Raw genomic sequence first — 72,089 nt, 5'->3', positions numbered from 1 at the left:
TTCTGTGCCAAGCTACCAGAGGGATGAGCAGAGATTTCAACCTTTTCAATCAGTTACACAATTTCGTACTGTCTGACATATATGAGAGATAGCTATCATTTATAGCACAACTTACAGCTTTTTAGTCTGCAGGTGCCGAAAATCAGTGTCAGCCATTGTGTGGTGAACTAACTGTTAGGCAGGCATTCTGTAATATAGTGAAGGATAGGCAAGCAAAATATCTGTGTGCATGGTCTATGGAAATATTAACTGATAAGAACAGTAAAGACACATAATTTCACATTTTAATACTGAGCGGGATTTTCTGCCACATATATTCCCAATAGTTCTCATGTTGACTATTATGTCTACTTTAACAAGAGGTATACAGAGTGATATGTTTTCTTCTGTTTGAGTCCTCGCTGTCAAGATTGGTGCTCTTATCTGTTTTTTCAGATAGATGTAATCCCTAATATTCCATTTGAATGTTCTACTAAGCTTTGACAAATATGTGTCTCTTTTCAAGTAAGTATTTTTCTGCTGCGGATAAATTATTCATTTGTATGATTTTATAAGTTTCCCCTCAGAACTGTCTTTAAAATATTAGCTTTTTTTAGCTGAAAGAGTTTGCAATATGCTTTAAAATATACAATGTAATACCTTTCAGTCTGAAATGAAAGTTTGTGGGGCCCTGGCCTGTCCTTCACAATTATCACATGGAAGTACTGTATTTCATGCTCATATAATTGCTTACCTAAAAGCGCCGCTAGACATAGAGCAACCAAACTATGCCCATAAACATCCATTGCTGAACACAGGGAAAAGAGAATATTGTGGCTGACAACAGTAATTCCACGTGTTCTGAATCTCTGCATATAACATGTTATCAGAGACAAAATAGGTAATAGAGGTAAGTAAAATTATATATTTTTAAAGATATGCATACTTTTCGTGAAAAATAAACAACTGTATGCTTATTGTGTAAAAAAGTACTTGGACAGCTGATTTAATTAAAGTTTCATAATAGGGTATACCTCGTATGAAAAGAGTCAATGAGAGGTTTAAGAAGAAAATGTCTCGTGTGAACCATTCTTCTATGCGTGAAAGCAACGTGAAATTGTGTGACAGAAAAATGGAAACACATTCTCAGAAATTCAACCACACAAACTTTCTGGAATTTATGCATGTGATAACAATTTTCTTGGGCCTAGTAATATATTTCAACTAAGGTTGGATCAATGTTTTTTTCTGAAGAGAATGGCATGCTTCAAAACAAATATGAGGAAGATGTAGGTTCAAACAGAAAAGGCAGTGGTCAGCCTGCATAGCAGTTGAGACTGAGCATGTACTTCAACCCAGCTGAGGTCGTCATTAGGAAGGTGCAAATTGAATAGTGTAGGAAACTGGCTCTTTATATAGTGGACCAACATGAGGTACATTGTGCATAGAGTCCAACCAATGCCCCAGAGGCACAAATTACATCTCAAGTGCTCTCTTTTGTTGTAGTGTGGTCGAGCAGATAGGCATGTCAGAGGGTAATGCTAATCATGTAAGGCACCCACTCATACAGTAATTGAGACACACACTCAATAAAGAAATCCATCACCAATTTATAAAAATAATAAATACTTTTAGATGAACTTTGATGCCAAGATCACCGAAATCAGTTGAGTACTTATCGATAAATGGATTTTTACAGTTTTCAAAAGTTGACGCAATGCAATTTTTGGGTGCAGTAATGTTATCCCATGGGGGAAAACATTTACTGCATTTGGACATTTCACAGCAGCTTATAGGACTGTTCTCCAGGACTTAAGTTGAGTATGGGGCAGAGTCCAACACCTGACCAACAGGTCACCCCAGGAGGCTCTGGTGCATCCGAGTGCAGAGGTGTGTCACGGCTTTTGGTGTTCTATTCACTTCAATGGTCTGTTCACAAAGTTGCTGCTGGGATGGCCTGGAAGGTCAGTCCAGGGGAACACACAGGGGATCTCAACCATGAAATTGGTCCACTTCTCTTCAGGCTGTGGGGTTTAGGTGCAGTGGTGTCTTCTGGCATCAAGTCCGGTGCTGGAGTTCCTCGCAATTGCAGGGGGGCCTGCAGAAACAGTCTGCAGGTATGGACTTGGGGTCCAGTCTGACCAAGCCAACAAATGTCCTTAAGCCCCACAAGGTTGGAAGACATGGGGACACCCTTGGTTCTCTGCCCCTTGGTCTGGGGCAGATGGGTGAGGAGGTTTTCCTGAGGCGTAAGGTTTTTGTGGATGGGGGGTCTTCAGAAATAGACTGCAGATGCAGTTGTGAAGTCCACAGTGGGCACACACAAGGTTGACTTTTTCTCTGGAGGGCCTGGGGACAAATGCTGAGACAATTGGCACACTTCAACATGTACTAGGCCGCTTGGGTGCTGTGAGGATGTCTGGTGTGTGGTGTCTGGTTTCTGGTGCTCACGGTCCTCACTGGTCTTTCTTGGTTGCATGTGGATGCAGGGAAGCAGCTCCTCTATTCCAAGGGAGTTCTTTGCTATTTGTGAAGCACTGTCAGCTCTCCCAGCTTTTTGGAGGCTGCAGCAGCAGGACAGGTCAGTTGCTCTTCGAGAGTCGGGTGCAGCAGGCAGGCTGGCAGGGTTGGCACCAAGTCAGTTGTGCTCCTCGGTTCTCGGGTTGAGCAGGCTTCTTGTCCACTCCTTCTTTGGTGTCCAGAGAAGATCTGAGTATCTGGTATCAGGGACATCCCTAAATACTCAATTTAGGGGGCATTATGGGGAGTGATGGGTAATACCCTTACCCCTGGGGTCACTACACTCCCTGGATAACCACTTCTTGTGGGGAGTGGGTATCACCCTGTCCAGAGTTCCTAAATTCCACCACACACAAGATGGCAAAATTTCCTAAGTAGGATCTGCTTCAGGATGGTTACCCTAGGGGTGTTCCCAGTCTAGAAATGTAAGATGACTTCTGCAAAGCTAATTTTCCCAACTGTCTAGGTCCTAGATGGGCCTTGGGCAGGAGCAGGGGTCAGCAGCTCCCTGTGATAGAGTCCAGATCTGCATACCAAAGGTGGTGGGCTTCTTTGAGGCTCCCTGTCTTGGAATGCAGGTCATCCTGTGGCTAGGTGTGTTCCACACCCTAGCTCAAGCAGGCTTTTGATTCTGGCCTCCAGAGAGCAAACGCTCTCACTCTGGGGGATCAGATTCTAATCTGTTGGTGGCAGAGTGGCCAGAACTGGTCACTGAGCTCACAGTGGTTAATAGGTTTTCAGGGGGTACCTCTAAGGTGCCCTATGGATGCATGCATTCATACATCAATCACTGAAATCAGTGAGGGTTTATAAATATGAAATGTTTGATACCAAACATCCCTATCTTCAGAGAAGTCATCGTGTAGCTGGGAAACTCATATTGACCAGTTTACAGCACTTGTATTTAAAATGGCTTCCCTGCACACTCACTATGTATAAGAATCAACAAAGACATAGTAGGGACAAATTTGTTCATTCATATATGTCCTCATTTGTTATATAATGCATCCTACCATAGGGCTGTAAGGCCTACTGTAGAGGTAACTTACAAATATCCTAGGAAGTGTTTAAAGGACATGGCACACAGAGTGTGTGTCATGTCATGTTTTCACTTTTGAAAGCTCCTTGTCACACAGCCTGCAAGGTAGTCTGCCTTTGGTTTGTGCTGGATACCTTAGAGGGGCACAAGTTGTGCTGCAGCTTGTAGGGGTCCACTTCATAACCCATTCCCTAGGTACCAGTAGTACAGTTTACTACAGACTTACAGAGGTGGTGACTTACAGAGGTGATAATAGGCCTGATCACTTGGGAATCAAGTGACCAGGTGTCTTGTTTTGGGGGAAGGAACACCAACACTGGGGACCTAGTTAGCAGGAACCCAGAGTGCTTTGATCAAAGTTGCATCAAAATCCCAGGCCAAACGTGGGAAGGGTACTGCAATCAGAACCAAGCCTCCTACAATCAGGCAATATTACTGCACACAGTGCTACATAACTTTACGCAGTACATCCCAAGGCATATTCCATCAAAAAGCTTCAAAAATCTTTTGTTGTCGACCAGGATATCAATAAACTGAATTCCATGACTATATGTGATATAAATATACCCTAGATTGCTCCCCACTTCTGTCATGAAGGAACATTTCAGGAAATGACAACAATCACCACAGGAACTACAGTTTGGAAGGTACATCTTTGCTTGTTGCGAACATCAATAACTGTCTGTAATGTGTTCATGGAGGCCACATAATTAGAACATTACACATTTTTAAGAGCATGTATTGAGTTGTATTGTATTTGTTTCTGAGTTATTTTTGCCACCCACAGTTATATGTGATGGAAAATAAATCAGTGTCTGTTTAACATATTTTGCATAAGTAGAGACTGCTAGGTCTCTCATGCTCCCATCTCAGGACTGTTTTAAACTCCTAAATATGAGGCTATTAAAATGAAAAAAGGCAATCTATGCAAGTCTAGAAATTATTAAAAATGAGCAGGTCACTTCATGCATAGAAAAAATCACTTATAAATATGTATGCTCCAGTAACAGGACATTCAAACAAAGAAGTAATTTGCTCAGAGAATCAGAAACTATACACCCATCATGTCACTAGACACTCATCGTGTCACTATCATAATCCAAAAAGCTGTCACACATATGTAACTTGCACCATGAGATCAGAAAGGAACAATTATGAAGGCACTGTTCTCAGGACACTGGAAAACTCCATATGGAATAACTTTTATTTGCTTTAAAAGTTGATTGAATTTTAATTGAACAATTTGAAGTTTAAGAAAGAAATGATGGTCACTCCAATAGTGATTAAATGGTGCCATCTGTGTCAACTTGCACACACACAATTGACTACCAAACACATAAGCTACACCAAGAAGTCTCCTGAACTACCAAAACATGCACTATCCTAAGGTTCCTCACTACACAAAAAGAGAGTTGAATTTAGCGGACTCGCAAAAATCATCTGGGAATTCAATGCTCTGGAGGCAAAACAACTGCACGTACTTCAAATTGAATAGAACTTAACAGGCTCTGTTACTTCAAAAAGTTGTAAATTGACAAATGCATAACATGGTGATACAGTGATAATATAGTTGAATATGCCCATCAACACATAATGATCATTTCTGCCAAATTAATTTTTGATACAAGAGGTATCAGCAAAAGAGTTGTCTGTTCATGCTTTATTTAACATACCCCTACTGCAGTCAATTATACTGCAAACTAGGGGGCATATTTATGACTCCTTTGCACTGCCTTTGAATCACTTTTTCTGATGCAACAGTGGGACGAACCTTGCAAACATATCTATGAGTCCACGCGAAGCCAGCAATTACTGCACTGCCTTAATATGCACATGGGTGTTGCAGTAGGTGTTCCCATGCAAAACCCATGGATTTTGATGAATCTCCAGATTTTCCAACCCTGGTATGCCTGGGGATGCATCAAAATCCTATGCCTTCCCAGGTGACGTGCAACAAGGAGAAATATTTTTATTTCTCCTTGCTTTTTCCCTCTTTCCATGTGTGCAGCGTTCCTGCACGAAAACAATCCTGCCTACAATGCAGACACCATAGTGCAAGGTCCTTGTGTTGGTGCTAAGCTGCCAAAATGATGTCAACACAGTGGTAAAGGATAGTAACGTGCCCTATTGTTTAAATATGGTGCATTCCTGCCCTTTCCCTTTGATGCCGGGCAGCGCAGCAAGGTGACTTGCTGCCTTGTGCCAAAGTCTCTGGGAGGGCGGACACAGTGGGACAAATCTCGTAAATGTGGCCCATTGTGCTTAAAAGCAACATTCATTTTTATCAAGGAACACAATAGCAGAACCGGTCTTCACAGGTGCTTGCCATCTCAGGAGCCAAACTCTAACTTCCTACTGGAAGAAATTATAATTTTCTTCATTGCTGCATGACACATGAGGATACATGGATGATTCCTATTACCTGGATGAATGTATCAGCCAACTGCTACATTTGAGGTGTTTTTGACTTTAGAATGAGAAGCCATGTTCTCCTAAAAATGGACAGTGCAGGATATAGTGTTATGGCCATTGCTATAATTGCAGCACAGAGAATCCATGTTCCTAAAATCAGCTTCTATCCTCCTTCCTTTCTCTCAAGCACAAACAAACATTTATACAGACTGTCCTGCTTAAATGTATATTATGCTTTGAACTGCATCTTGGCCTGTATGTTTGTGTATGTGTTTATTATGCTGTGACCTATATGTGTCTTTTTAGAGCCTAACTTCCCTAAGCCATCCAGCCTATGACTGAGAATTGTGCCATATGGTACAGCAGGACATCTTTTGGGGATATAAAAAACACAGAGGGCCTGATTCACAAAGGTACATTTACACTTTTTTGTAAGTTTACTATTTTGTGGTATTCACAAACAATGGCCCTGATTTCTAGTTTGGCGGTCAGACCACCCGAACATCATTTTGGCGGTCCTAAAAAGACCGCTGCATCGGCGTGCCCCAGACCAACATATTATGAGTTATAAAGGCAGGACCGTTGTTCAACAAGCAAAAAAAGCAGACCGTCAGAGGTGCAGCAGCTTGGATATAGGTGGTCAGACCTTCAGTGATGTTAGTGTTGTGGCCAACCACTGAGCCTATTACAAACACACAGTCGCCGTTGTGGTCCCCTTGTGGGGGTCAGCCAATGGTGGTTGACTACCACAGTTCGCGTTCAGGAAAGTAACAGACAAGTGCACATTGGATGAATTAAAAAAAAACACAGCTGACACACATTGGCCAAGTGAACATACCTTCAAAGGACACTATAAAACACCCCCCATTCACAGGCCACAATCCTTTTGATTTCCACTGCAGCACAGCAAGACAAACTACACATCTTGTCGTCCATTTTTGTCATGAGGCAGCCATTTTTTTCCCATCTTTCATACATTGTCTATTTTCCCCCATATTCACTTGTCTTGTTTAGTTAGTCACTGTCACCCGCTGTAATTGTGAGTCCTGTCATGGGCCAAAAACCCATGTTTTTCAGAAGATGAGTTGAGAGTCACAGTCGAGGGAATCATTAGAGTAGAGCCACAGTTGTTTGGAGCCCAAGTCCAGTGCACTCCTTTCAGTAGGAAATGCTGTGGCACCATCCTGCGCACAAAGGAGGACATTAGGAAGAGGTGGAACAACCTTAGGGGCAAGGTCCATTATCTAGTCTCCAGGCACCCAGCTACAGGTCATGAAGACTGGTGGTGGCCCTACCAGTGCCCTTTTACAACTTTTTCCCTGGGAGGAGAAGGTCTTGGCCATCCTGCATCCTGAGGGCATAACAGGAATACCTCGGAGACTGCAGTCTGGTAAGTTAGAACACACAAACTGTCACATAAATTCAATGTCTTACATGCCCACAGCTCAGATTTTGCTACTGTCTTGTTCATGTAACTCACCAACATTCAATTTCTAGAGTATATGAGATTTAACACTTTCAATCTGGTAATTGGATCCAACATTACAGCTGTCAAGGTCTATCACATGCCGTATGTCCAAAGGGGTTATTGGAAATCTCACAATAACAAAAGCACCTTCTAGGATTCATAGTATCTCTCAAAATGTAAACTTGTGCTCAAACCTAAATGCATGATGCATACAGATATGTAACATCAACCATTTGTCAAATGTTTAGAGTAGGGGGAGTGACTTGATTGCAAATCCAAGGGAGCCCTATTTCTGTGAATACCAACCACCAGCCCAGTGGTCACTTGTCCAAATACCCCTGTTTAGGAACTCCAAAATTAAGTGAAATCCCCTGGGGATACCAATTGCATAGTATGTGTAGTAAAGGGAGCGACCTGACTGCAAATCCAGGAGGCCCTGTTTCTGTGAATACTAACCACCAGCCCAGTGGTCACGTGTCCAAATACCCCTGTTTAGGAACTCCCAAATTAAGTGAACTCACCTGGGGGATACCAATTGCATAGTATGTGTAGTAGAGACAGTGACCTGACTGAAACTCCCAGCAGGCCCGGTTTCAATAACTCCAAGCACCAGCCCAGTGGTCACTTGTGCAAATACCCTTGTTTGTGAACTCTCAATTGAAGTGTACTCTTCTCTGGAGATACCATTTGTATAGTGTGTGTAGTAGAGTGACATGACTGTAACTCCCAGCAGGCACTGTTTCACTCACTCTAACCACCAGCCCAGTGGTCACTTGTCCAAATATCCCTGTTTGTGAACTCTCAATTTAAGTGTACTCACCTAGGAGGATACCATTTGTATAGTATGTGTGTAGTAGAGAGTGTGACCTAACAGCAACGTCCAGCAAGCCCTGTTTCAGTAACCCCAATCACCAGCCCAGTTGTCACTTGTCCAAATACCCATGGATGTGAACTCTCAATTGAAGTGTACTCACCTGGGAGTGACCAAGATACAGATCATGCTCAAATCAGAGATGCGTCTGTCTACTCAACTAAGCCTCCAAATGGTCAAAGCCATATCTTGCCTCTCCACTCACTGTGTTGGCTGCACTGGTGGTAAAATGTCATTTCCAGGCCATCCTCCAAAGTGCAACTGATCTGCGCATCTCATCAGCTTCTTGAGTCAATTTGGGTTGGCATGCTTCATACAAGTCATGTCAAATCACCCAATGCCATGTTTACTTGGCACAATTGGATTATCTACTAAACTTTGTCCAAAGTTTCTGATTACTGTAACACAAAACCTCTGAAGGTAGATGTCCTAATTCAACCAGTAACAATGAATTTCTTTCATCAGCAGGTGGATCTGCAACTGGGCACATAGAGGCCCAGGAACAGACTACCACTATCCCCCTGGGTGAAGCCCTCAGTGACAACAACACTCTTTGACTTCTGGATGTGGAGGATGGTTCTGGCCCATCTGGGCAACCTGGTCACATGGCAACAGTGTGCCTCACTTTGGCCACAATGTCACCTACCAGCCCTGTTTCATCAACATCACAGGAACTCATTCGCCCCCAACCTGTGTCCCTAGAACAGTGTCTACCATCTTGTGCCCCCCAGTCCTGGATTCTGAGTTTTAGTGCAACACTGTGGACAATGAGGGTCCAGGAACAAGTTATAGAGGGCACCCTGTGGCAAGGATATGGTCCAGTGGGCAAGGGTGTGTGGGAGTGTCAGTGGGGTGAGGCCACTGGGGCTGCCCTAGCCAGGACACCATCGGCCATGTCTTGGGGGTCTATCAGGAGACCCAAGGCGTAATGGGCCAGGTGTTGACTGAACCCCGGGAAATCAAGTAGTTGCAGAGGGACATACATCGGGATGTCCATGAACAGATGGAGGCCCACAATTCCAACATGGCCTATCTAACAGGGGTGTTGAGGGACATATACTCCAGCCTGAGCAGGGCTTTTCAAAACCAGTCTACTCCTTCCTTTGGCCCTGCCAGAGGAACAACTTGCCATAGACACCCCTGCCTCTGTAGCAGCTGATCCCCCGCAAGTGGGGACATCCTGCAAAGAATGCAGGATGTGCGGATGGCAAGACACCCACAACTTCCTACAACAACCCTCTTCCTTAAGGACCTTCTTTGTGTGTTGCACATTAATTTTGTGAATTGATCCTGAACCATCTTCCATTTCCAATGGGAGGAGTACTCTGGACTTTAGACTTCCAGTTGTATGGCATCTACTCCAATGATTTCATTGACCATGACTGAGCTCGCAATAACAACCGAGAAATTTTGCTCTTGTCTATTCAGATGAATATTGCACCGCATCTGACTTGTGTCTCGACCATTTCCACTGTCGCTAATTTTCACAAAAAATTGATTAGAAAACACTGGTCGATCCTTACCAGTGGAGGGACTATGATACCCAGACCTCTGTTTGCCTTAAAAAGAACACCTAATATAAAAGATTCAGTAGTACACACTAGACCATCTTCAAAGAAGAAGACCAGCGTCCAAAACCAGTTGTGGTCCTTACCACCGGTCAAAGGACACTCTCCCTGTGGCAACTGTAATGTCTGTTCCTTCACTGAACGTACAAAATGATTGTATTAGAACCTATGGGCCTGTGGTATCTGAACAAACATACTAATTGCAACACATCAAATTGTATTTATATGATCCGTTGTCCATGTGGATTATGCTACATAGCGATGACGACGAGACCAGTCAAGATCAGGATTAACGAACACAGAAGCAACATCAGATGTGGTCGTCTCACAACCAAACTGAGCATCCATTACCTTGATGTTCAGCACACTCCTGATGATCTGTGGTGGATCGTTTTAGAAGTCGTGCGATCACCCACTAAATCACTTTTAGAAGTAGAACAATGCTGGGTATTCAAACTAGGTACACATATTCGGGAGCTCAATGATGAGATACCCTGGTTGAGTGTCGCAGGGGGGCAAAGATGAGTGTAATCTATTCAGGTTACTCATTTATCTTCCTGAGGTTCCCTTTTTTTCAAGAGGTAAAAATGGTTACTGTCCCCCTTATTACTTTTTACTTGTTTTTCCACCTTTGAGGTTATTCCTGAGTAACCTACTTCCTAATAGTAAACCTATCGCTATGGGTCCTTGTACCCCCTTTTTTACGATCTAGTTGCATAACTGCTAATCCTACAACCACGGTTGTATATATTTTTTTCCCCAGGTTGACAATATCAGTTATAATTACTTCTATTTTTTGGGATTTGATCCCACCACCCTGTATTGACTATTGTATTCTTATACAGAATTTTATAGTTTTTTTTTCAGATCATCAGAATTTCCAGCATTTCTACCCTGTTTTGTTGGCATGGTGTTGATAATTCATGAATAGTGACTCATCTACCCCTTGGGGTTGTAGCTTGTTCTATAATATTGGGTTGGGTACCTTTTATCTGAAATCTTACTCTCATTTTACCGATCCATCTTGAATACAGTAAAATGGAGTAGTTCTCAACACAGCATACATTTTAAGAGTCCGTAGTCCTATTTTTATTGCTGACACAGACAATCGTTACCTTATACAGACTACGAGGGGTTGTTTTTTTGACTCCGTTTTCTATCTTTACCTCTCTACACATCATCGCCCCCTCGAGCGGTGATCCTATTGGGTGCCATATCAGATGACGGCCTGTATTTCCATGGTCACCACGTCCATGCTGTGTTCATCGGATTTCGAGAATCACAGATGGATGTTGCTGCACTGTAAGTACATTCTTCAAACTTTCTTGACAGAACCTTGTGAAGCTCGCACTGATGTTGAGATCGCATGCCCTTTTTCCCTTCATCTTTTAACATTTAAAAGAAAGGAGATCTGGTTTTAGTCCGTCTCCGCTACAAAGTGGGTCTCATACAAACAACAGCAGTAACCTTTGCGGAGGGCTCCACTTCCGTTCTGTGTACTCCCCACAGAAGTCATACTCTCTGCCTTAAATTGATATACCACACAATATACTGCGATTATGTACATGTCAAAAAAGGACAATTCAGATGACTAGGAGGTATGACACTTCCTCCTGGTAGGGTTTGGTGTGAATGCAAAGGCGTGGGCCTTTTTGGGCACATTTGTTCCTTTCTTTTTTCAGGTAAATTGACAAATTGTTAAAGTGCTCTTCCCTACAAGAAACTATGCCTCCAGATTAGGTGTTAAGCCCTTCTTTTATCAGTACTTCTCCGTGTGACTTTCTTTTCATTACCAAAGTGAAGTTATAGTCTCAGTTTTCAATAGGGTATGCCACTAATGTTACAATTGTATACTATGGACAAAAAGATAATTTAATGCATCTGGCAAGATGTTGTTATTTTGCCGTTTTTAATTTCAGGTATGGGATACGTGCAGGAGCCCAGTGAATAATAGAGTGAGCAGAGCCTCACGATTAGATACCTGTGCATAAACATTATTACTACAACATAATTGGTTTGTTTGATTGGGGAAGATTTTTGCACAGTCCTGAAGAAGCACCAATAGATCTTTTCAGACATGAGTAGCACTTACTTAGTGGTGTCAGAAACAACATTCTAAACCACATTATTGCAAGAGTAAAGGGTCATTACTCCTCTTAGACTCTCCTTTTGTTTTTAACCTTGATCAACATCTCCTACTATTGAGTAAAAGGAAGTTCCTGAGGAAAGTTGAGTCAATTTTATGTTCATCCTTTTTCTCTTTCTCTCTACTGTTTTTTTTCTATTCTGCACAGAAGCTTGGCTTAGTGACCCCATTGTGGGTCCCGTCAGACATTGCAGTACCAGTTTGGCGTGGAGCAAGCCTGATGATGAGACCTGAGGGCCCTTGCTTCTGAAGTATTTCTATTCTGGATACCTGAATTTTACGTTTTTTGAAACAGTGTACCTTTTTTGTTTAACATGTTATGTATGAATAGGAAGGACGTACACTGGACCATTTAACCTCCTTGTCCCCTATTTTTTGTGAATTGAACTACATATTTTATGACCATATGATGACATACATGATACATCAGGCCCATCACAGGACACAAAACAAGTCCAATGGACACTTCTGAACTTCCACCCAAACACTGTGCAAGCTGTCTAGGCACAGGTCTCATACACCCAAACTATGTGACCTGCAATACCTGGAACAATCCATGTCCACTTCATTTGTCAGAACAGCTTCACAGACCTTCAATAACATAGCTATGAAAAGCCCACATGAAGATTTAATGGTGAAGATGCCTGTACAAAGACCAAAACAAAAGAGTATAGGCGTGCAACCATACATATAACACAAGTCACATAGCAACCAACTGAAAAGCAAAGTACATTGAAATAATTCTGACACATACAAAGCAACGTCACCAAGGTAGGGATGTGTCAAAAGCTATCTTATTAATCAGCCTCTGGCTGATTTTTCAGTGTATCAGCTTCTTAGCATTTTTGAAAACACTAAAAAACACACATTCTCACAACTACAGTTCATTGCACAGTCATAGCATCATATGACATACTTAAGCTCATGAGAAGTAGCTATGGATGAGATCATATTGTAAGTCAGCTACTCTTCTTCACCACTGTCATCTTCAGTTGGCATTTCAGGATTCATACCTGGTGGCACTGAAGGCTCTCAGGATTCATACCTGTGGCACTGAAGGCTCTCTCTCCTCTGGGATGTACAGGATATTTCTCCTCAGTGTGATGTTGTGGAGCATATAGCATACCACAGTGATCTGACACTTTCACAGGGGAGTAGAGGAAGGCTCCACTAGTCCTGACCAGACAATAAAATCTGACCTTCAGAAGCACAAAAGCCCGCTCCAATGCGGCCTCATCGAAGCGGACTTCCCCTGGCTTAGTTGGATTCCTCAGCATCGTCAATAACCAAGAACAGTTTGGATATGCTGAGTCTCCTGTTTAGGAATGGTACATATTTGCAACAATGACTCACTCACTTCATGATTGTAGCACCTCACATTGCACACCCACAATCAGGACATTTGTGACTTACCAACCAGCCAGGCCCTCTCTGGTTGAAGTCGTGATATCAGCTGGGATATGGAGCTGTTCTGCATTATAAAGGAACCATGAACTGATCCAGGAAGTCGAGCACACACATTTGAGATGTAGTAATCCGCCAAACAGTCAACTTGTACATTGATGGAATGGAAGTGTTTTCTGTTACGATAGACTTATTTAGTGGCCAGTGGTGGCACAAAGCCAACATGTGGGCCATCAATGCCCCCCCCCCACCTATGGGAGGTGGGCAAAACCACAGAAGTCAGCCTCCACAATGGCTATATCCTCATGTTGGGGGAACCTGACATAGCTGTCAATATGTTTCAACATTGCTGAAAGGAAATCTTTCAACACCAGACTAAACATAGATTGGGACATACCACCAGATAGGAAAACTGAATGTTGGAAGGACCCTGTGGCCAGGAAGTGCATAACTGACATGACTTGTACAATTTGTAGTATGCAGTATGGAATACTGTTGGCTGGCATCAGATGTGGCTCCAACTGATGCTACTATTGTTTGCCTTTTGATATGGTAGAACTCGATGACGTGGTGTTCCTCCATGGTCTGAAGATTTGCCAATGGATGGTTACCAGGAAGTTGTCACATTCTCCCTCTCCCAGGGTACCTATGTGTGAAAAGACATAGGTGGTCATTATGAACATGGTGATAAATGCGGCCCCGCCGGCGGTGGTGGTAACTACTGCCAACAAGATGGTTTTCCCAACCACCAAATAATGAAGCACTTGAGAAACAAGTAGCGGTCCATCTGCACACTGCCATCTTTGTAGTCCTGAGGAGGATGGAGGAGGCCGCCCTCAGGCCAGAGGGAAAGGATCTACCCCCCCATCAAATAATGAATCACAAGACCTCTGGCAGTTCCAGAGGCGGAAACGAACATAATAAAAAGAAACACTCACCAGAGGAACAGACAACATGCAGATGCAGACATGGAGAGAGAGTTGGAAATCATGCCAGTGCTGCTCCTTGCCATATACCTCCTTGACTGTGACCGCCAATGAAGACGGCGACGGTAAGTACTGCAACCTAGTACACATGGGAAGAAAGGGAACAGTTACACGATGACACCCCACCCACCCTGCAACGCACTCCCAAACCCTTCCACCATCCCACACCATACACACCAGAACAAGATGTAATTACCTGACACAAGTCAAGAAAGACCTACACCAAAGTGCACACATGTGCACATCACACCCCCACAGTGAAACGATGAACAACGTCACTAAATTGTGCCAACAGCACTACTGTGCACTCAAAGTTTATTAGCAACAAAGAACAATACTGTCCGAATAGGCCATTAGCCACTACATATGGAAATGCTGAAGTCCAAATATAGGCCGAACTTGACTCCCACATGTGCACAGGGTACTCCTCTGTAAAGGGGCATCAATGCTGCAGTCAGTTATCTCAGGGAAGAGGGGCAGGGGGTGCCAGGGTGGGGACTTACGTTTTGAAGGGGGGGCTTGTGCTTAGGTTTGGGAGGTGGAGGTGGTTTGTGCTTGCCCTAGGAAGGTGGGGGAGTGGGCTTAAACCAGGGGGGTGGCAGCGGGACCTTGGGCACCACGGGGCTTTTTCCTCCCTTGGGAAGGGGCACAGGAATGGGAAGGGCAAACTGGGGTGGACTTGGACATGGAAGGAGTGGACTGGGCAAGGAGATGTGCACGCTTAGGGACAAGACAGGGTGGGTCAGTGGGTTCAAACAGGTCAATACTGGGGAGGAAAGTCTTCTTAGGGGCAGTGGGGTGGGGATTTGGAGGCAGTTCTGGGAGCGGAGGTTGAGGGAGTGCTTGTATCAGGTGTAGGTGTGCAGGACGTGGATGCAGGTGCCTGTAAAGTATGCTGATGTGTGGTGGATGTATTTGGTGTGGATGTCTGTGAATGGTACAGTATTTTGGGAGGAGGGATGGCAGACACAGTGGGACAAAACAGACTGCCAGTGTAGATGTATGTTGACTGGGTGTCTGCAGGTCTGGTGAGTGTGCTGCAAGTGTCTGACAATGTAGTTGTAGTGAGTGCAGGTGTGGTGTCTGGGGTGCATGTCTGGATGTCAGATCTTGTGGGGACTGCAGGAATGGGGCAGCAGCAGTGACTGAGGGTGCAGTGCTTGTGGGTGTGCATGGTGAGGTGACAGACAGGGAAGCAGGGGGAGGTTGACACAGTGGAGGAGGTGGATGTTGTTGTGTGTGCTCTGCTGTGTTGGGTGTGTGACTTCCTGTGGTGGGAAGTGTGGTGCCTTTGTTTCTCTGTGTGCTTCTTATGTGATGATCTGTGTGCATGGCTGTCTATATGTGTGCTTGGGATGGGTGAAGGGAGTGAGGTGCTGGAAGGGGTAGAGGTGGTGGTGGAGGGGGAAGACCAGGGACATTGGCTGCCGTCAAAGAGGAGGCCAGAGCCTGAAAACATCTTTGTAGGCCAGGCATGGTACTGTGAATGCCTTCCAGGTATGCATTGCATTGCTGCATCTGGGATGCCAGCCCTTGGATGGCATTCATGATGGTTGTCTGCCCTACAGAGATGGTCCTCAGGAGGTCAATAGCCTCCTCCATGAGGGCAAAAGGGCTGACTGGGGCAGGGGATGAGGTGCTTGGGGCGAAGGAGACGCCCATCCTCCTGGGTGAGCGGGCACTGGCGACTGGGTGAGGAGCAACTGGGCGAGCGGAGATGGCATGGGCGTGGTGAAAGTAGGGTCCGTCACCACCAGGGAGCTCCCATTGTAAGAGGTATCAGTGTCACTACCGCCAGTGGTAGTTGCCTCCCCCGTGGTACTCCCCTCTCCCTCCAACCCACTGGTCTCCTTGGCGTCTGCAGAATCTGCTTCCTTGGAACTGTGGGCTGCTGCATCCCCACTCGTTGGTGCCACTGCTCCCTCCCCAAAATGGTGGTGATGTACACAAAGGACACAAAAGCACAGGGGTGAAGAGACAAAACATGGGAGAACTTTGTGAGTACCTGAATATATTGACATCCCTGGCTCACACACACCAACATCCAGGTCACACACCTACACGCAGCACCCAAAGCAGGAGTCATGACTGTGCCCCTGACTAGTAGCTATTACCCCAGAATACACCACATTACCCACAGGAAACACAGACATGAAAAAATGTGTGGAGTACACCCCTGGGAGACCATGCCCAGTCAGTGCCCTTACTAGTCAATGAGCACACAAAGCATCACAGAAAGGGGACCCACCATGGCCCTATTGTGACCGCCCAAACATGCCCTCACACCATCCCCAAGTCTTTGAAGGGGCAGGACTGCAGGAGCACAACTGTTCAAGTGGCTGGCACTAGACACTCCAGGGTCCGCACTTCCTTGGTGATGGCTTGCCATAGTCCCCTCTTCTGAAGGGTGCTGACCTGCATGGGACACACAGAGCAAAGAAACAAACGTTAGTATGTGTGCTCCGAATACAGATGACATGTTGTTCCTTATTGAACGGCCATTCTTGAAAGCCATTGTATAAACTCACATACAATACATACTAGACACTCTATGGCAGTCACAAATCGAACCCACATGCATACAGGCATCTGCCACGATCACACACATCCAAGGATGACAGACGCCACCTCCCCTGCTCCTCTGGTCACCCATACAACTTGGCATACGGGGTAGGATCCCGTCCACCAGCTTCTCCAGCTCCTCTGTGGTGAAGGCCGGGGCCCGTTCCCCTGTGACCCCTGCCATCTCAGTGACCAGAGTCAGGACACAGCAGCACACGCAGTGGAGTACTGCCCTGCACGGGGATCAGGAGTCAAATGTCAAGGGTCTGACAACATGGCGTACGTTCCACGGCGGTGTGCTCTGTCACTGCCGGCAGCGATCATGATAGGCCCAGGTAACCCATTGATAATGATGTAATCCAATGATTGGGTGCATAGCGGTGAAAACGACTACCGCCAGCGGAATGATGTCACTTCCACTCCCTCATACCTGGATGGCAGGAGGCTGCCATCTTGCTACCTCCACGTCCTCATAGCATGGCCAGGAGCGTCATCCAGGCCCTCCTAATCTCTGACCTTAGTCACTTGCTGACATGAGTTTCTGATCCTCACATGCACCCATCTTTGGAAATGTGTCCACACTGGGAAGCCATTACAACAGAGTTGACTCTGTATACATATGCTTGACGGTGTACTTAATACTTAGGCCTTCATTACAACCCTGGTGGTAAATCCCACTTACCGCTGTGAAGAAGACCGTCAACATACTGCTGCGGCCGCCGAATTCCTCTACAGGTATTATGACCCAGAGCCCGGAATCCGCCACAATACAGACCCCCAATAAGTCCGCCACACCAAAGGTCAGTGATAAACTGGCGATAACAAAACCAACACTGTCATGCCAACAGGAATATGCCCACACTATCGCAACCCACGAATCAACGCGCCAGTCTTTCAACTGCGGGAATCCATTGACGGTACACACCGCTGAGCTCAAACTACACACACATGTACAAAACACAACCACATTGGACAAATCGAAATACACACACCTGATACACATACACACATCACACCCACAAACCCACAAACCCAATCCAATATAAAGCACACACCCACATCACCCACAAACCCTTACTACCAGAATTTTTAAACCATGCCAGAGAGATAAACTACCTAAAACAACACCAGCATCCACAGACACACAACACCATCACTTACACAACATCCACACACTTCAAACAACACATACCAAAACACCCCCTCACACATCACAACACACACCACCTCACACATCACCCACACCACATCATGGCACCTCAACGACACCCCAGGTTCTCTGAGGAGGAGCTCAGGGTCATGGTGGAGGAAATCGTCCGGGTAGAGCCACAGCTATTCAGGTCACAGGTGCAGCAGACCTCCATTGCAAGGACGATGGAGCTATGGCGCAGAATTGTCGACAGGGTCAACGCAGTGGGACACCATCGAAGAACTAGGGATGATATCAGAAAGAGGTGGAACGACCTACGGGGGAAGGTGCGTTCAGTGGTCTCCAGACACCAGATTGCTGTACAGAGGACTGGCGGTTGACCCCCACCTCCTCCCCCACAACTAACAACATGGGAGGAGCAAGTCTTGGCAATACTGCATCCTGAGGGCCTTGCAGGAGTAGCAGGAGGACTGGACTCTAGTAAGGCAAATCTTTACCACCTTATCCCCCCACCCCACCTGCATGCCTTCACATGCTCCCACCCTCACCCTCACACCCATCACCCCAACAACCCACAGATACCCCACCAACACAACCCACACATCCCAAAACCAAGCCCTGCATGTGACACCAATGCATGGACACCCATCACCCAAGCATGTCCACTACAGAGACTCACTCATGCCCCAAAATCACCAATCACACAAGGACCAAGCCAATAATGCAAGCACTGGAGTAGAGGGACAACCACCCATTGCACACACACAGATACAATAATTATGCATTTACACCCCAACAGAACCCCTACCCAACGTCATCGGACAGGAGGTGCCAGACACATGCAGTCCCCCCACAGTGATGACAGCAGCTCTGCACAACTGGATCAAGATGACCAGCCCGGCCCATCTGGGACCTCGGGACAGTCGGTTCCTCTGACACTGTCGCAAGCCACCACAGAGCCTCCCCCTCAGGAAACACCAGCACAGCACCCACCCAGTGGGCCCATCCCTCTGTTCCCAGGACACGACAATTAGCAGTATGTCCATCACTACAGGGAACCCAGGCAAACCCACCAACCGAAGGAAATCAGGGACCTGGGGGCAGTGGCAGTGGGCACACGGTTCAGGGGGCAGAGGCACAGGATAACAGGGAAACTGGGAGGACTGCTGTGCGACAGGGGGATGACAGGCCCAGGGAACCCACTCTCCACGAGGCACTCTCCAACATCATGGGAGCTTACCATAATTCCCAGGAGACAATGGCAACGGTACTGGCCAAGTTTCAGGAGACCCAGCGGCTGCAGGAGGAACACTGCCTTGGGATCAGGGAGGCTTGAAGTCCTTTAACACCACCCTGGTCACCATTGCAGGGGTGCTGGCAGACATGGCCAACGCCAGGAGGGACACAGTGTAGGAGGCTGGCCTGGCTTGTGGTACTTACACCTTGTGCCAGGTCCAGTTATCCCTTATTAGTAGATTAGAGGTATTCTAGCAGTTTAGGCTGATAGAGGTAGCTATAGCAGAGCAGCTTAGGTTGAACTAGGAGACCTGCAAAGCTCCTGCTATACCACTTATATCAATTAGCACTATATCATAAGAAAACACAATACTCAGAGTTACTAAAAATAAAGGAACTTTATTTTAGTGACAATATGCCAAAATTATCTCAGATTATATACTCTCTTAGGAGGTAAGTAATATACACAAAATATACACACACAAACCAAATCAGGTAAGTAAACAGTTAGAAAAGTAGTGCAAATATTGTAGAACACAATAGAATGGAATAGGGAGAAATACGCCTGGGTCAACACAAACCATATACTCCAAAAGTGGAATGCGAACCACAAATGGACCCCAGGCCTAGTGTAGTGTGTAGAGGGTCGCTGGGAGTGTAAGAAAACATTAAGGGTGTCCAAGATACCCCACCCCAAGACCCTGAAAAGTAGGAGTAAAGTTACCCTACTACCCCAGAAAGACAGTAAAGACGAGATAGGGGATTCTGCAAGGACAACAACTGACTGCAAAACACTGAAGATGGATTCCTGGACCTGAGGACCTGTAAAGGAAGGGGACCAAGTCCAAGAGTCACACAAGTGTCCATGGGGGGCAGGAGCCCACTAAACCCCAGATGAAGGTGCAAAAGGGCTGCTTTCTGGTGAAAGAAGCCAAAGATTCTGCAACAACGGAAGGTGCCAGGAGCTTCTCCTTTGGTCAGAAGATGTCCCACGGCATGCTGGAAGATGCAGAGTTGTTTCCACACAGAAAGACCGCAAACAAGCCTTGCTAGCTGCAGGAGTCACGATTGAGGATTTGGGGTGCTGCCAGGGCCCAGAAAGGACCAGGAGGTCGTTCCTTGGAGGAGGAGACAGGGGAGGGTGCTCAGAACATGCAGAGCCCACGAGGAAGCAGGAAGCACCCGCGAAAGTACCTGAACAGGTGCTTAGAAGATCTGAGGACTGTAGTCAACTCAGCACAACAAAAGGGAGTCCCACGAAGTCGGAGTCCAACTCAGCAAGTTGGGCAATGCAGGACGGAATGCTGGGGTCCTGGGCTAATATGTGCACGCAGGAAGTCTTGCAAGAGTGCACAGAAGCCCTAGCAGCTGCAGTTCATGCAGTACACAGGATTACTGTCCGGCGTGGGGAGGCAAGGACTTACCTCCACCAAATTTGGACAGAAGGGCCACTGGACTGCCGAAAACACTTGGACCCAGCTCCTGTGTTCCAGACACCAGGCTCATCAAGATGAGAGGGGACCCAGAGGACCGGTGATGCAGAGGTTTGGTGCCTGCTTTGGAAGGGGGAAGATTCCGTTGACCCATGGGAGATTTCTTCTTAGCTTACAGTGCAGGGTGAAGGCAGACAGCCCTCAGAGCATGCACCACCAGGAAACAGTTGAGAAAGCCGGCAGGATGAGTCGCTACAATGTTGCTGGTAGTCTTCTTGCTACTTTGTTGCGGTTATGTAGGCGTCCTGGAGCAGTCAGCGGTCGATCCTGAGGGTGGGGATGTTCTTGAGGTTTGGTCTTCACTCTTCGTTTCTGTCTCCCTGGTTCACAGGTCGTTCCCGGGAAGTGCATGTGGAGAGAAGAGAAGATAGCGGTAAGTGTACATGCCAGCGATCTCTGTTTAGTCTCTGTATTATTTCCCCTTCCCTGACTCTCTGGTCTTCTTATTATATTCCAATTGTTATAGATTAGTAGGTGTTGTATCCCTTCTGTCTCTCAGTGTTTCCACTCCTGTCCTTTTCTATCTTTCTTTTAGTGCTTAAACGGAACTGTGTGTGGGTTTGCTGGTCTCCGTATCGGTGACGATGCTCTATAGTGACTCGTGGTAAGTATTGTATTCATTCTCCCCCCCTCTTCTCTTGTACTTGTCCGTTTCTCTGTTCCAACCCCCCTTCCCTTTTCCCAGTGCTCGTGCTTGTTATGGTTACTCGTTTTGTCTTTCCCCTTCCGCCTTTCCGTGCTTTCCGACCCTCCCCCTCTCTCCGCTCTCTGTCTCTCACTCGCACTCTCGTTCAGGGATGTAGTCCCAATCATCTGAATGGCCACGCTTCTCCTGAAGCATGGCGGGTTTCAGCCACTCGTCTTCCCAGTTGCCTGGAGCAGGATCTCCTGACGCTCGTCTTCCGTCTTCAGCTCCGGTGCTTGGATGAGACCGCCGTCTCCGACTCTCTGGCGATATCCGGTCTTGGGTTCTCACATTCACCTCACTGTTGCTAGGTGTTTCCTCCTCCATGAAAGGGTTCACAGCTCCTCTCTGGTTTCCGGGTTTCTCCTCCAAAGCTCTCAACGCGTACCAGTATGCTGCGGCACTTTTGAACTTCCAGCGCTCCGCCACTGCCGACCCTTCCACCAATCCCGTGCAGGGAGCCTCAGAGCACCAGGGGCAGAGTCAGCACAAGCAGGAGCTGAGTGCGGGCGAGCAGGTTCCGGCCCGTCACATACACCCCCCCTAGAGAGCGGCCTGTCGAGACGCTCCAAGACCGGATAGCGGGAAAGAAAATCCACGGTCACCATTTGTTTACCCGGAAGATGCTGTATCCGAAAGGAAAAGGGCTGTAGGGAAAGGTACCAGCGGAGAACACAGGAATTAGTGTCCTTATGATGGGCAAGCCACGTAAGAGGAGCGTGATCAGTAATCAAAGTAAAGGTCCTACAGACAGATAATTTCTGAGGGATTCAATCGCCCACTTAATCGCCAAACATTCCTTCTCTATAGTTGGATAATGCACTTCCCATGGTAGAAGCTTCCTGCTGATATATAATATAGTGTCACGACTCACGTGCTGCTTGCGCCTGGAATTTGCAGATCTGGTGGCGTGAATCTTCAATGTTCGGCTTTGGCCCAAAAAGGGGCGACTCTTTCTGGTAGCCACGGTGCTGTAGGCAATGGAGACACCAAGAACAGACCGTGCCCTTCAGAAAGTAGCGCCAGAGGGAAAAACCCCTTCCAAAGGGGAAAAACCTCCAAACAGGAAAAGTCCTGGAGAAAAACAAGAACAACAAACAGGAATCCAAAAGGAGCAAAAATCAGAAAATACAGAATGCTGAGTCCAAAACCAAAAGGCAAGGAAATCAGGAGCGAAGACACCAACTGAGCAGAAAGTGTTGCAGCGCAAGGAAAGAGGAAAAACACAGCCCTTATATACCAACAAACAGGAAGTGACCCACAGGAAGTAAAAGGACACCATCTTAGATAGGGAAACAATATATAGAACAGAATAGTAGAGGAACCATAGAGAATAGGGAACAAGGAATGCTGGGAAAGCACAGGAATCTGGGAAGGAGGAAAAGACATAAAGAAAGGCACACAACAGACTGCAAAAAGAAGAAAGGACAAAGAAACGAAGAAAAACAGGTAAGAGGGTTCAGAGACCCCTGGGACAGTGAAAGGCAGAAGGAAGAACGAGGCCCCAAGCAAATCTGGGGCCTCGAAACGCGCAGGAGAGGCTGGGGGCGCGCCGCGTCTTAATAACGCGGTGCGCGGCCCGAGCCGAACGCCCGGCCGAAGTCGAGCTCTCGGCTCGCGCCGCACCGCGCGGCGCGACAGTAGGTCCCCCTCCCGAAGGCCCAGGTTTAAGAGGGAATAAACAGTGAAAGCATTGAGTCAGGAGAGGAGCGTGAATGGAAGAGGCATCTTCCCATGAACATTCACTGAGAGGATAACCCTTCCAATGAATCAGATACTGAAGTCGTTTATGAAAAAGACGAGAGTCACAGATTTCCTGCACTTCATATTCAGGAGCATCATTCACATGGACAGGAGGTGGACAAGGAAACTGACGTGAGTAAGGATCAGGCACATAAGGTTTAAGCTGAGAAACATGAAAAACCGGATGGATCTTCCATGTATGGGGTAAGTGAAGACGGACAGTGACAGGATTGACCAACTGGAGAATACGGAAAGGCCCATAGTAACGAGGTGTGAACTTGTTTTGAGAGAGACGTGAGGGCAAGAATTTGGAGGAGAGCCAGACTTTATCTTGCAGATGATAATTTGGATTGGTTGTACGTCTCTTGTCTGCAGCCTTCTTCATATACCTCTTGGTATGTAACAAATTAGATCGAATTAGTTTATGGAGTTGGAGAAGGCGTTTGGAGAAATAGTTAATAGCAGGTAGAGGAGAGTTGGATTGTGGAGAAGTAGGGAAAGAGGTAGGATGAAAACCATAGGAACAGAAAAAGGGAGTGACCTTGGAGGCACTATGGACTGAGTTATTGTAGGAAAATTCAGCTAAAGAGAGGTAAGTGCTCCAGTTACTTTGGGTAGAATTGCAAAAGCATCGAAGATATTGCTCTAGTCCTTGGTTCAGACGCTCAGTCTGTCCGTTGGTCTGAGGATGGAACCCTGAAGACAGGGCTCTATTCATATTCAGTGTTTTACAAAAATGCTTCCAAAATCGGGAGATGTACTGAGGTCCTCTATCAGAGATTATGGTATGTGGAAGTCCATGGAGACGGAAGACATGATCTATGAATATTTGACCTAGTTCTTGGGAAGTAGGCAGCTTTTTTAGGCCAGTGAAATGAGCCATCTTTGTGAAAGAATCCACTGTGACCATGATAACCCGGTTTCCTGCTGATGGTGGGAGCGAACACATAAAATCAGTAGAGATAGTATGCCATGGGGCCGATGGAACAGGCAAAGGTTGTAGTAATCCTGCCGGTCTGGTGTGAGGTATTTTGACTTGGGCACATATGGGACAGGCCTGAACGTATCTTTCCACATCCAGTTTCCAGGTAGGCCACCAAAAAAATCGTGAAAGTAATTCTTGTGTGGCTTTGATGCCTCTGTGACCAGCTACAGGGGAATCATGGCACATTTGTAATGCTTTCTTTTGCACCTTGTTTGTAGGGAGGAATATCAGGTCTTGGTAATAAAAATATCCTTGTTTCTTGTACAATAATGGTCTTAGTTCTTCTATGTCATGGTCCGATAGGTTGGCGTATTCTTGTTGTACTTCTTCCAGGAAAGACTGAGCCACTCCAATGATGTTACTGGGTTCTAGAAGATACTGGGATGAGGAAGGAGAACACTCTGGATATCGGCGAGACAGAGCATCAGCCAGAATGTTTTGGGATCCTGGAATATATGTAATATAAAAATCGTACTGACTGAAGAAAAAGGCCCAGCGGGCCTGACGACTATTCTGGCATACAAAATTTCTTAAACATTGTAAATTACGGTGGTCTGTCCTCACCTCAAATGGTTCCTTGGAACCCATCAGAAACTGCCTCCACTCAAGGCAGGCTGTTTTCAGAGCCAATAATTCCCTTTCAAGTACGGAATAATGTTGTTCAGCTGTGGAAAGGATATGAGACAAATAGAAAACAGGATGTTCAAGGCCATCATCCTCTTGTCGTTGGAGTAAGACAGCTCCGATGGCTCTCTCAGAAGCATCAGTTACTACTATAAATTGCTTGGTGGTATCTGGATGTCTTAAGATGGGGGCTTGGGTGAAGGCTCTCTTTAAGCTTTGAAAGGCTGCTTCAGCAGCCTCAGTCCAGACAAACCCCTTCTTTAAATTGTCCTTCTTTAAGGTGTGAGTTATGTGGCTAGTCTGACTGGCAAAGTCTAGAATGAATTGTCGATAGAAGTTTGCTAAACCTAGGAAACATTGTGTTTCTTTTATGGTAGAAGGAGAAGGCCACTCTAGGATAGCTTGTACCTTTTCTTGGTCCATAGCTATGCCGGTGGGACTTAAATGATAGCCCAGATATTTGACTTCCGTTATGTCGAACTCACATTTCTCTGGTTTGCAAAATAGTTGATGATCACGAAGTCTTTGAAGAACTTGTTTCACATGGGAAGTATGGAGTTCAGGATTTCTAGAATAAATAAGAATGTCATCTAGGTAGATCACGACTGTCTGATTAAGTAGGTCTGAAAACACTGAGTCCATAAATCTCTGGAAGATTGCCGGGGCGTTAGTAAGACCAAACGGCATAACCCTATATTCAAAATGGCCAAATGGGGTCCTGAATGCTGTCTTCCATTCGTCGCCTTCTCTTATGCGTAAAAGGTGGTAGGCTCCTCGTAAATCCAATTTAGTAAAACGTTGGGCCCCTCTGATTGCTTCCAGTATGTCCCTGATGAGAGGCAAAGGATAACGATCTTTAATGGTGATTTTATTCAGACCTCGAAAATCCAGGCACGGACGAAGATCCTTAGTCTTCTTGGGCACAAAAAAGAGAGGGGCCCCAGCCGGAGACGACGATGGAACAATAAGACCACTCTGTATATTTTCGTCCAGATACTCCTTTAGAACTTCCCTTTCGGGTTCCGTGAGGGAGTACATTCTCCCAAAAGGAACAATTGTGCCGGGTTCTAATGGAATTGCACAATCATATTCTCGATGTGGAGGTAGCACAGGTTTTGACGGTTTTTGGAAAATATCCTGAAACTCCAAATAGTGGTCTGGGACCCCTTGGACCGTATTAATGGACATACCAGTGGCACCTTCAGTAGCTAAGGATCTTTTCGGAGACCAATACTTGTCGGAAGTAAAACAGTTCTCGTGACAAAATTGCGAAGACAAAGAGACTGTCCGGGTAACCCAATTTATATATGGGTTATGTCTAATGAGCCACGGAATTCCAAGAATGATGGTATGGTTAGGGGACGTAATAAGATCGAAGGAGATGTGTTCTTGATGGTTTCCCACCTGTAGACTTAACATCAGGGTAGTGGTGTCTACAGGACCAGAGGATATCAAAGATCCATCCACAGTGTGTACCTGTTCGGGTACTTCTTTTGCTTGAGTAGGAACTAGGTTAGCAGCAGCCCATGTCTTGTCCATGTATATACCACTAGCACCACAGTCTAGTAATGCCATAGTCTTTTCTTGACGACCGTCAGGAAGTTGTAACAGGACAGGAAAGATGAACAAGGCAGTTGTATTGTCATTAAAGGAGCTGATGGAAGGTATAGCTGTAGATCCCGTCCCCTCCCTTCTTACAGAGGACGGGAGGTGGCGTTTCCCGAAGGTCTGGACGGACGTACTGGACAGGTACGGAGTATGTGACCAGCAGAACCACAATACAGGCACAACCCTCTCTTGCGTCTGTCTTCTCGTTCACTAGCAGAGAGCGGACCTCGGGTAGTATCCACCTGCATGGGTTCCCCTTCGATGTCTCTAGCAGGAGTGCGAGGTTCCTCGGAACGCTGCAGGTATGCACGGGAGCTACTTGGTTGGGTAAACCCTCTACTCCTTTTCTTTTCCGATCTCCGTTCCTGAAGACGATATTCGATGGACAGTGCTTGATCCATCAGGCCACGAAGATCTTCCGCTCTGGTAGAATGCACTAGTTCATCCTTTATTTCTTCTTTGAGTCCTCTACGAAATAATGTTACCAGAGTACGTTCCACCCAAGTGGTCTCTGCCGCCAGCTGACGAAAACGGGTTATATATTGCAGGACGTCTTGGGAGCCTTGTTGGATGTCGCACAAGGCTTCTTCAGCGGAGGCTTCCAATCCAGGACGGCTAAACATTTGTTTGAAGCGACTCACAAAGGCGGAATAGTCTGACAATACAGGGTCGTCGGAGGACACCATCGGGGTTGCCCAGGCCAAGGCTGGGCCGGATAAGGCACTGATAAGATAACCCACCTTGGTCCTGTCGTGGGAGAATTGAGTAGGTCGGAAGGCGAAATACACCGTTAAAGCATCCAAGAACTCGCGAAGCTTGGTTGGTTCACCAGAGAAACAAGGGGTAGAAGCGGAGATTGTCGGAACATCACTGGTGCGGAGGGCCAAAGCCTGTCGTAACGCAGCATTTTCATTACGTAGTTGTTGCAACTCCTGGGCTTGTTGCTGAATCGTGGTTAACAGAGATTGCTCCGGATCTGCAGCAGCCGCCACTGTATTATCCATGGTGTTTGAGGACGTCGGAATGGTTAGGCGCTGCAATCTGTCACGACTCACGTGCTGCTTGCGCCTGGAATTTGCAGATCTGGTGGCGTGAATCTTCAATGTTCGGCTTTGGCCCAAAAAGGGGCGACTCTTTCTGGTAGCCACGGTGCTGTAGGCAATGGAGACACCAAGAACAGACCGTGCCCTTCAGAAAGTAGCGCCAGAGGGAAAAACCCCTTCCAAAGGGGAAAAACCTCCAAACAGGAAAAGTCCTGGAGAAAAACAAGAACAACAAACAGGAATCCAAAAGGAGCAAAAATCAGAAAATACAGAATGCTGAGTCCAAAACCAAAAGGCAAGGAAATCAGGAGCGAAGACACCAACTGAGCAGAAAGTGTTGCAGCGCAAGGAAAGAGGAAAAACACAGCCCTTATATACCAACAAACAGGAAGTGACCCACAGGAAGTAAAAGGACACCATCTTAGATAGGGAAACAATATATAGAACAGAATAGTAGAGGAACCATAGAGAATAGGGAACAAGGAATGCTGGGAAAGCACAGGAATCTGGGAAGGAGGAAAAGACATAAAGAAAGGCACACAACAGACTGCAAAAAGAAGAAAGGACAAAGAAACGAAGAAAAACAGGTAAGAGGGTTCAGAGACCCCTGGGACAGTGAAAGGCAGAAGGAAGAACGAGGCCCCAAGCAAATCTGGGGCCTCGAAACGCGCAGGAGAGGCTGGGGGCGCGCCGCGTCTTAATAACGCGGTGCGCGGCCCGAGCCGAACGCCCGGCCGAAGTCGAGCTCTCGGCTCGCGCCGCACCGCGCGGCGCGACATATAGGGTGGAGGACATCATCATCCTGTGGTTGGGACAACACTGCTCCTAGACCTACGTCAGAGGCATTAGTCAGTAACACAAAGGGTTTACAGAAATCAGGATAGCAAACTACAGGTTCAGACATGAGGGCCGTTTTCAACTAGTCAAAGCTCTGCAAGGCAGCCACCAAGGGAGGACCAACGGTGTTGGGATATGTGTTTTTGAGCATCTCAGTAAGGGGTTTCGTCACCGTAGAGGAATGGGGAATAAAACGTCTATAATACCCAATTAAACCCAAGAATGCTCTGATATCTTTCTTTCTCTTGGGGAATGACATTCTGGAGATGGCTTCAATTTTTTCCACTTGGGGTCTAATTTGACCTTCCCTATTTTATACTAGTCTGTCCAAATCTACATTACTCAGGATTAGCAGTTAACTGGGCCTTTCGAATAGCTTGTAATATAGTATCTAGGTGTGTCAAGTGCTCCTCCCAAGTGTTACTATAAATAACAATGTCCTTGAGATAGGCAGCAGCATACTGCTTAAATGGACGTAAGATTTCGTCCATGAGCCTTTGGAAGGTGGCAGGGGCCCCGTGAAGCCCAAAAGGTAGGACAGTAAACTGATATAAGCCAGAGGGGGTGGCGAATGCTGTTTTTTCTTTGTCTTCCCTTTTCAAGGGTATTTGCCAATAACCCTTGGTGAGATCCAGGGTGGAGAGGAATTTGGCCTGGCCTAGTCTCTCAATAAGTTCGTCTATCCTAGGCATAGGATATGCATCGAAATAGGTTAAGTTGTTGACTCCCCTATAATCTACACAAAACCGGGTGCTACCATCTGGCTTGGGTACCAACACGACTGGCGAGCACCATGGGCTGGTTGATGGTTCTATGATACCGGGTGTCAACATGGCTTGGACTTCCTCTTCAATAACCTTTTGTTTTGCTTCAGGAATATGGTAGGGTCGCTGTTGTGAGACAGTGTTCATTTTTAGACGAATGGGATGTGGGACTAGGGTGGTTCTGCCTGGATATTTAGAGAAGACATCTTGATTGTGCTGTACTAGGCAGGTTAGTTGATTGTGATACACTCTTTCAAGAGTGGGATTGATCCATGGTTGTGCCTGGTTAGGCAGGTCCCGGTGAGGTAATATGGGATATGGGATGTCCTCAGTAACCTCTCAGTTAATAAAATAAAATTAATGGAAGAGCCTCCTGTGGGTTCTAGCCATTTTTTAAGCAGATTAATGTGATATATCTGTTCCCTTCCACTTCCTTGGAGAATGGCCAACTTATATGTGGTGGGATTGATCTGAGCTATTACTTCAAACGGCCCTTGCCATTTGGCCAATAATTTGTTCTCAGTGCTAGGGAGTAGGACTAGAGCTTTATCCCCTACTGTTAGGGTGCGCACTGCACTTCGGGTATCATAGATTTGCTTCTGCTTATTCTGAGCTTCCTGTAAAGCAGCATGAGCCTCCTCCCATACTGTATGAAGATTCTCTCTTAAATCCCGGGTATGTGTTAAGAGGTCTTTTACCTCTTCCTCCGTGTCCTCCCACTGTTCGGCTAACATATCTAACAGTGTGCGTGGCTGTCGACCGAATAACATTTCAAAAGGGCTATGGCCTAACTAGGCTTGTACATGGGTACGAATAGCATATAGAACCAGCGGTAGTTTCTTTTCCCAATCCTTACCAGCCTCAGATATACGATTTCTTAGTAAGGATTTAATGGTTTTGTTGTATCGTTCCACCAGCCCATCTGTTTGGGGATAATACACTGAAGTACGGATTTGTTTTACCCCTAGTAAACGACATACTTCAGCCATTAACCTAGACTTAAAAGGAGTTCCTTGGTCTGTCAATATTTCTTTTGGGAAACCCACCTGTGAAAAGAACTCTATCATTGCCTGGGAAATAGCTTTAGTATGTATACTGGGAAGGGGTACGGCCTTGGGATAGCGTGTTGCATAGTCCACTAGGACTATAACATATTGTCTACCCCAAGTGGAAGGGGTGAGGGGCCCGATGAGGTCCATTCCCACCCTTTTAAAGGGAATGTCAATAATCGGAAGAGGTTGTAGGGGTACAGGTTTTTGCGGCGAGGGGTTATACAACTGGCATTTGGGGCACTCTGAACAATGCTTTCTTATTTCACCATAAACCCCTGGCCAATAAAATTGTCTAAGGATTGCTTCCTCAGTTTTCTCCCTCCCTAAATGCCCTCCCCGGTTATCCCCATGTGCTAATTGTAACACTTGTTGGCGGTGGCTTTTGGGCACTACTAACTGCAGGTCGTTTCCTCTAGTGGGTGAGGGATTTCTGTATAACAGGTTATTATGAATCAGGAACCTGGGACCTACCCCTAGTTCTGCCCCAGTCTCAGCCTGCTGTCATGCGTGTTTTAAAGTTGAGTCTTCATTCTGATTCCGTCGGAAATCCCGGTGATTGTGCAAATCTTCCCCATTGTAATAGGACTGCCTTGTGATGTACTTTGCTGTATATAAGCCCGTCGTTGTTCTCATTTTTGTCTCCTGCTGAGGATACTCCGTTCCCGTGTGAGTTCTTCTGTTCTGATTCCACTAGGTGCCTCCGTCCACCAACCCCTCAGAAGGTGCTCTTGCCCGGCTTTCTCCAATAAGGAAGGGAAGTCCTCGTAATCGGTCCCGAGGATTATATCTTCATCTAGGGTGGAGAGTACTCCGACCCGGAGGTTCTCGATTTGTTCTCTCCATTTTAATCTTATAGTGGCAAGGGGATAATACCGTTGATCCCCATGTACACAGGTGATGAGAACCTGGGTCTCGAGTTCTTCTTGCCCTGGCATCACTAAATCTTCCCAGATCACACTCTGGCTACATCCGGAGTCGATTAGGGCCAGTCTTTCTACGTCATTGACAAAGATAGAGAGGGTATATTTTGGTTTCTCTCCTCCAGTCCAGAATACTCTCCCCTTTGTTAGCCCTATCTCCATGGGCTCCTCGGCATCTTTCTTATGTGGACAATATCTGGCTATATGGCCCCATTCGGAACAATTGTAGCATTGAGGACCAGGGCCTGTGTATCCAGAGGGTCCCGGGCCCCCTGGTTGCATTCGTTCCGGCCCGTGGGCTCCGACTGGCCTGGGTTGTTGTAGTCTAGGAATGGCTGATCGGATCGTAGGAGGAGGAGCCCGGCTAACGGTAGTCCGGAAGTCAGAGCCTCTATGATAAGCACAGGCAAGATCTACGGCCGTTTCATTTGTGAGTCCTGGATGCTGTCGTACCCAGTTCCGAGTGGTAGGGTGTAAAGCATCCAAGTACTGTTCTAACACTATTAGGTCAAACATTTCTTCCCTTGTCTTCTCTGTAGGTTGCAACCACCTCCCGGCTGAATGTTGGACTCTATAATACAATGTACGGGGATTATCCTGGGCTGCCATTTAATTTGCCTAAACTTAGTGCGATAGCTCTCACTGTCCAAGCCCACTCTTTCTAAAATAGTTTTCTTTATGTCCTTATATGGTAGGTTATCACTCGGATTGATAGCTTGATATGTTGTTTGCAAGTGGCCAGTGAGAAGGGGGGCGATATACTGGCCCCATTTGTCCTCAGGCCAATTAGCAGTACTGGCCACTCTTTTAAAGTTTGTGAAGAAAGAGTCTGGGTCCTCCGATTCCTGGTATCGTTGTAACACACTACTTGGTACCGTGGGGTGTACTTTTGTATGAGCGATAGTGTCGGTCAGTTTACCCAGTGCCGTTTCATGTACCAGTTGGTTATTAGCCATAATCGTCGCCTGGCTTTTGAGCGCTGTTTGCAATGCCTCCCGTTTCTCTTTGGCTTCTTTCATTTGTTGCTCCCATATCAACTGAAGATGTTGTTGCCCCTCAGCCAACTGGGCTATGACATCTGCCATAGTTGCCTTCTCCTCCATGGTTGTGGATTCTTTCCTGTTTTTGAAAATCCCACTTCTGACACCACTTGTGAGCGGTAGGTCCTGGATAAAGCAATCTAGACCGCGATAGTCTGAACAAAAGGTCTTTTATCGAGATCAGAAGATGTAGTAGAAAACAGGTGAGTATTTGGTTGTGGGACTTGAGGGTGGGGATGTTCTTGAGGTTTGGTCTTCACTCTTCGTTTCTGTCTCCCTGGTTCACAGGTCGTTCCCGGGAAGTGCATGTGGAGAGAAGAGAAGATAGCGGTAAGTGTACATGCCAGCGACCTCTGTTTAGTCTCTGTATTATTTCCCCTTCCCTGACTCTCTGGTCTTCTTATTATATTCCAATTGTTATAGATTAGTAGGTGTTGTATCCCTTCTGTCTCTCAGTGTTTCCACTCCTGTCCTTTTCTCTCTTTCTTTAGTGCTTAAACGGACCTGTGTGTGGGTTTGCTGGTCTCCGTATCGGTGATGATGCTCTATAGTGACTCGTGGTAAGTATTGTATTTGTTCCCCCCCCCTCTTCTCTTGTACTTGTCCGTTTCTCTGTTCCAACCCCCCTTCCCTTTTCCCCGTGCTCGTGCTTGTTATGGTTTCTCATTTTGTCCTTCCCCTCCCACCTTTCTGTGCTTTCCGACCCTCCCCCTCTCTCCGCTCTCTGTCTCTCACTCGCACTCTCGTGCAGGGACGTAGTCCCACGCACCTGAATGGCCACGCTTCTCCTGAAGAGTGGCGGGTTGCAGCCACTCGTCTTCCCGGTTGCCTGGAGCAGGATTTCCTGACGCTCGTCTTCCGTCTTCAGCTCCGGTGCTTGGATGAGACCGCCGTCTCGACTCTCTGGCGATATTCGGTCCTGGGTTCTCACATTCACCTCTCTGTTGCTAGGTGTTTCCTCCTTCATGAAAGGGTTCACAGCTCCTCTCTGGTCTCCGGGTTTCTCCTCCAAAGCTCTCAACGCCGTACCAGTATGCCGCAGCACTTTTGAACTTCCAGCGCTCCGCCACTGTCGACCCTTCCACCAATCCCGTGCAGGGAGCCTCAGAGCACCAGGGGCAGAGTCAGCACAAGCAGGAGCTGAGTGTGGGCGAGCAGGTTCCGACCCGTCATAGGGCCATAATTTGGAACATTAGTCACTGTGTCCACAGCAACATACATGATGCATGCCAACAATATCATGTGACAAAGCATTTCTGACTTGATAGATATGACAATCAGTACACATCACAGCTGGCAAATACACAAGGGTCAAATGCGACCCCCCCATGGTTGTAAACATGTTCCACTAGGCCTGGACAGAATGTGTGGAATCACGCTACACAGAACTCCATGAAGTGGCAAAAAACTCTGCTGCGCCACACGGAGTCAGCTGGCAGAGTTGTCCGTTGTACCCATTTGCATTGTGTTTGACATCAAACGCAACTCAAAGCATATACTCGCATTCACAATCATGCAAAAACGGCACCATGCGGTTTGTACGGGTGTTGCCATCTTGTTTTTCACGATGTTGATGATGCTGGTCTTGTTTTTTCATCCCTCCTCAATCTTTGCAATCCTCCACCCTTTCACTTAATTCACCCCTATTTTGTATTTATTTTATTATTGTGTCTTATTGTGTCTGTTTATTTTTGCTTTATTTCAATTTTTGTTTTTTTTCTGACTTTTTGTATTTTTATTTTTTCTTCACCCTAATCCACCGAGCACCATGGCAGAACAGGGAACAGTGGCTGCCTACTTTGTGGGAGGTAGCACCGTCAAGGGGGGGCAGCCTCGGCCAATCTTTAGCAAGGAGGAAGTGGCAGCACTGTTTTCTTATGTAGTGCTACCTCCCTCCCATGCTGGTAGCAGGCAGCAGGCATGGGAGCTGTTACCCCTTGTGGGAGCGTAGGCAGCTTTGGACTAGTGTGTGCCGGTAGGTCAGGGCCACCACCCAGGTCTACTGCACCACCCAGCAACTGACGCACCACTGGGCTGATATAATTGACCACAAGCAGGACCTGTTCAACCTGCTAGCCATCGAGATTCCATGACTTGATGAGTATTATATGTATTTTTATTGTGTTTGTTTTCTACAATGCTAACTTTTGTTTCCGAATAGCATACAGCTTCCACTCAAAGGTTATTTACGTTTAGCTTACATTGTGAATATTATTTATTATGTGATTCAATTAGTGCTAGGCAGGTTCTCGGCGCTACATCATTGTGCTCGTAGGCACTCACTTTGCCTGATTATTTAAAATGCCATTCCAATGCAGACTCCTCTGTCCTGTCTTTATAGTGAATTAGTGATATCATTTAGTTAGCGTTTCTCTGGACTTTGTGTTGTTTGTACAGTCCAAAGCAATTTCACAGTGATGCGTGTATGCATACATTGAAAAAAGGGAGACTGAGTTGGCCGTCACTTTCTCACCCTCCGGATTACGACCTGGTATACCGCCTTGGTTTTCTTGTTTTTTTACTGCCACGAAAACCATGGCAGTAGGAACTATCAGTGCCAGGGAATTCCTTCCCGGGCACTGATAGGGGTCTCCTCCATGCCCCACCCCCTCCCGAGAGTCCTCCCCCAACCACTCCATATGGGTGTGCACATATACACACCCACACGCGCACCCATATACACACATGCACACACGCATACCCACCTCCACCCATGCATGCACACATACATACCCACACACCACAACACACACCAACATACCTTGTCACACACATGCATCCACAACACACAACACTCACAATCACTCATTCACACATGCATCCAACGCGACTCACACCCGCATGCACGCATCCCAAAACATACACCCACCCCCCACATACATACAACACCTCCCACCCCCTCTCCGGTCAGAGAACCCAACTAACCTGCTTACAGGGGATCCCCTGGCTGGAAACGGTCCGCAGCGCTGCTGTCAGCAGCAGGGTATGCCAGCAAAACACCACCAGGCCGTATCATTGCTCATGAAACGGTCGGCGGTGTTTTACTTGCGTGGCGGTGCTGCTGTCTACAGTGCTGCCTTACTGCTGTCTGGAGCCATGAACGGCGGCGGTGTTTTGCCAGATTTCTGGCAGAATACCGTTGGCGGTCTTAATACGCATTGCCGGCTGGTAGCCACGGCTGCATTATATTGGCAGCCGTCGCCGTGGCGTTAGGCGGTCAATATCGCCAATGTTGTAATGAGGGCCCTAATGTACCCAAACTGATAACTTGATGGACACTTGAAAGAACAGATGGTTAAAAGAAAGGATGAGTGAAAAGAGTGAAAGGAAAGGATTCAAGGGTGGATGAAAATGGATGCGTGGGTGAGGGTTGGTACTGGGTAAATTAATGGATGTGCGAAAGGATGATTGAAAGAAAGGGTGGATAGTGGATACCAAATTGATGGATAAAGGACTGTGAATTCGGGTGAAAGACTGGATGAGAGAAAATAAAGCTTGAATCATGATGGCTTTTGGGTGTCTATAGTGGAAGAATGAAAGGATGGTTGAATAATTGCTTGGATGAATAAAGAAGAAAGCTCTTCTTCTGTAGGGAGATCAGTGATGCTTCTCTATTCTTCATTAGCAAAAGTTCTACCTACCTGCCTAATCCATTTGACTTACTCTGCAGTAGGGTATGTCAAGTTTCTTTACTTAACTTACTGCTCAGCAAATCAATTATTGGAAAGAATTGAGAGTGAGTAAAGTGGTACTAGTAAGTGCCTAATTTGATTTCAAGTTTGGTATGGGGAATAATCTGTGATGAACGTGCCAAATACAATCTATATAGTCCATTCCTTTCCCTCTAGTGCAATGCATTGTTTTCCCCCGTCTACTTACAGCAGAAAGGATAAATATATCTACATTTTATAAATGACATGTGTGATGTAACTTATATATTCATCTGCCTCTTTGGAGTCAGGGAAGAAACTAAAGTAAGTGAAAGGCATGTGGGGAAGAGCAGGACCATTGAAATTAAAGATAGGTAAGCTACAGATAGTACCAACATACTTGAAATGCTGGCTAGCATGCCTCCAATTTTTTGGAACAACAACTTGTACTCCATAGTGCATAATGCCCTAATCATCAATAATGAGAGGTAATTCATTTTTATATTTCCACTAAATGTGTCTGTTTAGTTACTAGAAAAGCTTTCAAAATAAAATAAAATGAAACCACTGTTTTTTTAAATCTGGTCTTATTCTGCCTTAATTCTTTTCCACCAGTCAATCAGCCCGTTATTTATACTTTTTTAGCGCCGCACTTACTAAATACAATTAAATTTGGTAACTTTGTGCCGCTTTAGCATAAAAAAATGACGCAAATGCGACGTAAAAAAAGTATAAATATGGGCTTAAGTGCTTTATGTGTGACTTTATGTAGCGCGTACACTCCCAAGCTATTTCATATTGATGTGAGTATGCATGCATTGCAAAAATGGGAGATTGAGTTGGTCCATCAAGGGGCTTGATAAATGAGAACAGAATGGTAGATCATTCATTGCAATGCAATAGTTCTAAATGTAGATTTTCTTAAGGTCATTTAGAATAGGGATTTCAGGAGTATAGCCAACTCAACAATAGCTGATCATACTACATACATAGGCAATCTGATTTAAGTACAATGCTATTGCATTTGGCTGTTATATAATAATACATATACATTTTGTGGAGATTAATGGTACCACTAATGTACTTTTTTAATCTTCTTTCTAATCTTACATCAGCACCCAAGGGCAAGAAGTAGAGTACTGCACCAGTGGGTCCGGCAGGAGCTCAGGAGGCGCCAACCACCAGTACCGATGCTGATGGCACTGCTCATCCTAGTAAGTCCTACTATTTAATATTATTATTATTTCCCTAACTTTTACCTCTCCCCAATTTTATACTACTTTTAATTTTGCCTTGTTTACTTTTTGTATACTGTCTCCCTTTTCCCCAACACCCCTATCTAAGTTTTGTTTAATTAATTCCTGTTATCTCTGTATTATCTTTTTTTCTGTCTTCCATTGACCATTTTATATTCCACACCTTTGTTGCTCTTCAATGATTCAAAGTCATCGTCAGTCATAAACTATGGCTCTGCCCCTCTATTAAGTGAAGCTTTGGTTGGCTTGTCTGCCTGGCTTTTCTAACATTCTAACAAAATGCCCAGAGTGATATTTTTAACAGAAATTACTGCAGAGCTAATCGAACTGTAACAACTGTGGTTGCATTTTTTTTTATTTTAAAAATAAAGAATGGGATCTGGCATCTAAAAACTGTATACTTTTTTTTATAGCCGTACAAATCACCAGTGGAGTAGGAGGAGCTGGCTCAAGTTCCACCGCTGCAGAAGCAGATGGCATAGGGGGAGACACAGTGGCAGGGACGGGCACTGGTTAGTCAAATTGCTTGCTTATTGACAATTGCTGTAACTTTCTATCTACTGGGTGTTTTCATGATCGGCTTCATGAACCCCCTGCATTAGAGCTACAGCAGTGGTTAGATTACTTATAGCCTTTTCAATCTGCAGCTCAGCAAAACCACATATAATGTATGCTACAAAATGATAGCCTGATGGGAATTTCTAATCCATCTGCCTTACTATGCAGTAGAGTAAGTCAAGTTGCTTTACTTTCCTTACTGCCCAGTGAATCAATTTGTTGGAAAGAATTTGTGATGGTGGGTGAGACCTGCGAGTAAAGTGAAACTAGTAAGTAATTTCAAGTTTGGCCTAGGGGATGCTCAGCGATGAGCGTGCCACATACAATCTATATAGCCAACTCCTTTCCCTGTAGTGCAGTTCCTCACTTCGCTGCCCCCATCTACTTATGGGAGACAGGAAAATATATCTGCCTTTTATACACAACATGTGTGATGTATCTTATGTATTCAGCTGCCTCTTTGGATTCAGGGTAGAAACTAAAGAAAGTGAAAGGCATGTGGGAAGAGCAGGGCCATTGGAATTAAAGATAGATAATTGTCAGCTACAGCTGACCGAGCTGCAGACAGTAGCAACATACTTGAAGCACTGACTAGCATGCCGTCAAACATTTGGCACAGGAACTTGTACTCCAAAGATCATAATGCCTTACTCATTATAATGAGAGGCCTGTGTATTGAAAAAAAACTGTAGCTGTATTATAGAGTAAAGGAGAAGGCCAAAGGGAAGCAAGGTAAGCTTCAAGAGGAGTGAGGATTCTACCAAGAAGACTCTGAGGCAGAGCAAGCACATGAGACGAGGTTCATGTTTGAGCTAGCAATGCAGCAAACTCATATTGAGCAGCATTTCCAAATCAACATACCTCTCTCCAGTTCACAGAGCTGAGTGAGTACTAGGCCTCAGAGTTTTCGCCATCATCATGGGTTCGCTTCGATCATTTTTTCCTGAAAGTGATTGACCTTTCAAAAGTAGTGACATTTACCTGCAGAGTCCAAATATAAATAATTAGACTCTGCAGGTAAATCTCACTCCTTTTGAAAGGTCAATCACTTTCAGGAAAAAATGATCACCCATCAGCCCCCCAAACATTGCAAATCAACAGGAACAAGTTTATGAATTTGTTGAACTCCCTCTCTCACGGTCAGCTACAAAATATATCAGTCATCACTCACAAATTCACAATCAATCAATATATCAACACTCATTAGTGCAATAGTTACGTAATAGTTATCACTTCCAATCCAAGCACAGTGGTTGAACAAAATATCTCCTCTTTGGTGGTATCAACACATTGGAATTGGGCATTGGCACTGGCAGTTTTTTAATCAGTGAACTTCTAAGGCAGCCCTGCTAGGTGATATCAAAAAATAAGATAGGCAATGGCATATGAGGGAGGCAGACATCGTCTCCAATGCTGATAAGGGTATGTGGGGGCTTCTTCACTGCACATGGGTCCAACTCCAATCCGGACTTATATGTGACTATATAATCAATGGCGGGGCAGCATATATCGGGAAAAAACATAGGTGGTCATTCCGACCCCGGTGGTCAAGGACCCTGGGAATCCCCCATGGCGGATTCCGACCCCCTCACCGCCATCCTGTTCCTGGCGGTTCCGACCGCCAGGAACAGGATGGCGGTGAAGGGTGTCGTGGGGCCCCTGGGGGCCCTGCACTGCCCATGCCAATGGCATGGGCACTGCAGGGGCCCCCGTAAGAGGGCCCCACTTTGTATTTCAGTGTCTGCTTTGCAGACACTGAAATACGCGACGGGTGCCACTGCACCCGTCGCACATCCTCCACTCCGCCGGCTCCATTCGGACCCGGCATCCTCATGGAGGGGTGTTTCCCACTGGGCTGGCGGGCGGCCTTTTGGCGGTCGCCCGCCAGCCCAGTGGGAAACCCAGAATACCCGCGGCGGTCTTTTGACCGCGCAGCGGTATTCTGGCGGTTCCATCCAGGCGGGCGGCTCCCGCCGCCCGCCGGGGTCAGAATGACCCCATAATGTTGCACTAGCATATTTTCTTTGCAAAGAAAGAAGGAGAAAAATAGGTTGAACGAGAAATAAATAAAATGTTTTATGGTGGCACTGGCATACTCATTGCCAGAAGTAGAATTTGTCCTCTAGCACTGGTGGTTCTCCCGGAAGTTGGTCAGCTAACACGTTTGGTTCTGATCAATCATTCTCTTCTTCCTCCTGTGGTGTTTCAGGAATGGTGTAATCATGTGGTATAAAATGCTGGTTCATTTTGATCATGGAGAATCTCTCCACGATTTAAGGCGAGAGACTGGTCTTTCTTACTGCAACAACTGCACTAGCTGCACTGAACACACATTTAGCAGACAAACTGGCTACAGGATAAGACAGAAACTTTATTGCCAGCATTCTAAACTCTAGTCATTGGCACATCTTCCCATACCAACACACAAATGTGTTTTGATCCACATACACCTCTTTTGTGTCATCAAGATACTCCTGGAACATCCTCTGGTATGGTCATTGGTTCTGCCACCTGCTCAACCTTTTTTCCTTCGCCTCTGCACTGAACTTATGACCTGCCACTTGAAACCAAGCCAATGTATAGGTTGGGTCTGATTTTTCTGTTGCCACTTGTTTTCTTGTTGGTGGAGTTGGTGGATGTGAAACAAGATTACACTCTCTGGCAGTTGAAGGTGGCATCCCAGAACTGTGGAGTGGGGCTCTAAGTTCCAGCCGCTCGTATTCCGGTTCGGCTGCCTGCTCAACAATCCACCTCTTGTATTGTGAAACATCCCATTCAGAAAAGGAAATGCAAGTGGAAAGAATGTTTTGTAGTATGGATCAAGTAGAATGGCACAGATGTACTTTTTTGATGAGATGGTATAATTTTGAAGCCTTGCATTACAAGTCAATCAAAACTTAGGCTCCCAACCAAGGCATGCACATCTGGTACCCAGAATGTGAACCTTTCAGACACCTTCTTTAGCTGCTCCTGTAGCAGATGCAATAACGAGATAGCTTAGCCCGTTGTACTGTCCTCCTTGCTAACTACCTGTGTGAAAACCTCAAAAGGGAGCAACATCTGTGTGAGGCATTTGACTAGGCCCCATTCGTCCCCATCCATAGTCATAGTTTTTCCAATTGCATCAGCTCTTCTTTGAATGACATAGTCATTGTTCTGTTTGTGCTGCTCCAACAAATGTTGCAACATGTAAAAGGTTGAGTTCCAATGTGTTGGCACCTCCAGTATCAGGGCATTAACTAGTACTCTGCTGCCATGCTGAATAATCCTCAACTTTTCTAGGCTTTAAAGGAATGGCTACAATTAGTGCAGATGCGCCTGCAGGTGGTCAGTATGTTGCTAACTTTTTAAGATAGTCTTGAACAACCAGGTTGATGCAGACTGCCAAACATAGGACCCACCGTCTGCCATGGGTTTGACTATGTTACTCCCATTGTCTGTGGCAAAAAATCCAACTCAAAGTCCTTGGAGTCAAAGCTACACCTTGCTATTAAATTCTTTCAAGACACTTGCAGCTGTGTGTGATTTCTCAATGTCGAACATCGCTACTGCTTCATGCCACTGAACACTTAAAAAAATGTCTTCAGGCCCAAGACCAGCAAACAGCTTTTGCTTCACACCCAGAAAATAGATCCAGTGTGCAGTGATGCACATGTAATTAGACACCTAACAACTGGTCCCCATGTCTGTCCCCAGGTGGATAGTGTGGGCAATAATTTGCTTCAAAGCTTCTCCAACCAATTGCAGCACATCATGATGCAGCACTGGAACGGTAATTTTGGCAAAATAGGTCCGACTTGGAACCTTCCATTTTGGGCAGAGGGCTGTCACAAACTCTAAGAATCCCACTCTTTCCACAAAAGAAAACGGGATGACATCCAACGCTAACATTTTTGCCAGGTTCCCATTGTACAAACATGCCATTGGGTTGTTGCAGTACGCAATTGTAGCCTGGATTTTCTTCTTTTGTGGGGCCACAGACACAGGTGACCTTTGAGACGTAGGTGGTGGAAGACTTAGTGTGCATTGCGGTGCAGTCACTGTATACTGTTGTGTCTTCATCTGACTCTGAGTCTTTCTGTGCCATTATGAGGTCTCTGAGGAGGGTGATTTGGGTGCACTGCTGGGGACAGAGATGGTTTGCACGAGGATGTCACACTCTTCTTCCTCACCTTCCACCTTGATTTGACCAGTTGTAGCTGATGTTCTCTGGGTGGCCTCACCTTCACCACCACAACCAGATTGATACATTTATTCCAGGTGCTCCTCTCACTGTACTGCATGATGTTTTTTCATATGGGCCACCTGGCCTTCAGTACCATAATGTGAACCTTGCTTACCTCTATGGACACTTGTGTGGCAAATAGAGAGTTTGGCAATATTCACCTTTTGTTCAGTAATCATAAAAAAGTCCCAAACTGGGGAGGAATACTTTATTATTGGGCCACTGCTAATGCCTGAAGAAGAACTGGATGTAGGTGTGTGTGTCTATTGCCTCTCTGCAGTGCATACTTCTACTGAGGTACGGGTTGGTGCAGGGCTCTGCTGAAGTCTTATAAATATGGGAGCTGGCAGTTCTGCCTGTGCCACACCCCTTGGAGCAGGTTAGATCGTAATGTCGGACTCCTCTGTGCCTATCATCCTCCTCCTCATCATCCCCTTCCTGATTATAAGGCTTTCTGGAAATTTAATTTTCCCTCGCCTCTCCTGGCATCTCCTGGACTCTGGCGGGGTCCACTTCCTGCCCTATCATCGTCTTCAGAATTGGTCCTTGGAGAAGATGGTGGAGAAGTACTGTTCCTTTTTCTTGCTGGTGAGCTGAGAGCCATTGATTCTAAAAGAAGAGGTTTTTGCTCAGCAGGACTTTCAGGAAGATCTGGCTGCTGTCCGCTTTGTTCTGTTTCCTGAAATGATTGGGTACTACTTTACAAAAGGGACAAATCCAATTCAACATCACTGCTCTTTACTGTCATCATGATTCAAGTGGCTGCCTCACTGACAGACATGGTCTTGGGCTTGGTTGGGGTGGTGCTGTTGATGTGGGACTGCTGCTCCCAGGTTCTTGCCTGGAGGCTTGAGCTGCAGGCATATGTCTCCCGTACAAAATTGCGGTCGGCACGCCACTAGCAGAAAGATGCTTCTTCTCACTGGCCACTTTCTTGGGGACAACTTTCTTTGGGGCAATCTTAAGCTTTAGGTTGGCAATGGTACTAAGATGTACAAGCAAAAGAGTTTGGTGACTGTGGACCAAAGTAATTGTAAGGCCTTTATCAAGAAAATACAACAAAGCAAGAAAAACATGCAGTTAGTAAAACATGGCATTGTTACAGAGAAATGCAATCTTAATGCGGTTTGTTACTTTGAATATACCTATTTAATCAAACATTGTAATGGCAAACCATACCACCACAGCATAAAAAAGTATATTTCAAATCAGACAGCACAACAGGCAGATCTAGCTCTTTGTATTATCTCAATCTGTTATAAAAGAGACACATGGGGAAGTCGGTGAGAGTTACTGAGCTGTGCAGCTATTTTACTTTACAATAAGTGAAAAATCAATGAAATGCAAAATAACAACTAGGCCTATACAAATCCTCTAGGTAGGCTACCCACCAATATAAAATGTATAAATCTAATTCATGTACAAAGAAATACTGGTGCATGACCTAGAAAAAAAACAACTCCCTAATACAATAGCTTTTAAACTTACTTGTGTGATCCAACAAAAAGAAAGCCCTTAAATCCAAATGTATATCCATGAAACAAAGAGTGTGATCCTTCCACCTCAAAATCCAAGTAAAAAGTGACCAGAGGATGAACAAAGCACTGGGAGAAGCCTGCTGGACAGGAACAGGAAGCTCAAGTCTCTTCATTGGAGAAGGAAAACTATTTAAAGGCTCCTTTCGACTAGATCTAGGGGCTCTGGAAAAGAAAATCTACTTCAGAAGTGAGTGCACGCTCACAAACATCCCTGTTTTAGCTGCTGGCGAGACTGGAAGCAGCACAAGCAAACACAAACGGCCTGATTATGACTTCGGCGGAGGGGATTACTCCGTCCCAAATATGACAGATATCCAGCACGCCATATAATGAGTTCCATAGGATATAATAGACTCATAATTCGGCGGGCACGATATCCGTCACATTTGGAACGGAGTAATCCGCTCCGCCGAAGTCATAATCAGGTCCAAAATCTTTCCCTCACTTGCTAGTGGCCCAGGAGTATCATCATGCTCACAAGAGAGCAATAAAAAATCCAATCTCGCAAGCACACACTCCGATCTGCGTGGGAGTGTGGAATGTGGGAATTCCGTGCAACTCCATATAGCGCAAAGTGCCCAAATTTCACAAACTCTGTCGGCTGAGCTGAGTTCTACACCCAGGCTTACTGTCCACAACATGGATCTGGGTGGCACCCAACTATCTGCTGCACAAATGCCCCGCGTAATGTGACAAAAATAACATCATTGATGGTGGCCAGTGCACCACCATCATATGCCATCTGTGCCCTACCATGCACTACACTGGTGGTTGTGTCGTCAGACCTACACAACAAGACAGAATATGGATACTTGTGAAGAAAATAAACTTATATTGTTTTTGTGATGCATACATCAGGGCCACATACAGTCTTTCAAGCTGCCAAAATGTCAGATGCCTGAGCTACTCCACTAGACATCAGGAACTGCCCGCAGCAGCCGGCAGTACTCGTCTGCACAGTAGGAAGTTCCAACAATGGCAGACACATCCAGAGGGTAATGTTGTTGCCTGTGGCAGTTGTAGCTCAATGTCAGTGTCCATCAGCAGTGATGTGCAACATATGTTCTACCTCCATGATTCCATTAGGGCAAATTACACATGGTGAATTGTGCATTATTGATATGTTTCCAGTGTGACATGAGTATCCCCATGTCACCTTCTTCAGATTGCTGTAATGTTGTCAGCAAGATGGCAGGATTTTGAAGCATCATTTCTTATTTTTGTGTGATTGTGTGTGTGACAAACAGATGTATGTATGACCTTGTGCTGGATCTGTGGGAATGAATTTGGTATTGGTAAGGAACACTTGGAGGGTGGTATCTGGGGTATGATTGTGACGTTTATTACTGGACCCTAGATTTAAACATAAAAGAACCAAAAAGTAAAGCTTCTTTTGGGTATAAGTCAATGTTATTGGTTTTGTCTGTTCTCTCTCTTCTTTCTTCCAATATCCTTTTCAGCTGTGTCTTTCATTCACGGTAATGTCCCAATGGCCTCCAAAGTTCCTTGTCACCCGGGATCATAGAGGGGGAAAGAAAACAAAACAAAGAAAAGGCCTGTTTCAGATAAGTGCTGTCTGGAGTTTTTATATGAGTTTTCTTCTTCTCTTAGTGGTGTGAAAGAATAACAATCTGCTCTGTGAAAAAGAGGGAGAAAATAACCCCTGTGCACTGAAAGATTTTGTTTTTGGGGATCACCGTAGTGCAACCTTTTCTTCCAAGTGTTTTTGGGACGTTGGCATTTTCTTCTATGCGTACCAACATCGTGCACTTTACCGTGCCCCCGGGTATGGTTCCTGTGGACCCCAGTTCTGTAGGCTGCCATTGTACACATAGGTCCCGGTCTCCCTGTTACAGCCTCATATTGTATAACAGACAACTGAGGTATGCTCCTTGAGGCAAAGTATTGAAGGTGGTGTGGTCTCCTACTTGTTCAATGGTTACTGTGATTGCACAACTTCACCCATGCAATTGTAGCTGTCTGAGAACCTGATTTGTGTGTTTGCAACTGTTGACAGTTCATGTGGCATGCATGCATATGGTATGGTACATGTAGGAGCCACTTTGATTTAGTTTGTTGCTGCTTCCTACTTAATGTCATGGTAATGTGTGCTAATTACAACTGTTGTTCAAGTGTGATCAGGAACATTTGGTGACCATTTTCCTCTTTCTGTTTGCAGTCTCATCCTAGGTAAGCAAAGGAAACAGGGCACAAGAAAGTGGGGAAGCATCTGGCCATGGTACCTCCAGTCGTGATACCACTGACACAGAGTGACCAACTGGCTCGAAGGGTGAGGGGAGTGCCACAGAGAGCACAGGATCAACCTTATCATCATTGGATTCTACCTCCAGTGGCTACTCCTTGGTGGTCGTGGACTCATCAGGACCTGCTCCTGTACCATCCTTGTCTGGCACCCCCAGTTCTATCACCACCTTCCCTGTTGCTCCCTACCCAGTTGGCTGTGGTAGCTCATCCAAGAGAGTTGGTGCCTCCTTTGCCCAAGACACCTCAGCCCAGACCCTGCTACTCCTGCTGTCCTTAGAGAGAAGGCTATTGACCTCCTGAGGAGTATCTCTGTGGGCCAGACAGCCAGTATGAATGCCATCCAGGGGTTGGAAATCCAACTTCAGCAGATAAATTCTTAGTGACATGTCTGATCTACAGAGATCCTTTCAGGCTCTGGCCTCCTCACTGATGGCAGCCATTTACCCCCCACAGTCTTTCTCCCACCCCCCCTCTTCCTAGTCCCAATTCCGTATTCCCCTACCTGTCCCAAGCACACAGAAACATTCACAAGCACCCACCTTTTTAGACACAGGGAACACACATTGATTCAAACACCACAATACACACTGGCATACAGGCACTCAACATTCATCCACAGACACCACACCAGCCACCATTTCAACAGACACCGCCACCATCCCCCTTGGCCCAAACACCACATCCACCATACCCACAGACATCACCACAACACCCCACATCCACCACGCCCACCTTAGGCCCAGACAACAGCTCACAACCCACAGACCTGCACTCCTTAGACACCATATCCCCAGACACCAGCACAATACTCACAGACACATCCACCACATCAACCATACCTGCACATACCACCCCAACCCACACAGACACATCTACCACATCCACCACACCCACAGACACCAACCACCCTAACACACACAAACACATCCATCACTCCCACATCACCCAGCATCGCCACCTCCCAGCCCACAGAACATGCAAATGCCCACACCACCTAAACATAAACATACCTCACACACAAAAACACCCAAGGCATCTACACCCACAGACAACACCACCACTCATTCAACCTCTAAATCCCCAACCCCTTCTGATGACCCAACCTGTTTTCCCAAAGAGAGTTACCCTTTTAACTTTGCCCTTTCACCTGTTCCCTCAAAAACCCCTCCCAAACCCAAGAGGCCCCCACCCACACTCCAGCCCATCCCTTTTACATCCACGTCCTACCCTGTCACACCAGCCCCCCCTTCAAGCACCCATACTCCACTACCCCAAGAAGAAGCCTACCGCACCAAAGAAAAAGATCCCTCTCCCAAACAGAAAACCCAAACCCACCCATCCCAAATCTGACCTCACCCCACTCAAGTATGATTCCTGAGGTGCCTGCATGTCCACTTGATGCCCATTTCAGTGGAGGTTCCCTGGCAGTGATTGGAGTCAAGGTTGGGCACAGTAATGTGCATGAACTCAAGTGAATTCAATAAACCCATGTTGCTGTTTTGTTGGGTACACATTTGTCCTGCAATTACTTTTCTACCTGTATGTTATGTGTGTTTCACCCTGATTGCTGATCCATTTTCTGTGGTTTGCAATATCTGACTTTGTGAGCAGTGCTGGTGTCACCTAAGACAACGGTAGAAGTAAACCCTTATGGATATGGCTGTTAATCCAGTTGGGGTGTTATTGCATTGTGTTATTCTTGCTACGGTAAGTATTTCATCTCGTGTTGGCCAATGTCAGCATTTATGGTATTAGAATTGTCCCCCTGTGATGGATTGTACATTTGTCTCATGTATGGAAGCTAGAGTTTTATTTGTCCACTTATGGAGGGTGTTCATTGTGCTAGGTTCCTCTGAATTTGACTGACCCTGTGTCCATTTTGATGTGTATACCTTTTAGCTACTTCACCTAGATGTACGGTCATGTTGTTGCTGTTGTATGTGCTTTCTTGACTTGCACTAACACATTGTGCAGATAGGCATGTCACTTGGCTCAAATTTTATTTTGACCCCAGATACATAAAGGACCAGTTTCTGTGCAAATATTGTTTTAGGGACATGTGAAAAGTGAAATGAGTCTCAGTGCAGCATCATTCCATGAGTGCTCCTGATGCCACCATCCCTATTGTGCAGATTTTGCATTGTGAGCTTTGGATATTTGATTCACAAACTATTGTCATTCCATTGACCTGCCATTGTGTTTCTATATGGGTGATGTGTGGGTCCATTACAGGGATGTTTCATGGAAGGGGTATTTTTGTTTCATGTCACATCCATACATATGCGTTTTTGATCTGATGACAGTCTGAGGCATGTGAGGAATGTGAGGAATGTGAGGGTGTCAGTTGAATTTGGTAGATGTGATGTTGTTGTTGTGTGACACTATGGCCCTCATTATGACTTTGGTGGTCTTTTCTTAAGATCACCGAAGTTAAGGGTGCTAGTAGATCGCCAGTGCTGGCGGTCGTCTGCCCGCCATAATATCGGTACTGCCGGATTTCTGCAACACTGTGGGAAGAAATCTAGCAGTATTCATGCTGCCAGTCAGAGGTGCCTGGGTGGTGCTACACCTGCACCTCCATGCCAGAAGGACGCCGCCAGGTATATTATGACCATTAATACGGCCTGGCAGTGTCCTGCTGGCGGGGTGCTGCTGGCGATAGCAGCACCCTTTCCCTGCCAGACAACCTCCTTGTCGGACAAGGTAGGTCGAGTGTCCGACAGGGGAGGAAGTGGGAGGGGGCGTTTTGTGTGAGTGTGTGGTGTGTGCATGTGTGAATACATCTGTGAGTGTTGTGGTGTATGCATGTGATTGAATGCGTGTATGAATGTTGCAGTGAGTGCGTGTCTTCATGTCAGTGTGTATGTGTGTGAGCATGCTTGTGAGCATGTTAGTGTGGATGCGTGCTGGAATTTGTGTGAATATGTGTGAGTGAGTGCATGTATGCAGGAGTGTGAGTGAATGGGTGTATGGATGTGTGTGAGTGGATGTGTGCCTGGAAGTGGAGGTGAATGGGTGTATGTGTGGTGCATGTGGGTGTGTGCATGTATGTGGGTAGGGAGGGTGGGGGTGTTCTTACTGTAGCAGGGGTCAGGTGATTTTTGGAGGGGTGGGGGAGCCATCTACCGGTGACCAGTCACCTACCACCATGGTTTTTGTCGAGGTGCTACTGCCACAGAAACCATAACAGTAGGCTGCCTCATAATGCCGCTGGCAGTCTTGTGTGGACCACTGGGTCGGAGATGAACATTTCTGGCCCGGCGGTTTCTACCACCATGGTGGTTTGAGTGGAGATGTGGCAGGTTGGCAGCGGCAAACTCACCACACTCATAATGTGGCGGTATACACCGCCAGCCTGCTGGCGGTCATACCACCACATTAACCCTGGTGGTCAAAAGACCGCTAGGGTCATAATGAGGGACTAAGTTCTGTATACTTTACTGTCCTTGAGCCTGACATGGGCAGACATGTGTTTTTGTGGATTGGGGTAGTGCAGCATCAGTGGCCTGCCCAAAGGAGGCGCTTGATAGCTGTAAATGTGTGATTCGTTGTGAATGACTCCAACTGTGGACACAATGACAAATGTACTTGGTGCCTGTAGCGTGAGCTCCATATCATGTGGATGACAGCACGACAATCTGTTGTTAAGCTTTATGACACAAGCTGGTATGTGTTCTTACCGTCGGTTTCATCCAGAGCGGCTTCAATTTTGAGCAGCATCTGTGTGCAGGACATATGTGATGGGATCTATGTGACATAGGATGTATAACGCTGCCTGGAGGTGAGTTGCTTCCTTTATGCTCCCCATTTCCGACTGCTGGGACGTAGTGGTTGGACTACCACGGTCGCATTGACAGTGTACAACATCATAATGTGTCTGGCAGAAACACTGACTCCGTCGGGCTGTTCTCCTGCCCAACTGTAAAGTCTCCACAGCTGTAAAACTACTAGTAGTAAAATGAAACACATAGTTTGTGAATACCAAAGAAATAGTAAACTTACACAAACATGTGAGCATACCTTTGTGAATAAGGCCCTTAGTGAACCTCCTGCATACAGATTTATGATCATGTAATGAGCATTCATCTACCTACCAGCAGAAACAATTGTTTTCAGAGGTCAGTAGGTGTCATGGTCAAGATAAAACAAACCCTATTCTCATATTACTATAACAGTTGATGGAAATATTCTTGAAACATCTTTACTCACTGCATACAGTCTTTGTAAAACTGAATATTTTTCCTGTATGATTTAGAAACAGAACTAAGTGGTGGTTTTGTGGCTAAATGACAAGCTATAGAAACCATACATATTTGCAGCAGGATGCTTCACTAGATGGGTTTGACAGGGGTTAAGCACTGTACCACAGTATCAAGGTTTTCCACTTTTGTTCAGAAAGAACTCTTTAGCCACCAGATGGTTGTGTCCTCTATTCCATCCACAGAGGTTGGCTAGCAACCAACAAGTACATATTGTTATTTAACAAGTGAAAAAAAGAAGATAAATATTGAATATTGCTTGGAGACTATTCAGAGACTGGCACAGTTAATAGAAAATTGGCCTGTATAATGAATACATTATCCAGAATATATCAAGAAGATCATAGTCAGACCTAAATATTGTGTTCTAAATATTATTTAATTGGACTACATAATAGAAAATGTATACCCAGTGGGAGAACATTTTGCAAACAATATTTAATTTACTATATTTATATCAGATGATATTTCTGAAAACAAATTCTGAAATGCAACTGAAAAGGAGGAGCAGTACCATGGGACATAGGATGACTGACAATGATTGGAATACTTCCTTTAGCCATACCATTGTGTAGTAGTGGTAACTGTTTTCAGATCGCAAGTGTCTTAGGCCTGATCTTTACTTTTCCAAACTGCCTTACCTGTTTTGAAATCCTTCAAGCTCATAGTGCCTCTTGTGTCATGAGAAAGAGAAGGCTTTATGCTAAATTGCTGCTTACAAAGATGTAGACCATGACAGGATCTCATAGCTATGGAACAGAAAAAAAGATACAGAAATTAAACAGGGAGTAACAGAGAGACACTTACATGCCAAATAGGTTGGTAGTTTGGAGAGCTAAAGAGAGACACATTGGTTGGTATTGCAAACCAGAGTCTGAGAGAGAGGTGGGATGAGTGAGAGAGCAAGCAAGACATTAAAAATGTGAGATATAAAGGAATAGAGAGAGAGGGAGAAGAGTGAGCACTGATAGATTCCATAAACATATTTGAAATGCATAGATATGGAAATGCACACAGTAAAAGTACAGATGAACATGCATTCCAGTGACTTTATTAAACTTGAAGTAGACAGAAGAGAAGTATGAGGTGATGGCAATGTGAATGAAAAAATACATAGAAATAATTTTGCTTGTATTCATCCTCACAGTCAGTTATGAAAAAGGAAAAGCAGCAATCAAAATATATATATTAGGTTACCTAGAATACAAAAATCAATGATTATTATCTTAAGGAAATGTCTCTTTTTGGCATAATAACCCCAATTTTTGGACTGATGCTGTTTTGTTTGACTCTGCACTAGGACTCTGCTAACATAGCCCCAGAGCATGTGCTTTGTCTCCTAAAACATGTCAAATGCAACTTACTCTTAATTTACATATTTATTTTACCTATAAGTCCCTAGTAAATGGCACAAACTCTACACAGGGCCTGTAAGTTAAACGTAACTAGTGTACTACAGCACATATTGTGCCACCACAAAAGTGCCATTGCAAAATATGACTGCAGGCCTGCAACCAGTAAAGGGTCCGTGGGGATTTATAGTGCAAATCCCACCTGTCAAAAAAACCCTTTTGACAGCCAAAACCCGCCTTTGAAATATTAATAAGTAAACTCTAAGGTAGCATAAAATGGCAATAAGCAGGATGCAATGCATTTCAGAGCAGTACATGTAAAAGTTTAAAGTAAAACATGTTTTTTTTAGTGAAAAGACCTAAAAAACTATGTTCATCATAGCAGAGTTATCTGTTCCATAGACACACATACAAATATTTTGTAATAAGGTACTTTTAAAAATGTAACTCCAGCCTGCCTTAAGCCTCTAGAAGCCTATTTGCCTTATTTTCCAACTGTCACCCACGAGCTGAATAGCTCCTTTATAAGGTGCTAATGAACTCTTAGAGTTAAAACAAAAGCCTCGAGTATGGGGAGATGTTAATTTACTCTATCATAGGATGGCCTGGAGGCTGTGCCCAGTCTCTTACATATCTTCAAAGGATGCCTATCCTCTCACATGCAGATGAAGCTGACACCTAGGCCTGCTTCTCTTTTGTCTAGATAGCCAGCTAGACACCAATCACAGAGGGAGAGAAGCTGCCCCAGAACCAGTTTTGAGTGACCATTGTCATTTCCTTGGCAACACTTCTATGGTGGACACAGGAACTCTGCACCAGGGAGGAAAGAGTCTCCAACCTTGTCTTTGGGTAGAGCGGGGCACTGTTGGATTGTTTGAAGCAGGGTACACAATAGCAACTGAAAAAGTGGGTAAGGTTACCCCTGGGATCATGCTCCTATTGGTCAGGGAGGGGCTTTGAATTCCCCCACCAACAGGCTGAAGGATATCCAACTTCCAGAAATGTGTTTAAGTCCAAACATGGTGGCTTCACTGGACCTGATGCTAAGCAGCATTTGATTGACATTAAGGCCTCCTGTGCACAGACTTAAAGCTTTTCCACTTTCATAAATGACGACAAGTGGGACCGCACTCTTTAGCAACTCTCCAATGTAGAACCCTGCTCTGGACCCTACTTGCAGTTTGCCTTTCAGACAACTCATCAACAGTCACTTTTTCACAAAAGAATCTAAGTATGAATGGAAAATTACCGCAGGAATAGCCTGGTGCCTGTATCCAATTAGCAACCCATAACGGTCATCCTTAACTGTTTGACATTAAACTAATGCAAACAATCGCCCGTGGTTGACACTTTTTGCGTGTTGGCAGTATTTTTATTTAAAAATTTAAAAAATCATATCTGAAATTCCACTAATTGCAGTTCTTCATTTTGTTCATCAAACTATGTTCTACTTTTGTAAATTGAAGTGAGACTTCTATTGTGTTGTTTAAATGTTTTGCACACTTTCTTAAGTTTTGCCTGTCTGCTGTGTGCCATAACTACTAAGGGGTGAACTCAAGAATAAATTGCTGAAACTTTTACTGGACCAGACCAGAACAGTGACATTAATACCTGTAATAAGCTACTATCCAACCCAACCAATAATCCATTTGATCACAGTTATTATGTATACTCCTCTGGTTATCAATTTTATAATTAGCACCAAAAAGGAATGTCTCAAACCACAGTTCTCCAGAAGTTAGTTGGAAAAAAGGCTGACTACATCTGTTTCTCTGTAGAAATCCACAAAGCCCCTGAAGCTATGGAAAACGTTAGGTTGTTGTCACTACCATTGAAAAACATCACAAAACAGTGATGCCTTTGGCTTGCAGACTCGTACCCCCGTCACCTAGTGACTTTTAACCTACTTAGCTTGCTCTGCCTTAGCCCATTTATTCAATTAATTCTTCTAAGATGGCTGCCTTGTTTGCAGTTAGGCCATTTGTTTAGCTTTATGTTATCAGTCCCACCGTGCTATGGGGTCAAATCAAGCGACAAATACAAACAAACTGTAGGTGTTCACATTAGGTACTTTCCCTCTTCAGGCTTTTGAGGGCATTGGTTATATTATTTACCATCCCAAGCATGCTGTGTTATCTATTGTTTGGGAACAACCTACAGCAGGGGTTCAAGTAGATCTGTATAAATACATCACACTTTAGACAGATAATCAGAGGGATTCCGACCACATACCATCGTTGCTATCGATGCTGCACGTCGCCTTGACACTCACCTGGTCTTCGTGTTTCTTCAGAGTCTGAGCTCGAGACCTCATTCCAAGGTAACAAGGGTTGGGGGCTCCTTCCAGGGACATGGCATTGGCAGATTAGGTTTAACATACCCAGCTCTCCTCTAGGTAGAAGGTTAGGCCTATTATAATAGGGTACTAGGACATATTATACACTCTATGTCTTTTTATGTTACTGCAAGATGGTGGGGTCTTTATAATCATGACTCTTGTCATTACAATTCTATTTATTGCACTGTTCATTATCCTAATCATTGCAGCCCATCTGATTTACTACAGATTGCAGATAGTATTAAATAAAAACTATTGAAACATTACTGCATCTTCGTTATTGCCTGGGTTTGGTTGAGACATGATATATCTGTTAGTAAGGGGTAATCTCTTTTTAACCACGCCACTCACTGAGATGTCATACTTCTGAGTCCATGTGTAAAGGCTGCCACAAATCACCTTTAACTGTTTGGGTTCTTGGTAATGTACTGCTAGTGAGCTGGAAGGGTTGGGACTACAGTTACAACTTGTTGTAGGATAGGAACAGTCACCTACAAACCTAAGTACTGTCATCCTTGAGCCAGCAGTCTTGCCCAGAGCAAGAGTCCAACTACGACAACTTGAACGTCTGAGAAAATAGGAACTATCTAGATAGAGGGATGCTATGGTATTGAATAAATACATGGAGTTAAAACAAGTTCCCTAAGGTCTTCAGTTTATTATTTTCTTATATTTCGAAGACCTTGAGGCTGATTTACTTAGTGGGTGGGACTCCTCTTACTGACCTCATCATATGGGATGATGAATTTATTGGTTAAACATGCAGAAAGAAAAAAGTGAACTGATTGTTCAAGAAATCGTGGAACAAGAAGGAGAAATCAGAGATTTGCTACAAAGGACTTTTGACTGATTAAACCATACTCCAGAATAACGCCAAAAGCAATCCTATGTCATGGACATTTTACTTTGGTTAGACTGCCAAATCTGAGTGCTGGAGTATCTTCAGTAACTCATAGTTCTTTTACTATTGATGTCTGTGCCATTTGCTTATCAAATATCCCACTTTATATTTCCATAAATGTCTACTCTGTGAACTAGTTGTACAAACGTTTTGAGAATTGGTAAACAGTTGCAATCCAGTGGCAAAATATAGTAGTTGTCTGGTACTGAATCATGAAATTCATGTTTTTGGTAGTTTTGGATAGCCACCTAATCAGTATTGAAAGTGCAATTCCTAAATATCGCTAAACATTGCTGAATGGGCAGTTAGCATGTGCAATTTATCACCACATAGACATCAGTAGTGGCAAAGCACAATGTTTAATATTTAAAGACTGGAATGTGTCCACGATAGCCAAATGTGCACTAGAAACACTTTTCCTTAAATATGCCATTGTCTTGCAGGTGTTGTTACTGTTACACAAGTTGCTTATCCAATATGCTTCTCTATAACACCCATCTTTCCCAAGTGGCATTCTTCATCTGTGATTTGACATATTCTCTCTTTAAAGCTTGAATTTTCCTTGTCATTGTGTCCTACTGGGTCACAGTGGTGCATAATTGCAGGTAGCAGGCAAAATATCAGTACACTTTTTGAGTATTTGAGTTCTTCATTCGTGCACTTTTTATCTAGACCACATATTCTCATTGCTTTCCCACTAAGTCATTGGTTGTGTTGATGTAATGTACGTATTGGTATGTCCTCCTTTAGACCTACATAGAGACCATAAAAAACAACAATCCGTGAATACACAATATGTAATTTTAAGTTTCCGATAATGGGACTGGAGGCTCTATAACCTGACAGTACACATAGGCCCTCATTCTGACCCTGGCGGTCGGTGATAAAGCGGCGGCCAAGCCGCCAACAGGCCGGCGGTCTAAAATATGCAATTCTGACCCTGGCGGGAACCGCCAACACAGCCCGCCAACTTAACACTCCGACCGCCACAGCGGTACAAACAAACAGCGCGGCGGTTCCCGCCAACAGCCCGGCGGCAGACAAAGTACCGCCCACCCTATTACGACCCACCAATCTGCCACCTTTTCCGGGGCGGGAGCACCGCCGATAAGAACACGGCGGAAACAGACTACGAACGGGAAAACGCTCACCTCTACGCACTCCACGCGAGATTCCGGCAGTATGGAGCCAGAGTTACAGGTCATCCCCGCACTCCTATTCCTCCTCATATACCAGGAGCACGCCCGGCGGCGCGGAAGACATCGGTGAGTACTGCACCTACGACACAGGGGAGGGAAAAGATTACCGGCACACACCCACCCACCCACACCCACTACAACACACACATCAATGCATTCCCACAGATCACTGTCACAACCCACAAACCACCCCCCTCCAAAATAATGCAAAGACCAAAAGACGAGATCATAAACGGGCAGATATATTGAAATATGTACGCCATTAATCCCAAAAAATAAATAAACTATGTACAAAATATATACAGCTACTAAATGTAGTCCAACCACTGTCCGTGGATCACAGGGGTCCTGTGCAAAGGGGCAAGGCCCAGTCCCACGACAAGAACTCCACGGAGAGAACACTGCAGGGGCATCAGAAAGAAAATAGGACAGGCACCTCAGGGGGAAGGGAAGGGGGGGCACCTCAGCCACTTGAGTACACGACGCCAGATCCACGAGGGGACTCCATGACCACTGGCCCATCCTGGGGAGAGCAAAGCCACAGTCCATACAGTCCATACAGTGGGTGGCCTGCCCACTGGGCCATCCTGGGGAGAGCAAAGCCACAGTCCAAACAGTCCATACAGTGGGTGGCCTGCCCACTGGGCCATCCTGGGGAGAGCAAAGCCACAGTCCATACAGTCCATACAGTGGGTGGCCTGCCCACTGGGCCATCCTGGGGAGAGCAAAGCCACAGTCCATACAGTCCATACAGTGGGTGGCCTGCCCACTGGGCCATCCTGGGGAGAGCAAAGCCACAGTCCAAACAGTCCATACAGTGGGTGGCCTGCCCACTGGGCCATCCTGGGGAGAGCAAAGCCACAGTCCATACAGTCCATACAGTGGGTGGCCTGCCCACTGGGCCATCCTGGGGAGAGCAAAGCCACAGTCCATACAGTCCATACAGTGGGTGGCCTGCCCACTGGGCCATCCTGGGGAGAGCAAAGCCACAGTCCAAACAGTCCATACAGTGGGTGGCCTGCCCACTGGGCCATCCTGGGGAGAGCAAAGCCACAGTCCATACAGTCCATACAGTGGGTGGCCTGCCCACTGGGCCATCCTGGGGAGAGCAAAGCCACAGTCCAAACAGTCCATACAGTGGGTGGCCTGCCCACTGGGCCATCCTGGGGAGAGCAAAGCCACAGTCCATACAGTCCATACAGTGGGTGGCCTGCCCACTGGGCCATCCTGGGGAGAGCAAAGCCACAGTCCATACAGTCCATAACAGACCCCACTGCCACTGGAGGAGGCAAGTTGGCCAGAGGACATCCTGCAGCCCTGCCCGAGATAGATCCTGCCCTGCCACGTCTGCCAAAGGGCCAGCGGTTCTTGCCCTGAAGGGCCCAGTTCAGCGGTTCTTGAGACGGCGGGGCCCAGTTCAGCGGTTCTTGCCTTGAAGGGCCCAGTTCAGCGGTTCTTGAGACGGCGGGGCCCAGTTCAGCGGTTCTTGAGACGGCGGGGCCGAGTTCAGCGGTTCTTGCCTTGAAGGGCCCAGTTCAGCGGTTCTTGCCTTGAAGGGCCCAGTTCAGCGGTTCTTGCCTTGAAGGGCCCAGTTCAGCGGTTCTTGAGACGGCGGGGCCCAGTTCAGCGGTTCTTGAGACGGCGGGGCCCAGTTCAGCGGTTCTTGCCTTGAAGGGCCCAGTTCAGCGGTTCTTGAGACGGCGGGGCCCAGTTCAGCGGTTCTTGAGACGGCGGGGCCCAGTTCAGCGGTTCTTGCCTTGAAGGGCCCAGTTCAGCGGTTCTTGCCTTGAAGGGCCCAGTTCAGCGGTTCTTGCCTTGAAGGGCCCAGTTCAGCGGTTCTTGAGACGGCGGGGCCCAGTTCAGCGGTTCTTGCCTTGAAGGGCCCAGTTCAGCGGTTCTTGAGACGGCGGGGCCCAGTTCAGCGGTTCTTGAGACGGCGGGGCCCAGTTCAGCGGTTCTTGCCTTGAAGGGCCCAGTTCAGCGGTTCTTGAGACGGCGGGGCCCAGTTCAGCGGTTCTTGAGACGGCGGGGCCCAGTTCAGCAGTTCTTGCCTTGAAGGGCCCAGTTCAGCGGTTCTTGCCTTGAAGGGCCCAGTTCAGCGGTTCTTGCCTTGAAGGGCCCAGTTCAGCGGTTCTTGAGACGGCAGGGCCCAGTTCAGCGGTTCTTGAGACGGCGGGGCCCAGTTCAGCGGTTCTTGCCTTGAAGGGCCCAGTTCAGCGGTTCTTGCCTTGAAGGGCCCAGTTCAGCGGTTCTTGCCTTGAAGGGCCCAGTTCAGCGGTTCTTGAGACGGCGGACGGTCTATGGCCAACTGCTAAATGCCTGGTGGTGCCCTCCTGGGCAGCGGGGATGGTGCTCCTTCACTGCCCACCTGGGCTGTGGGTGGTGGGGCCCTCCTGGCCAGCTGGGCTGGGTCCTCCCTGGGCAGCGGCTATGGGGCTGGTGGGCTCTCCCGGGGCAGCTGTGCCGGTTCCTCCCGGGGCAGCGGCTATGGGGGTTGTGGGCTCCTCCTGGGCAGCAGGCCTGCTGCCTGACCTCTCCAACTTGCTGCCCTTGCCCTCCTTAGTCGTCGGCCTGTGGCCCTTTCCTCCCTTTGGAGCTGTGGCTGGTGACTGTCTCTGGGTGGTGTCCGGGGGGGATGTAGAAGGCGGGCTCCTGCGGCGCCCCTTCCGCCTTCTGCTCCTCTTCCCAGGGGGTGGGCTGGCTGTCCCCTTGCTGCTGGGCGAAGATCCAGACATGCGGGCTGGCGGGCTCCAATACCCCTGCACCCTTGTCAAGGGGGCTGCAGGGCTGGTGGTGGCTGAGGTGCTCTTCTTACCCCGACGAGAAGGAGGGGGGGCTCAGGGTCAGGAAAGAAGTTAGTAGTGGCGAGGAAGAGCTTCTTGGGACAATGGAGAGTGGTAGGTACAGTGGGAATGGGAGTGGAGGGAGAGGATGTGGTTGTAGGTGAGTCACGTTTGCTGTCTTTGGGTGCAGGTGCAGGAGGGATAGGCTGTCGTGAGGTGGATGGCTGTTGGGTGGGTGGGTGGCTGCGTTTGTGTGGTGTGGAAGAGGGGGTGACAGACACAGTGGGAGAGGACACAGGGGACGTGCAAATGGCAGTGGGGGTGGTGACTGCACGTGTGCGGACTGGACTGGAGGGTGTGCTGGTGATGGAAACACTGGCTGATGGTGAGGTGAATGGAGGTGTGAGTGTAGACGTCACAGGGAGGGAGGAGGGAGACGAGGAGGTGGGGGTCACAGAGGTGGTAGTGACTGTTGGCATGTCTGCATCGGAATGTTGCGTGTGTGAATGTCTGCGTGATCTGTGGTGCTTATGTTTGGATGAGCTTCTCTTGGGTGTTGAGGTGTGTGCAGGCTGGTCTGATGGTGTGGGTGGGACAGGCAGAGGAACAGGAGACTGGGAGGAGGGAGTTAGTAGAGGCAGGCAGGAGACAGGGACAATGGCTGCCGTCAGTGCTGAGGCCAGAGCCTGGAACGATCGCTGATGGGCAGCCTGACCCGAATGAATGCCCTCCAGGTACGCATTGCTGCGATGAACCTCCCTCTCCACCCCCTGGATGGCATTCAAAAGGGTAGTCTGCCCAACAATGAGCGTTCGGAGGAGGTCAATGACCTCCTCACTGAGGGCAGCGGGGGTAACAGGGGCAGGGCCTGAGGTGCCTGGGGCGAAGGAGATGCCCGGCTTCCTGGCAGAGCGGGCATGGGGCGAACGCGGAGGGGCTGCTGGGAGGGCGGAGATGGTGTGCTGGGTGGCGGCTGTACCTGTAATGGCGGGGGGCACGGATGGTGCCACCCCCGCAAGGGAGCCCCCTTCCGAGGACGTGTCCGTGTCGCTGCAGGCTCCAGTCGTCCCCGTCGTGGAGCTCCCCTCGCCCTCCGTCTCACTGGTCCAGTCTGACTCTGTGGCATGGCCCTCCTGGGCCATGTGAGATGCAGCTCCCTCCTGCCCCGATGCCACTTCTCCTCCGCCTGATGATGCTGATGCACACAAGCACAGAAAGACAAACAAAAAGGGGGGGGGAGAGAGAAATAAAGGGATATTGAGTACATGGATCTCCGGTACAGTTAGCGGACATGACAGACACAGATGCCCCCTGCACTAAGTTGCGCACTTGGGGTACGCTACGCATTCCGTGGAACATGGCCTACACGCCTAGAGTTGACAACTGCACCCATGGATGACACGGCCCAGGGATGGCTGTACTGACAAACTACTGAGGGTGGTGGCTGGGGACACAGGGGCTTACGGGGGTGCCCAGCCTACAGATATCGCCCTGGCCTAGGGGGACCCCCAGCCCTCCTCCCCCACCCAGACACCTCCACTGCGCGACAACAGAGTAGATAATGCTTGTACTCACCCCCTTGTGTCTGCTGTGCTGCCCTCACGCGCCCATCCAAATCAGGGTAGGCCACCGCCAGGATCCGGAACATCAGGGGGCTCAGTTGACGGCAGGCACCCCGCCTACGTTGGGAGGCCATCCCCAGCAGAGACTCGGCGGTCTTCTTGGTCCCGCGGCGGATGTCCTCCCACCTCTTGCGGCAGTGGGTGCCCCGTCGATGGTGGACCCCCAGGGCCCGGACTTCCTTGGCGATGGCACGCCAAATCCCGATCTTCTCATGGGCGCGGACCTATGTGACACGTACAGGGAGGGAGAAATACCACGTTCAAGTTACTCAGCATTTTCCTTTCCAGTGGCCCAACGCCCCCCATCCCCGCCAGGCCCCCCGCCAGGCCCAACATGCCCCCCATCCCCGCCAGGCCCCCCGCCAGGCCCCCCGCCAGCCCCAACATGCCCCCCATCCCCGCCAGGCCCCCCGCCAGGCCCCCCGCCATGCCCAACATGCCCCCCATCCCCGCCAGGCCCCCCGCCATGCCCAACATGCCCCCCATCCCCGCCAGGCCCCCCGCCATGCCCAACATGCCCCCCATCACCGCCAGGCCCCCCGCCATGCCCAACATGCCCCCCATCCCCGCCAGGCCCCCCGCCAGGCCCCCGCCATGCCCAACATGCCCCCCATCCCCGCCAGGCCCCCCGCCAGGCCCCCCGCCATGCCCAACATGCCCCCCATCCCCGCCAGGCCCCCCGCCATGCCCAACATGCCCCCCATCCCCGCAAGGCCCCCCGCCAGGCCCCCCGCCAGCCCCAACATGCCCCCCATCCCCGCCAGGCCCCCAAGCCAGCCAGTGGCCCCAAATCCAGATAGAATTAAACTCACTTGTTGGTCTGGAGGACCGTAGAGTAGCGCATACTGGGGGAGGACCCCATCCACAAGTTTCTCCAACTCCTCTCCAGTGAAGGCAGGGGCCCTTTCCCCAGTCGCAGCAGCCATTGTCCCTTCCAGACCGAGGTCACAGCAACACTTGCAGTATAGGTCCTCTCCTGTGAAAGTTCAAGTCGCAAGTGGATAAGTAGATAGAAAATGGCGGTCACGTCCGCGGCGGTGCGTACCGCGGCGGTGCGTCCCGCCACCGCCGGCGCCCTTCGCCATTGGCTCCTGAAACCCATAGGCTTCAATGTTAACCAATGCGGCTTCGCGCCGCGGTCTTCGCCCGCCGCCCGCCGCGGTGTGCCACGCCAGCGCATTGACCTCACATCCCATTGTCACACTTCACAGGTCAGGCAGCCGCCATTTCCAGGGCCCACATGGCTCAATTTCAACTGCGTCACACAGGCCTAGGCCTTGCATAGCCACTCAGACACGCCATTCACTGCATAGAGAATCGTATACTGTGCTAGCTGTGAGTACGTACCTGTGGGTTGCCTGACTGTGTGCTCCATGTTGTCCTTCCTAGGCACCGTCCGCTGGGTTGGGCGAGGAGACGGATGAATCCTCCCGTGTACCGACCGCTGGTGGACCTGTCGACAATGGAAGAACGCCACATTATCCTGACCTACCGTCTTAACCGTGCCACTATCCATGAACTGTGTGCCCGGCTGGAGCCCGACCTCATGTCCCCCATCCGCCAACCCACAGGGATTCCCCCTCTGGTGCAGGTCATGTCAGTACTCCATTTCTTGGCAAGTGGGTCATTTCAGACAACCGTGGGAATTGCTTCCGGGATGTCTCAGCCCATGTTTTCAAAGGTGTTATCCAGAGTGTTGTCTGCCCTGATGAAATCCGTGAGGAACTACATCATTTTCCCTGAGGTGGGCGAATTGGCTACAGTGAAGGGTGATTTCTACGCCCTTGGACATATTCCCAACGTAATTGGTGCCATTGATGGGACCCATGTGGCTTTGGTTCCCCCAAGAGGCAGGGAGCAGGTGTACAGGAACAGAAAAAGTTACCATTCAATGAACATCCAGGTGGTGTGTTTGGCTGACCAGTACATCTCGCATGTAAATGCCAAATTCCCAGGGTCAGTGCATGACGCCTACATCCTCAGGAATAGCAGCATCCCTTACGTGATGGAACAGCTACAGAGACACCGTGTATGGCTAGTGGGGGACTCTGGGTACCCCAACCTGTCGTGGCTACTGACCCCAGTAAGGAATCCCCGGACCAGGGCAGAGGAACGGTACAATGAGGCCCATGGGCGTACTAGGAGGGTGATCGAACGCACCTTTGGCCTCCTAAAGGCCAGGTTTCGCTGCCTGCATATGACCGGTGGATCCCTAATGTACTCACCTAAGAAGGTGTGTCACATCATCGTGCCCTGCTGCATGCTTCACAACCTGGCTTTGCGCCGCCAGGTGCCTTTCCTGCAGGAGGATGGTCGAGACGGTGGTGTTGTGGCAGCGGTGGAACCTGAGGAGAGTGACGAGGAGGAAGACGACGGGGATGAAACAGACAACAGGGACAGAATCATTGAACAGTACTTCCAATAGGACACAGGTAACATTTCAAAGATAATTTAGTAAATGTTAACTACTCTGCAGCATCTCTGCTGCCTGTCTATTTGCCCCAGTGTATGATGACTGAGTTTTGGCTTTTCCCTCCCTATTTCAGATCTGGGGTCCCCACTACGAGTCCTGTGCTTCGTTTCCCCATGGACTACAGCTTTGTGGCAGCTGTTTGTTGACTTCACCATGTACAAGGACATATTTGCACTGTCATGTCAATTACAATCTATTGAAATCACAGCCAGACTCCTGATATTTTGGTGCAAAATAGGTGTTTATTGAAGTGCTCAAAATGGGATGGGTGGTTTCAAGTGGGTGGGGGCTATGGTGAAGGAATGTCCATGGCAGAGTCCAGAGTAACAGTCACACAGGTGCATTGTCCAGAGGCCTGTGGAGAGATGGAGCATGGGCAGTTCGAGGATGGACAGGGTGACAATGTGGGACAGTGGGATGACATCAGGTGGTATCCATTGCTGGCGGGGGTCTTGACATCCTACTCTGTCTTGCGAGATCTCAGGGCCCTCTTGCGGGGTGGTTCTTCTCCTGCAGGAGGTGGGGGTCTGGTGGGCTGCTGCTGTGCGGGGGCCTCCTGTCCACTAGCGCCGGCGGAGGTGGATGGCTGTTCTTGGTCCAGGCTAGTGGCAGGGGCCCTTGGGTGTTGTTCAGTGTCCGCCCTGCTGTTTACGAGGTCCTGCAGCAGCCCTACCATGGTAACCAGGGTGGTGTTGATGGCTCGGATGTCCTCCCTGTACCCCCGATAGTGTTCCTCCTGCAGCACCTGGATCTCCTGGAACCGGGCCAGTACCGTCGCCATCGTCTCCTGGGAGCGGTTGTATGCTCCCATGATGGTGGTGAGGACCTCGTGGAGAGTGGGTTCCCTGGGCCTCTCCTCCCCCCCCTGTCGCACAGCTGCCCGCCGAGTTGCCCTGTTTCCCTGGGCCTCTGCCACCTGGCCGGTGTGCCCACTACCACTGCCCCCAGGTCCCTGTTGTTGTTGGGGTGGTGGGTTATCCTGGGTGCCCTGTAGTGGTAGACACACCGCAGATTGACGCGCCCTGGAGACAGAGGCATGGGCCCGCTGGGTGGGAGCTGTGCTGGTGTTCCCAGAGGGGTTAGGGTCTATAGTGGCCTGTGCCTGTGTGAGGGGAACCGACTGTCCAGAGGTCCCCGATGGTCCGGGCTGGTCATCGGTGTCCAGATCGACAGAGCTGCTGTCATCGCTGACGGCCTCTTGGGTGGGGGGTGTGGATAATTCTGGCCCCTCCGCCGCGGTGTGTTGACGGTCGGGTCCTGCAGGGGTATAGAGGTATGGTTATAGTTTCAATGTGTGGCATATGGGTGTATCTGTGGGTTCCCGTGTCCCCAAGTGCTGGCATTCGTGTGTGGGGGCTTTGGTGAGGGTGGCTTGTGGGGGGGATGTGTATATGCATTGGGCATGCTTTGGTGATGGGTGTCCATGCTTAGTGGACGCATGCAGGCCTAGGTTTTGGGATGTGTGGGTTGTGATGGTGAGACATTGGCGGGGAATAGGTGTGCTGGGGGTGGGGGTGAGGATGGTGGTGGGGGTGAGGGTGGGGGTGAGGGTGGGGGTGGGGGTGAGGGTGGGGTTCGAGGATGGGGGTGAGGGTTGGGGTCTGATTTGGCATGCAGGTGGGGGGGAAGCAGTATTGAAGCTTCAACTTACCAGTATCCATTCCTCCGCCGACTCCTGCGAGGCCGTCAGGATGCAGGATGTTCAAGACTTCCTCCTCCCATGATGTGAATTGTGGGGGTTGAGGTGGGGGTCCTCCGCCAGTCTTCTGCACGGCGATGTTGTGCCTGGATACCATGGAACGCACCTTCCCCCGTAGGTCGTTCCATCGCTTCCTGATGTCTTCCCGATTTCTGGGGTGCTGTCCCACTGCGTTCACCCTGTCGACAATCCTCTGCCATAGCTCCGTCCTCCGGGCAATGCTGGTGTATTGTATCTGTGTGCCGAACAGCTGGGGCTCTACACGAACGATTTCCTCCACCATAACCCTGAGTTCTTCGTCTGTGAAGCGGGGTTGTCTTTGGGGTGCCATGGGGTGGTGTGTATGATGTGTGGGGTGGAGTATGTGTATTTAAGTGAGTTGAGTGTGGTGGTGTGTGTTGTTTTGTGTGTGGATAGTGTGTGGGTGATGGTGTTGAGTGGCTGTGGCTGTTATGTTTTGGATGCTGGTGTCTCGCTCTTGCCTTCTTTACGAATTTTTAAGCGTAGGGGTTTGTGGGTGATGTGGGTGGGTGTTTTATATTGTATTGTGTGTGTGGGAGTGGTGTGTGTATGTGTATCAGGTGTGTGGGATTCAAATCGTCCAATGTGGGTGAGTTTTGTTCGTTTGTGTGTATTCTGACCGCGCCGGTGTGTCCCGCCAATGGAATACCGCGTTTGAATGACCGCCGCGTGGATTCGTGGGTCGTAATGGCATGGGCGTATTTCTGTTGGCGTGGCGGGGGAGGTTTGGTCACCTCCACCTTTCCGCCGACCGCTGGTCTGGCGGTCTGTTGTGGCGGTCGGATTTTCGGAGGTTTGCCTTCTGCGGGTCAGAATGACCGTGGCGGGTTTCCGCGACCGCGGCGGGATTATGGAGGATTTCTGACCGGCGGTAGGCGCCTTTTACCGCCGAGGTCAGAATGACCACCATAATCCCTCCATGTTCTGACACTGTGCTTTGTATGACCATTTGCAAAGAGGAGACCTCGGAGATGAGTGTCTCTCAGGTACGTTACAAAGTGTACTACATCAACATCCTGTCTGCAAACACACCATAGATTTCTGATGTGTGATGACTTCTCCCTTACGAGAAAGTGCAAATACCATTAGGCCACCTCTTCTAACATCAAACCTGCATCCCCATTCAACTTGGGATCATAGCTACAACATTTCTCAAAGAAACGTTCTGCAGTTGAAAGTATGCTTGGACTTCTTTTATGGGAATATGTTGTTTGTTTTACAAAAGTGGTGGAGCTTTGCAGTTTGTCCCTGAGGCCTGTAAAATCATTTAATGTTGTGCTATCCTTCATAACATTGCAACAAGGTGAGGATTGCCCATCTCAGTAACTTCATCATGCAACACAGAGACAGTGCACTGTGTGGCAGGCTACAAGATTTTAGTAGATCAGTGAACCAACTTGCCTGTGCCACAGTTCTCCTATAAAGCACACCCTGACCTATTGGCTAGAGATTGATCACTTTAGTGCAGGTTCAGCTTCTAAGCACTTTGAAGCACTTTTATGCAGTGTGCTGACATATTATGAAATAATCTCTGACATACTCCAATCTTTCATTCATCTCTGTCTTCTGTCTCTTTTTTCTGCTTCCTCCTTCAATAATCCTTTAGGTTCCCCTTTTCTTTGCTACCTCAACATTTCTCTGTTTGTCCTTGACTGTTGGTGACAAGAATTCCAGGGGCAGAATGAATGCAAAGACACAAAGGGCCTGATTGCAACTTTGGAGGAGGTGTTAATCCGTCCCAAATGTGACGGATATACCACCAGCCGTATTATGAGATCCATAGGATATAATGGACTCGTAATACGGCTGGTGGTATATCCGTCACATTTGGGACGGATTAACACCTTCCTCCAAAGTTGTAATCAGGCCCAAAGAGTTGCTCTGCTGCAGGATGAAAAAGGTGTTTTTCAGCTGTTGTCAGAGTACAGCAGCACCCTGAGCAGCCACTCTGTTCAATCAATTCAAAACCATCAGTACAAAGAGCTACATACACACACACAAATGTTTCCTCTAAATAATTACTTCATTTTGAAGTTGGTGGTGTCAGAAATGGAGTTATTAATTTGGGAGAGCGCACCCCTACCAACTCAATAAACCCATTCTTGTTCAGTCAAATCACAGTTCTGAGTGAATCTCTGTTCAACTCTGTAGCTTGGGCACAAGCATAAGGCAATCCAGAGAGAATCAATCCTCAAATCAATTTAGAGAGAAATGTAGTGAGAAAAAGAGACAGCAGGATCATCTGAAAAGTTTAAAGGTAGCCAGAAATATGATGTTTAAAGGCAAATAATGTATAGAAAAAGCTATGAACTACGGAGAGGCAACAGTTCACAGTGGACCAGGACCTGGGCTCAATTTCAGTTCAACCACAATGGAGCAGAGGTCAGATACACAAAGCCGGTTGTCCAGGTCAAAGGCTTTAGCTACAGATTGTGGGGGTCATTACAACCCTCGCGGATGGCGGAGAACTGGCGGTAAGACCGCCAACAGGCTGGCGGTCTTACCTTGGTGAATTATGACCATGGCGGTTACCGCCATGGTCATCCGCCGGTTCTCCGTCCCGCCCGCCAGGGTGGAGACGACCGCCGGGCTGGAGACCTGGGTCTCCAGCCCGGCGGCCGTCAGTATACCGCCGGCGGTATTTGGACCCGGCTTACCGCCGTGGATTTCCAGCGGTTTCAACCGCCATGAAATCCATGGCGGTAAGCACTATCAGTGTCAGGGAATTCCTTCCCTGGAACTGATAGGGGTCTCCCCCGCCCCCCCATCCCCACCCTGACTCCCTCCCCTACACCCCCCACCACCCCTGCCACCTCCCAAAGGTAGCACGGCCCCCCTCCCCACCCCGACCCCCAACATAACATTACTCACACACACCTGACACGCATGCAGGCACCACCAACACACACACGCACACACCCCGACATACATGCCAACAGCCATACACACAGTCAAACACGCACACCCACATTCAAACATACACGCACACATCCATACAGACATACCCACAGCCATACACGCACTCATTCCCATACACACAACACCCCCGCAAGCATACACGCACTCACACACCCCCTCTACATACACACACGCACACCCCCATGCACTCACACAACACACAACAACCCCCCACCCCCCTCCCCTAACGGACTATCGACTTACCTGTTCCGTCGATCCTCCGGGAGGGGACTGGAGCCATGGGGGCAGCTCCGCCAACACCACACTGCCAACAGAACACCGCCACGGCGAATCACAGGACGTGATTCGCTGGGCGGTATTCTTTTGGCGTGGCGATGGAGGTGGAGCAACCTCCACTTCCCCGCCGCCCGCAAGTATGGCTGTTGGCGGCTCTCCATCGGAATAACGACGGAGAGCAACCAACAGTCATAATACGCCGAGCGGCAAACCGTCTGCACAGGCGGTCTTCCGCACGGCGGTCCATCTGCGGTCTTGCAAAAAGACCGCCGAGGTCATAATGACCCCCTTTGTCTCCAATTTCTGGTAAAGTTTCTTCTGAGCTGTCCTGCAGCTCCTAGCTCCTCCTGGTAGGCTTTTGGGTCCCAGGTCTCTCTCCAGCAAGGTCTCATGCAGATCTAGGCTTCATTAGTCAGATGGGCACTATTGAAATTAGGAGTTTTGCTTTTGTGCCCTTTAAGCAGGTAAACAGGAGGCCAACCACTTGACTCTTAGAGAGAAGTTCCAGTCCCTAGGTGCCAACATGATTTAATGGTCCTTGAACCCTTTCTGATTCTCCTCATTCCAACAAAAGCCATCAATTAGGATTCAGAAGTTGTGTTCCAGATGCATCCTTTCCAGGTCCTGTAAAGTTCTGAGGAGGTGGCACCTGAGCTAATAGATGTATCCTGTAAATTAGCAGTGATTGCAGCCCAGTCCTAACAATCTTCTTTCATCCCTCCACCTCCTTTTGCAGCACTCTCCGTTTGCTTCACAATAAAATTACCCAGAAGCTCCTGTTTCAAGATGTCAATACCCAGTTGCCACTAGTCAGGTCTGTCTTCAGTGTCTTTGCCACTTCCTGACCTGACAGGGCCAATACTGGTTCTACCTCCTACTGTGGCTGGTTCCTAACTGTCTAGCAGTGTTCTGAGGATGAAGACAATATTACCTCCTTGTCACCTCCAGATCAAAAGAGGTAGTGTTAAATCTGCCCTTTGTTCTTCCAACTGTTCCTGTCTATTCCTAAACCACTAAACCACTACTGCCAGCTAAGAGGTCAGTGTTGTACACCCGTTGGCCTTTCTTCAGTTCAGAGACAAGCCATTTTCCTCTGAGCCTAAGTTGTGTACTTTCTCAGCCAAATATTTGTATTCTAGCACTGGAAAATATGATAGGTGACAGAACTGGTTTCCCCCTCTACTATGGCTGGGGTCGGGCAGTCAAGTAGGGTCCTGAAAATGAATAGGAGAAGCCCTCCCTGGCATCTTGAAGACAAAAGAGGTAGTGCGACAGCTGCCCTATGTCATACCACTGTTCCTGTCCACTTTCAGATAGCTAATGACTGCTAAGTGGTCAGCAGTTAACACACATTGGCCTTTCCTGATCCCAGAGGCATTGATTGTCCTCTGAGTCACAGTTGAGAACTCTCCCAGCTAAGAATGTTATTATTGATCTAGAAGTATGATGAGTGGCACAATTGGTTTTAAGCCACTTCTTGCTTTGACAGCCCAAAGTACATTCTTACAAAGTCACTTTTCTAGGCTTGGCATACATTAAAAAAGGTTTAATCCCTCCTGGGTCAATTACGGAAAGATCAGGAGAGACCTACAAAGTGGTATAGCTTTCGAGCTTTATTTCACTTTTAGGGCTGATTCAAGAATATATACAAATAGCATTTGTCCAAATAGGAAAGACACCCTTTCCCTGCCATGTGGTACTGCTGTGCATTCAAACTGCAACCTAGCTAGAGCTATGTTTTGCTCCTGGCAGAGGTATACTTTTGCCATACATGTAGGTGGTGTAAATACACTTTGCAGCAAACATATGATATTTACTATCCATGCTACAGGCACACTTTAGGTACCATTTACAATAAACTTACTGGGAAGTTAAATAGGCCAAATAGTGAGTTCCCGAGTAGAGCACATGATTTTGAGGGGATTCACAACACTTAACTGCTTTTTAGCAACATTTCATTTCAGCAAAAAAATCATATGATTTAGGTGAAACAATTTAACAGTCTAAAATCCAGCAGTATGTAATCCAATGAATGTCAGAAATGTAGCAAAAACCTAAGAATAGGGTCACAAAGTGACTATGTGCATAGAGCTGGGGAAGATCCTTTCAAGAGACTTACAAGAGTAGAAGATGTGAAGGTAAGCTAAATATTATGTTGCCAGCTCAACCGGAACACACCCACAACATCATGACAAATGAGATCATAAAATAATTTTAAACATTTAAAAAAAAAGAAGAAGGCACACATGGATTTAAGCCTTATGGCATTTGATAAGCACAATAATCCAATTCTCGCGAAAATGCATAATAAAAAAACATGAAGAACAGAAATAATTAACAATATCCACAAATCATATTGGTACTCTGCTTTACTTGCCCAACATGTTTCATTGTCTAACTGCAGCTGAAATGAATCTGTACACTATAAAACAAACAGGAGTTGTAAATAAAAAAGGACTGGCCTACATCTTCCTATTTTGAGTGACCTAAGCAACAGAATTAAAAAAGCTTCCTTGGTGCTTCACAGAGATTGCTGAAGAAAGTAAATGTTATATGGATTGCGCAGACTCAGACCTCGCACAGGATCCGATTCACCAATCTCGTCTCTAAGGTTGGAGACTAAAAAGTGAGCAATGTTAAAACAAAACCTAATTAGATAGTGTCAGTGATAGTAGTTGTGCACAAAGTTCAAATAAGGCTCAATACAATGTGTGGTGATTAAGAGTTGCTGAACCATCACCCTTCTCTTACTGCACTCAATGGCTTATCTTCTCCTGACAAGCATTGAAAGGAATTTAGTTATGCTATAGATTTTAATTGACAAGCTCATACTCTAGGGGTTGTTAAAAAGATCCAGATGCCCAATCAGACGGAGTTGATCACTCACATATGTCAATGATGGACTGTTCCTAGCTTTATCAAGTTTCAAACACTCATTAATCACGGCTCAATTGAGTAGAATTTCTTCTTTTGTCCAGGTAGAAAACCATAACATGAACAGTGCAAGTTCTGTCAAGGCATTTTGACTGATCTGAATTTGCACTTGTTAATGACTACCCAAATATCTGTACCATATGTGCCCACAGAAATGCATCTGGCCTTGTAAATATTTATCAGGTATGTGGAAGTCATTAAACAAAGGAGTCTCATCTTATTAATACAATGAGATCTCCACTTATTAGGGGACCAACCATAGACCGTAGCCTAGGGGAATAACCATAGTGTAAGATTTGGAGTTGTTATAGGATGGACCAGTTGATTCATAAATCAGGCAAAATTATCCAGTTATTTCTGAATTGATACCCCTGTTATGGAGAGTAAAACACAATCATCAGCATATAGCAGAAGATACTTTGCTTCCACACTAGGCACATCTTCCCCTATGAATAATGAAGATGAAACAAGATCATGAATGTAGAGGCAGAAAAGAATAGGAGTCAGAACACACCCCGTGATCTCAGTTGTGCAAGTGCACTCACATCTAGAGCTGTATCTCATGCACCCCATAACATCTGCATGAAGTTGGATCATTTTTCATTTCTAACATTTTCCCTCATAGCTTGAACTCAAATGACACAGTTGAATGTGGAACTAAGGTCCTTAAATGCTAGAAATGCTAGATATATACAGCCCCTCTCCACTTTGGTGTATTTGCTAAATAAGAGGTGAAGATTCAGGCACTGTTCTATGGTTCCCAAGCTTTGTCTTTCTCAGTTGCCTAAGCCTCCAATCGATATAATACAACTCTCCCTCCTACTTTGGTGGAATAATCAATAGGGGGTGGGGTGAAAACAACAGGGGTCTACTCAGTCTCCCTTCTTAAAGATGGGGATGATAGCTGAGTTGGACCACAATGTAGGAGAGCCAGCACATATTGTACTACTCAGCACTTTGACTATTACTGGGGCCTATAGATATATGTTATCTTGAATCAAATCAGAAATGACCTCATCTTGACCACGTGCTTTCTTTCTTTGGCACAGTTCAATTGTGCAAATCACTTCCTTTAGGGAAACTTCTGAAAAATCTCTATTTACCTGAGTTAGGTCATTCAGAACATTGCTAACCAATATATCTGGCAACAAAGTGCTGTCATACAGCTTAAAGAAATGTGGCATCCACGGATGGGGCGGGATGATTGTATCCATCCTTGTGTTGATTGTCTTAAAAACAGGTGCCTTTACAATTTTCCAATAATAGAAAACATCATTCTTAACACTGGTCACACATGATTGCTCCAAGGCTTCCTACCAAATAATAGCCTCTCCCTCTTCCTCATAGCATAATCTACTTATCCTTAACTCCTCCGTTACTCTTGGTGACATTTTCATAGCCCTAACTAAACAACTATGCACAGAAGGCCCTGTAGAACAATTTCTTTTCCTTTGATTCCCTTCAGGATGATGGTTGAACTAACAGCTCAGTAACAGTTTTGGATATTTTGTTATAGGCCCTAATCAAATGCTCAAGATCTTCCAGTTGTTCCATGCTCCTCACAACCAATTCAGTCAGTAAATGACCAGAATCTCTAGTGGCCCTTTTACGCAGAATACCTCTGTACTTATTAACATCTACTGGGTGAACAACATGGCTATGCTTTAATTGAGTGTAGCCTATCGA

This window comes from Pleurodeles waltl, chromosome 4_1, assembly GCF_031143425.1.
Source record: "Pleurodeles waltl isolate 20211129_DDA chromosome 4_1, aPleWal1.hap1.20221129, whole genome shotgun sequence".
Classification (NCBI taxonomy): Eukaryota; Metazoa; Chordata; class Amphibia; order Caudata; family Salamandridae; genus Pleurodeles; species Pleurodeles waltl.
This window is presented reverse-complemented; position numbering follows the sequence as displayed.